Source organism: Pinus tabuliformis, chromosome 9 (genome assembly GCF_031772625.1).
Source record: "Pinus tabuliformis cultivar Carrire ecotype Pingquan chromosome 9, CPIR1, whole genome shotgun sequence".
Lineage (NCBI taxonomy): Eukaryota > Viridiplantae > Streptophyta > Pinopsida > Pinales > Pinaceae > Pinus > Pinus tabuliformis.
The window spans coordinates 1,608,271,199-1,608,343,287 of NC_142307.1; the positions used below are offsets into that span (position 1 = coordinate 1,608,271,199).

Consider the following 72,089-nt stretch of genomic DNA (forward strand, 5'->3'; position numbering starts at 1 on the left):
CCAGAGTAGTTGTTGGAAGTCGATGTGTCGCTTCTGGGTAGCCGCTGAAGGATCTGGGCAAAGTTGTCCATCATTGCATTCATTTGTCACTCGAGGGCTTCTTCGAGCAAGATTTTGATAGGATCTCCTACCCCCTCATCTTTATTTTCATATGCCATGGGAGGCCGTTGGGATTTGCGAGGCTAGTCTTGCAAAGGTTCGACCAGTTGAAGCCATAACTCCTTATATCCCGACCTCGTTGGGGACATGCAAAGAAAAATAGAGAAAAAGTAAACCGCTCTGATACCACTCATCCAGATTTAAATAGGAACGCAAAAAATTACAGAAATAACCATAAACACAGAGATGCAGCAGAAATAATGCTTCATTTCATTAATGTCAAATACTAAAATATGCTTACAAACATAAATGGAAATAAACTAGCTAGGGTGATGGTAGCTTATCTCTGAGAAGAGAGGTGGAAGCTACATGCCTCTGAATTGTGTTACAATGAGGCTCGAAGACCTATTTATTGTTGAGAAATAATGGAAAACCCTAAACATCCAAAAACCTAACCCTAGGAGATGAAACGCCAAACTGTGGGCCTCGTTTTGGGTAAATTGGTACATCAACTTCCCGGGGTTGTAACTTTGGCATCTGATCTCCATTTGATGCACACAATATCACGTTAGAAATATCTATCCGAGAACTACAACTTTGGGATGAGAAAAAATAGCACATGGACCCATGTTTCTCCTAGTTTTCCCAAAAAACGTCGTTCAGGGCCTCAAAACGGCTCTGGAAGTTCAGGACCCTAAAACTGCTAAAAATAGTAAATTGTGCTACAATTAAGGAAACTAAAAAAGTGAAAGCAACAATTGTGGGGGTCAAAGTGGCATAGGTGGGTGGCCACCAACATCCACCTGGATCAACTACCCTCATGACTCTTCACCTGCTCTATAACTGTTACATCCAACTGTTGACACTCGACTTACACTTGACATGACTCAACAGTACAATGCACATGTACTCATGTGAGACAACATGGCTTGAGAAATCCTTGCAATACATCACTGACACTCGATCCACTGTGGTGAGACCAACTATTTGACATGCTTGTGATAGTGAAGCTGGTGAGTTGATGCCAAGCTTGGTCGTCTGTGATGGTGTGCATGCACCTCATGGTGACATCTTGCTGAAGCGAAATTTTGCCTCCATTGTAACTGGTGCATTGTTTCAGCCCCTCATCCAACTCGTCTGCTAACATGTGCATGGTCTTCTTGGGTAATGTTGAACTAGCAACACACTAACTAATAGTGTCTGTGTTGATCTTCAAGTGTGTGTTGGTGGTCATGCGCATCAACTTGCCGAAGTGCATGTTCAGCACCGGTTGGACTTGCTTCTTGTCTTCGCCTTGGTGAGTGTGTTGAATGGGTTGGATTGCATGCATGCGCTCAACGACATGCATGCTACTAGATCCTTTACATGCGATCAACAACTGCTCACCATGTTTGCTCTGTGTCAGCTGCTGTGATGGATCCTTAACTTGTACTGGCGCAGTTTCATCCATGAGTGCATGTTGCGGCCAATGTTGTTCTTTTTCCTGCTGCAACTCATTGGATTGTCTGTGCAGCTTCATGTTCTTCCTGAGTTCCTGCTTCAGCACATGGAACTCCTTCTTTGTTCCATCTTTTGCCTTCACGTGATCTTCATGTCGTGTCGTCACTTCATAGCCTGAGTCTCCAAAGTTTCTTTCATTATCAGTGAATGTGCTTGATATTGCAACTTTGCTCCGCCTCTATGTTGTCAACAACCTTCCTCTTGCATTCGCTGTGTTCGCTTCATTTGTTGTGTTCGCTGCATTTGGTATGATGCCTTCAGCTATTGTTCATGATGCTCCTCGTTGTGATGTTGTTGCTTGATGTCCTTGTCCACGAACAACTTGATGTCTTCATGAGTAGGTAAGCCCATGGACACTTGATCAACTGCATCCCCAGGCGTGCTATGAATGGTGTCTTTTTCTATGCTCTCTTGGAAACCATTGTACCTGTACTGTTGAGAGGCAGATGAACACCTATGATGCCTGGAGACGTGGAAACACTCATAGCAAGAAATCTGTCGGTCAAAAACCAAAATGAACATGAGAACTAACTTGCAACATACCTAGGTGAATGATCATGAAGGTTGTGCAATTTCGGTTGAGAGGTCAGGAGACCGATTGCCAAGACTGCACAAGGAACAGTCCGGCTGTCGGGAGACTGACTAACTGCTGGAATTGAAAAATGCACAATCTAGTTGGGTAGTTGGCTATTGGGATTGCATAATGAGCAATCCCAGCTGGGAAGGACTGCTCTCTCAAGGGCAGATTTGCGCAAATTTTTGGGCCAAGCAGCCACTAACCTCCAGAAATGCGCAATTCAGTCCAAGAGGCCAGTGCTGGGCCAAAATGCGCAAATCTGGAGAGGAAGGTGTTACACAACATTTTTTCATTGTCCCTATACTCCCCGTTCCTTAAACCTGGAGGACCTCTACAGTGAACCCCGCATGTTTTTCCTTCATGGAGAAACTCCCATTATGTCCCTCTTCATGAGCAGATCATTTCCCTTTTGCACCATATCCCTAATACTTCTGTTTTGCCCAATTTACAAGACCGACGCTAATGACCTTTGTCTTCCTCGCGCCGATGTGCAGAGATTAGCACTATTCCCATTTCTGATCGGTGTGCCTGAGTTGTGTTCCAGTCGCGCCAGTCCTGTTATGGAAAGTTTTTTACATTAGAGCTAAAGCTTCCATCTCTAGAAGTTCCGTAACGGAAGTCTGGTAAATGGTTTGGCTAGATGGGGTCGAGGATGACAGTTTGGGCTCCTTTCCCCTATAATGATGGAATTATCTTAAGAGATAAGTCCTTCTCCCATGAGAAGATGATCCATATCCCATCCATCTTTCCTATATAAACCTTCCTTCTTCCCAAGCACAAACTAGTGACCAGTGTGAACATCAGAGTTAGAGTTTTGGTTGAGTGTAAATATACTAGACAAGCAAGCTATTACCAGTTGTGTGAGGGAGAAGTGTGTTTGGTTTGGAGTGAAGCCTAAAGGGAAGAGTCTTTAAAATATTGTTGTTTGAAGCCATCATGAAGTGCTAGCAAAAGTGTGTGGGAACCTGGTCTTGTCAAAGGAATATTGCGACGTCAAGACGAATGGTTGTAATCTCTCTTTGAATATTAATATATGCAACTATCGATTGATTTCCTACATGTTTTGTAATATTACATCTTCGTGTCTTAATGCTTCTTGACTCATTAAGTAGGTTGAATTGCAATTTGTCTATTATTATGTTTGTGTGATGTTGTTGTTTACTTGTTTCAGGAGTTTGAAGAAGGAAGCGAGAGATTGTTGGAGCGAGCAAGCGAAGGCATCATCAAGCAGAATAAGCGGCCAAGAGGTAGGCCCTCTTGATTGATTCTAACCTAAGAAAATCTTCCATAGAATGTATCTGTTGTGGCTAGACCCATTATCGTGCTAGAGGAATTTTTTCGTGTCCGCACTTATAATTTTACTTCACCACAAATTAGTGACTCCACTAGGGACATCCCATCCTTTTGTTTGTTTTGGATTTCATGATTTCGTGAGGACTTTTCTATTTCGTGTTTTCCCTTTTGTTCTGTTGCTTTTCTCCTGATTACTGGCCTAAGTCTAAAATCCATAGTAGCAGATCTGGTCCTTGTTTTGAAAAAAAAAAAAAAAAATTCTTAGTTCCCTTTGACAGCACGTTTAATTGGTTGACAGTCACGCCGACCCACCTCTAGCGCTTGTTATCAGTTAGGCAGTCGCGCCGATCCCTGTAAGTGAAGATTAGGGCTAGACCCCAATCTTGGCCAGTGTGTTCTGCTCTTGTGTTTTTGACGCTTTGAGCCTTTTGACTGTTTTCTCCCTAATTAGAAAGCTACTTTTCGTTTGGTTTTGTTTGCTTGTAGGCTTGTCATCTTGCTATTTGATTGATCGAGTCATTGAGTGGCCAGCGACACTAGGACATCTAGATAGTCGTCCATTCAGTAGCTTGTGGACTCATCGAGTCCAGTTGTGGGTGTGTTTGCTCCTTGCATTTGTTTTTGGTCCCTCTTACGACTTTGGCCTCTTTTTGCACAAGTTTGAAAAAGTTTTGTTTACTAGTTTGAATGTCTTTTTCTAGCATAGATTACATTGTCGGTCTTGTGTTTGGCAAAGTCGATGTTTCGTCGATCTGAATGAACTTCTCTTTTCATGTTTTCATCTACTTGAAGAGCTCATAGTCTCGAAATTGAAAGATTGTATGTGAAAGTTTGTTTCGTTGTTTCATGAGAAAGTGTGAAATTCTAGCTTGTTGCATCATTATGATTCGCATCTCTTAAAAACTAGAATTGCATCAGCATTTGAAAAGGAAGAGAAAAAATTTCATTTCGAAAGGACTGATAGATAAGTGCTTGTCAGGAAATTAGGAATTGGAATGCAATTTTCATTAATTTATTTTTCGAAAAATTGAAGTAGTGAAAGATCATTTCGTTTTCAATTGCTTGATTGTTTGCATTTGATTGAGTACTTTCTACCCTCTCTAGTGTAGGCATTTCATCGAATTGAAAGGGTGTTGTCTCATTTAGTTGCATTTTAGGTTTTTTGAGTAGCATCGCTAAGACCTGAAAACTGAAACTTAACTCAAGATCAACTCTAAAATTAATTCAATTTACCTAAGGTGCATTTGACATTAACGATCACATCTAGAAGGTCTAGGCTAAAGACGTGTTCTGGCATCTGTAAACCTAGAAGTTGTCGTTAGCTTTGGCATTAGACAGCGCTAGCATGGATTTGTGCTCCCTGTACTGTCACATATATAATGGGAGACCTCACTAGGTTGCAATCCTTTTATCCTTAGGAAGCTGAGTCGGTCGCCTTGCGAACGTGATACACCGAACACAGCATTTGGGTAGATTGCCTGCTCGTACTTCTTGGTTCGCCAAGAGGTATACTGCAATTCATGGTTGCTTGGTAATCTTGTTTACCTAGATCATCCAGGGTAGTCATTTGATCTTTTTGACTCATTAAACTTAAAAGATCATCTGAACACTTGTCCTTTCGAGCTCATTTCCAATCGAAAGTGATAGAGTCAACTTTGTTTCTTTCTCAACTCTTAAAAAATGAAAGAACATCAGTCTATTACGTGTCTTAAATAATTTATTGCCCATGATCCAAAACATCCTGTTAGATTTTTTACCAAATCGTGAGTTCCCTTAAAAGGACATTTTAAAGCCTTGAAGTTATTTGTTCTGTCGACTAAGACAAGGTCATCGTGGTTGAACCATCTGGTTCACCCATTTCCTCTTCCTCTGCTCCATCTAAAAGATTTTCCAAAGAGTTGCTTCCTGAATTATCAAAGCCATTTGAGGACCAAAATGTTGAACTCGCAATTGTTTTGAGTGTTCAACCATTATCATCTCGTCCTCCGCCTACTTTCAATTCAGGGTCATCTACTGGTCTTGACCCAGAATCTCCGGATAATCCTGTTCGAACTCTAGAGAACTCGCTGACCACTGACGGTCAACTTGGACTGGTTATCTATCCTCCGAACCCTCTATTTGACGCTGTTGAGATATCACCATAGTGCCCTTACAGTCTGTACAATCAATCGGGTGTTCCTTTGGAACTATCCCCTAGTACACGTTTGGTTGTTTGCTGTCGTTTGTTTCCAGACATGGAACCCGAAGGCAATGCTCCAGTCACTTCTCTGGATGAGTCCGAAGTCTCAACTCCACACACTATTGAGGGGGAAGAATTGCAGTTGTAGTTCCCTCTCGAGGGTTTCCCTTATTCAGAAGGTATTCCTGCCAGCTTACCACTCGGCTATGTGTGTTTAGGGAACTTAGTTTCAGGCACACCTAGTGCCTCATCACTCTACCACAACTCTGTTTGGGCATCAGGCGTTAGGCCTACATCAGGTCCGTTCATCACGAACACGACTTCCCAACCAGTGGTTACTTCAGTCCCAGTGCAACCCACCATCCCGAACACTCTTGTATCATCAATCCCAGTTACGCGTTAGTCTCAACTGGTGGTTTCAAAAATTATCTTTTCCAGTTCTTCTGTCCCATTAGTAAATGGCCAGATTGCGCCACCGCCTGGGGGGCAGAACTTGAATGCCTCTATGGTGTCAGGTGCCACTAATGTGAGAGGCTCACAAGCTCACATGCTTGGTATAAACCAACCCTCTTCTGGTATTATTTACAACCCTGCTAACCCTACTAGATCAAGCAATGTCCAATAACAACAGGTCCAGAATCCTGGTGGTCCATCTGGATCAAGCAATGTTCAATATCAGCAGTGTTATGGGGCTCAGGTCCAATACCAAAATCCTTACGTTCCATACGGTTCTCAAGGATTGGTTAATCAACCTTACACCATCCTATCTGGGCAGTACATCCAGCTTGGCTACAGCCAGATTCAGTTCGATAATTTCCTGGGCACTATTCAAGTACCCTTGCAACAGCAAGGACAGTTTTGAAACAACTAGGGCTGCCTTTTTTACCGCAAGGGCAACCTTTGTTACAGCAAGGGCTTTTCGCACAACAGCAAGGGTAGATTATCTCGCAGCAAGGTCACCTGCAACAACTGCAAGTTCAGTCCTTTCAATAGTTGCAGCAGGCCACGCAATAGCAGATGCAATATGCTCTACATACCTCTCAACCCATACCCTCGCAGGGCCAACCTTTGCAACCCTAGGGACAAATTTTGCAACCGCAAGGTCAGCCTTGCAACAACAAAACTAACCAGGGCAGTAGCAACCCTTGTATACCTATCAACAGGGGCAACCCTTACAGGGATAGGTTCAAGGTCAATTCCTACAGCAGCAAGTGCAGAATCCTCTTGTCCAGGGCCAACAGGTTCAAAATCATGTTAGCCAAGGTCACCAGGTACAAAATCCCTACGTCCAAGGGAAACAAGCGTATCAACCTTATGCCCAAGGACTGCAGGTCTAGAACCCTCTTGTTCAGGGACAACAGGCCCAACAGCCCTATGTTCCAGGACAACAGGTCCCATACCCATATGTCCAAGGTCAACAGGCTCAACAGCCTTTTAACCCATATGTTGCCCATCAACAACCTATGCATGGACAATTTCAAGGTATTCAAGGTCTGAATCCTCCCTTTGGTCAAGGTAATCCACAAAGGGGGCAGCCTCAGATGCCATATGGCCAAAATCCCCTACTGTGGGGTCAAAATCCTTACGAACAGGGATGGGCTCCTCCTTATGGACCCGCCTATCGACCTCCCATGCCTTTTAACACTCAATTACCTTTCTTGGCTACACTTGAGTTTTCGGATGTATCGCATCTTACGAATGATCTGATTCTTCATTTGTTGTACTGGCCTCCGATGTCATCCAAGATACCAAGTGATTGCCTAAAGTTTGATGGAAAAGCTAAATAAGATCCTCAGGCCCATGTGATGACATATCACCTTTGGTGCTTGTCGAACTCATACGTGGATGATTCCATTCGTCTTCGTCTTTTCCAACGAACCCTCATGGGTGCCGTAGCAAAATGGTACATTGAGCTACCTCGAAGTACTTTTCATGACTTCAATTCGTTAGCCATGGCCTTTCTCACACATTTTCAGTTGTCAGTTCGTTATGAAACAGGCACCTATCTGCTCACATCGCTTAAGAAAGATACTACGACGCACATCTCTGATCATATCCATGGATGGAGACGTAGACGTTAACTGATCAAGTTTGACATAGTTAATCAGTTGCTCACTCAATGGTTTACCAAATCGTTCATAGCACCAATTGCTCGCGATATAGCCATGGGTGGATGCGTCACTAAAGAGAAATCCATCGCTCGTGCCCAATACTTGGACCTGGTCTACTCTCAGTCTGGCACCTTATACAAATTATTTCCCAATGCTTCGCAGCCATCATCTGATCTCGCAACATCGAAGTCACCAGTTGTTACTCCTGTTGATGGAGTTATTGGTTCAGTATCCCAGACCCCTGCCAAAACTTCTCCCAAAAAGAAGTAGGTCTCGAATACTGCTCCCAACAGTTCATCTCAAAACCCTCCAGGCCCTGGTGAAACCTCAGAGGTCCACGTTGTCTAATCTACCGCAGCGGACAAATCCTCGAAAGGAAAAAATAAAAGCAAAGTCAAAGCTAAAGTCGATGCCCCGAAATAGGGTCCTCCCAAATTGTCTGTTGGCGATTCTTCACAACGGAAACCTGAGTATCCCTGCCTCATTTTCGAGGAGGATCAATATACTAAGGATTGTCCACGATGATCTGAAGTTAGTCGTTTGCTCAAAGGGACCCCTGTTGTCCTCAAAGAGCCTTTTCCATCTCAATAGACTTAGATGGTAGACCAACCCCTATCTTCTTCCTCTAGATCTCAAGTGTTCATGATGAGCACGCCCATTAATGTGGCCACCCGATCGAAAGATTATCAAACTCCAGCTCCCACAGCAAGGAAAGAAAAAGAAGCTCCACCTTCTTCTTCTACCCCGAGTTCTGGCCCTCTGCAAATCGAGCGCCCTAACCCTGATTGTGTTACACGTCCACCCTCTCGAGGTGTGCTACGGAAATCCTCGTATAATCCCAACGCCTGAGCTGCTCAGCATTACAATATTGTTGAAGATTTGGCTCATGCGCCGTCAGCCATGTCAGCTCTCGAGGTACTCCAAAGTTGTCCATCACAGCATAAATCTTTGTTGTCAGCTATTGGGGGCATTAATCCCACCAATTCTAATTTGATCTGTTTTGATCTAGAGAACCATGTTCCAAGACTCCCTCAGCGTATTGTCTTTCTTATTCAGGTAATCATTAATGAAAAGACCATCCACCGCACTGTCATCGATGAAGGTGCCTCTACCTACGTCATGTCAACTACGTTTTGGAAGGCTATTGGTTCCCATACACTGAACCAGTCTCCAAACACATTGGAAGCTTTCAACGAGCGCGATTCGCGACCCTTCAGTGTCTTACCCAACCATTCCATCACCCTGGAAGGCAAGACAGTGCAAGTCGAAGTAGAGATTGTTGATGCCAGTCTCAATTATAGTCTTCTACTCAGCCGAATTTGGACCCATGCCATGCATGATGTGGCCTCCTCTTTGTTTCGTGTGATCCATTTTCCCCATCAAGGGAGGATTGTCACCATTGATCAGCTATCTTTATTTGCCTCTTCCTCGTCTAATGGCAACGTTCCATATGTCAAGCACTCTGGTGCTCCCTTTAAGAGTGTGGGGGCAGGTCTCTTCAAAGATTCTGCGTTAATGGAAACTTTTCCACTCCCACCTCCTCATGTTGCCTCTGTCAACATGATCTCGATCCAATTTGATCCCTGGGTCATACCTGCGCCAGATCTGGTTGATGCTTAGGGTGACTTCATGCCGCTTAGTCCCGCCGAAGTCAATTATGTGGAAATTGTTTCGGTTGCTCCCTCCAAAGCTCTCCCTACTAGTGCAGATGAAAAACTCCCAAATGAGACCCTTTCCCTGATTAGCACCCTTGATCCATGGTATGGTGATATCATCGTGTATCTCCAAACCTTCATGTTTCGGTCCACGTTGACCAAAGATGATCGTCGAAGCATTCGGCATCATTCTCAACCCTACCATATTATTGGTGATACTTTATACCATGTCGTTGTCAATTCTATTCTTCGCCAATGCCTCACGATTGAGGAAGTTGAAAGATTTCTCAATGATTGCCACTCTAGGGCATGTGGTGCTCATATGTCTGGTTATGCTATAGCTCAAAAAATCCTCTGCACTGGTTATTTCTAGCCGTCCATCTTCAAAGACTGCATTATTGTTGTCCACAAGTGTCACGAATACCAAATCTACCAACGCAAGATGCGCGCCCCACCCGCTCAGCTACACCCCGTCATTATCGTTGGTCCCTTTACCAAATGGTGTATCGATTATATGACATGTAACCCTCGTTCAGCCGGGGGCATGGCTACATTATCATTGTTATGGATTACTTCACCAAATGGGCCGAAGTGATGCCTACATATTTGGCAGATGGTAAGACGGCGGCTCAATTCCTTTTTAACCATGTTATTTCCAGGTTCGGCGTACCCCAAGCCATTGTCACAAATCATGGCTCCCATTTCAGAGATTACATGATGGCAGAACTAACATCTGCATTGGGCTTGCGCCACGATGGCTCAACCCCATATTACCCTCAGGCCAACGGCCAAGTTGAAGCCGTGAACAAAGTCTTGGTCACCATGCTTCAGCGTACTATTGGGATGCACAAGTCAAATTGGCATCTCATGTTTTTTTTAGCTCTGTGGGCCTACCGAACTTCAACCAAAGACGCCACTGGTTTCACACCATTCCAGCTGGTCTATGGTCTGGAAGCAACATTGCCGATCAAATGTGAGATTCCTTCACTTAAGTTAGCTGTTGAACTCCTCCCTGAAACATCACCTCAAGAGGAACACCTCTTATATTTAGAACGACTGGACGAGACTCGCCATCTCGTTGCCTTGGTCATCAAAACACAAAATAAACGGGTCAAATCCCATTTCGACCAGTCGGTCTTCCCTCGCGCTTTCTCTGAGGGTGATTTGGTCCTGCTATACGACCAAGCTAATGATAAGCTGGGGGCAGGCAAGTTCGAACCTATGTGGCATGGGCCCTATATTGTAAAACATGTTTTGCATAAAGGAGCCTATGAACTTATTGATTATGAAGGAAATCCTCTCGATAAGCCCTGAAATGGGCTTTACCTCAAAAATTACTATGCTTAGGTCATCTTGCATGGTTACTTATGTACATTAGTGTTTGATTCATTTCTATACAGCGTGGTTTTGTGTGAAAGTTTTCAAACAACCCTCCTGTTTACTATGTCTTTCTTGCTTTTCAGATGTTTGCATCTCCTCACATCGATTTCGAAAATGGTGCTTGTCGAAGTACCCAGAACCTACCATCCGCAGCATGGGCCATCTACAACCCTAACAGTGAGTTGATTGACCTTCAAGGTTTCTGCCTGGGTCATACAACCAACAACATTGTTGAATACAGTGTGGTCATCGAACTATTATTAGAAGCCATCGCTCTGGGCATCAGAGAATTGGTTGTCAACCTAGATTCACAGCTTGTCGTCCTTCAACTCAACGGGCAATATTCCGTCAGGAACCCTAAAATATTACGAATATATCTTCGTATCCGTCTGTTGGAAAGGCATTTTGATTATATTACATATCATCATATTCCTAGACGCATGAATACATTAACAGATGCATTAGCTAATTACGTGTTGGATAGACATTTGCGAAACATGTAAAAGATAAGACAAACCATTTGTACCATAATAGATAGGAAAATATAACATATAACATATATATATATATATAGATGAGAATGTTTGATACATAAAAACCCCAAAAAATAATATGTATGTCCATAATAGCATTAGTAGCTCGCAGGCCTCGCACTTTCGTGGCACGCAGGCCTAAAAAATTATGTAAGTACTGGACCTAGGAGCTACTTAGCATGGTGGTCATGATAGCACGAGACACCTCATACTACGTGACTCAGCAATCGGTGGATCCAATCTAAGACTCCCACTGTGTGTTTCTGGTATCGCCGAGGCATGTCTCCTATCTGAGCATACTCAGGGATACCATGAGTCAACCCCTCAAGGTTCCTCACAATCTCCTCCTCATTATCGCTCCCTTCTTGATAAGGGGCGACAGCATCAATAGGATGGGGATAGCGCCTAGATATCAGGGACATCCCAGCTGGCCGCTCTGGTCCAACATCTGCATACACAAGAGAAATGTTATAAGCATTCATATACTAAAAAACAATTAAAAAACATCAAAATCAAAAATTTGGTTTGGTTTTTACCTTCGTCATCAAAGTCCTCCCCATCTGGCAAGGGCATATCCAGATCTCCACGGAAATCAGTGCTGTTGTACGGCCAGTCCTCCACGACGATTTTCTGTCGTCGTAGCCACGAAAAGAATGTTGGTCGATAGGACATCTGCTGACCCCTAGTGATCTTGGGCATCAAATGACTCCAGCAGGTCATCCGCGGATCACGTGGCGTAGGAGGATCAACCTTAGTCAACTGATACTGGAAAAATGGCACTCATTCCAGGAAAAAGGTCACAAGTACTGATCTAAAGCCAAATTGCTTCAGATTTCCCGCCTTGGCCTTGGACAACTGGTGCTTGATGTTCATCTTCATGGCCTCTGCCTAGTTGAAGATCATAGGAGTTGTGCAGTCAATAGCGTAAAGGAACTTTGACTTATTAGTCTCATGTTCCACCTAGGACCCTGCCACTCTATTGATGGTCAACATAAGCACCCTTAGTGTCAAATCCCACACACTGGAAATCTCAATCTTCCCACTTTTGGATTTCAGGGCCTCATGACAATGCGTGGCAAGCAGGGAAGATATTCCTACCCCGACCGCATCTGACCCATACAAATTCACTGGCTCACCTCTACGAGATAGCCCGGTGATGAAGTAGATGTCTGAAGTTGTCAACTCCAACTCTTGGTCCCCAATGACAAAAATCTCACGATCAATGTCCCAAAGGCTTATCAAGTACTGAAACAATTCGGTTTGGGCCCACATCCCTGTTGTAAGGAAAAATTTGAGGAGCCCGCAATTCCTCAAAGCCTCTAGGAAATTTGGATCATTCTGCTTGGGTGTCCACATATTTGTGTTCTCTTTCCTTCCAATCCACCATTTTCGGTGATTTCTCTCCTGCAAAAGCCATTTATTTGAGTCAATCATCAAATTTTACACATAAAATTCAAATTTTAACGGTCAGTTCTTGAGAAAATTTGTTTTTGCCCTATCCATGGCACCAGTGCACCTGTTTTAAAAATAGTCGCACCGGTCGGCACAGATGGTCATGCAAATAACCCTTGGCTGGTACGATCCTGTGCCCGGAAATCCCGTCGAACGAGGGCGAAAAAATTTCTCAAAAACCTCCCTAAAAATCCTTTAAAAATGGCTAAAATCATTAATAAATGGCATGAAAAAGGAGCTCAGGGCTTCGGCTGTTACTTGAAACTGACGGCTCGTTGATTGACCTCCCGGATCTCCTGCAATTCGCTCCAGAAAAACTAGGGAAAAAGTGGGTAAAAAGTCTTCACTGCAAAGGTAAAATGGTCAATGGTAAAAATATATTTACTTTTCCCCTTTCTATTCATTTTTTTCATGAAAATATCTGGTTTTGTAAATATTTTTGACCTATTTTGCCTTAAGTACTCGATAATACACTTTGCCTTGCTTGTGCAGCGACAGGTGATGGATGTCCGATGATGGCAATGAGTCGCATTTCAGCTCTTTTCCTAATTCGTTAAACTCATATGAAAAGATTGCCGAGTATTTTTTCCTTTTCGACTCGTTCCTTTTTGACTCGTTAAAGAAAATAAAAACAAGGGGTCCGCTTTCAGCTCTTTTCCGACCCTTTAAAAGCGAAAAGATGGTCGAGCCCTTGTCGTTTCGAACTCATTAATGGATGTGAAACGTCGTGCGCCCAGTATAAGTTTACTCCTTTTTTGAGCTAGGAGGCACTATTTACGAAAAAGGTACTCCTTGACTGAAATGGTCAAGCGATTCTCTCAAGTATTGTTTTCTACCTTTTTAGGCTTGCTAGACACAAATGTATGAAAAGGGGCCATGTGGAGTTTTCTTTTACGTGTCTTTTTCAAGACTCTCTAAACATGAAAAAGATACCAATTTACATTTTTGTCGGACTCGTTAAACTATTAAACGGCATCGGATTCTTCACCATGACGAACACGAGTTTCTCCTTCCTAGGGCTCATTAAACTTACTAGGTTGGATTCGTCCAAAGGATAAACTTACAATGCAAGCATATGTTATCCCCTTCAAGCTTGCAATTAAAAAATAATTTGGGTACTTCCCTGAAATGGTGGGGGAAAATTTGGAAATCTATCAGTCGTGTCGGCAGCTCACTCTTGAACCTGACACTCTTTGCTTCGTGTCGGGTTGGGACATCCTCCTTTGTATCGTTGACCCAATGACCTTCCTGGGTTTGGGTTGTTCATTTTTGCCTTCCATCTGATCTCTGCTACGTCATCATGACCACCGATCCCATGGATCCAAAAGCTGCCAAACTTCTAGTTGTGTCGCCGATATGTTCAATAGTTGTCCTTCTGCAGTTAACTTACCTCTGTTTCTCTGTATCATCCAAAATCATTTTGCATCCTCTCGTCTTGCGTCGATGATGTGGGATTCATTATGGCCCTCCTTCAACACGGTCGCTTTCCGTCGACATCAACTCATTATCTAGGAAGTTGATCGAGAGACTCCCTTCTAGTACCTTAGAGCTTGTATTCCCTAATGGAAAGTTCTTCGCAATCGATGATAAGTTCACATCATTGACTTTCAATCAAGTGATTTCACGAGTGTTCGACTTTAGTTCCTGTATTCGCATTCCATGAATTGTGCTAATAATACCTTGAGAGCCATTGTCATTATTGGTGGTTTCTCTCACGCTTGTTAACAGTTTACATCATTGGCTGGTAATCAAGCGACTTTCTAGCATGTTCGACGTCAACACATCTAGTCGCATGTTAGAATCTGTGCTTTGATCAGGTCATGTTGGAGCACAAGACCCTGGACTCAGATTACAAAAAGTCCAGGTTGCGAAGTGATGTGACATGGTTGTGATGATATGCATGTCTCTTTCAGATGGTTGGTTGCGACCAGACCATGAGTTATCATATGTGATCCTTCTCATTATTAGATGGCTGCGACCATACCTTGGTTCCATTATGATCCTCTTTGATGGATGGTTGTGCCCATGCCTGGATCCATTGACATGATCATTCTCTAGATGGTTGCGTCCATGCCACGATTCATGTATCATTTGATAGAAATCTCAATTTATGTATATGTATCTGTACTTGCTCGCATGTTTTCTGATGGCAGACCGGTTCCCCGCACTGATTTATAAAGCATTTCATCCCTCACTCCAGCTCGGCCTTCACACTTTAAGGGGCATATGTTACACAACATTTTGTCACTGTCCCTGTACTCCCCGTTCCTTGATCCTGGAGGACCTCTACAGTGAACCCCGCATGCTTTTCCTTCATGGAGAAACTCCCATTATGTACCTCTTCATGAGCAGATCATTTCCCTTTTGCACCATTTCCCCTGACACTTCTGTTTTTCCCAATTTACAAGATCGACACTAATGACCTTTGCCTTCCCCGCGCCGATGTGCAAAGATTAGCACTATGCCCTGTGCCGATTGGTGCGACTAAGTTGTGTTCCAGTTGCGTCGGTCATGTTATGGAAAGTTTTTTAAATTAGAGTTGAAACTTCCATCTCTAGAAGCTTCGTAATGGAAGTATGGTAAATGGTTTAGACGGATAGGGTCGAGGATGAGAGTTTGGGCTCCTTTCCCCTATAATGATGGAACTACCTCAAGGGATAAGTCCTTCTCCCATGAGAAGAGAATCCATCTCCCATCCATCTTTCTTATATAAACCTTCCTTCTTCCCAAGCACAAACTAGTGACTAGTGCGAAAATCAAAGTTAGAGTTTTCGCTGAGTGTAAATATACTAGACAAGCAAGCAATTACTAGTTGTATCCATCTAGTTGTGTAAGGGAGAAGTGTGTTTGGTTTGGAGTGAAGCCTAAAGGGAAGAGTCTTTAAACTATTGTTGTTTGAAGCCATCATGAAGTGCTATCAGAAGCTTGTGGGAACCTGGTCTTGTCAGAGGAATACTGTGACGTCAAGACGAATGGTTGTAATCTCTCTTTGAATATTAATATATGCAACTATCGATTGATTTCCTACATGTTTTGTAATATTACATATTCATGTCTTAATGCTTCTTGACTCATTAAGTAGGTTGAATTGCAATTTGTCTATTATTATGTTTATGTGTTGTTGTTGTTTACTTGTTTCAGGAGTTTGAATAAGGAAGTGAGATATTGCTGGAGAGAGCAAGCAAGGGTATCATCAAGCAAGATAAGCGACCAAGAGGTAGGCCCTCTTGATTGATTCTAACCTAAGGAAATCTTCCATAGAATGTATCTGTTGTGGCTAGACCCATTATCGGGCTAGAGGAATACATTCGTGTCCGCACTTATAATTTTACTTCACCACAGAAGGTGAGCCTTCCTTCTCCAAATTGCACAATGAAACTTTGGTGAAGGCAGAGACTAGGCCAAGGTTGGCTCGACTCGCCAACAGGAAACTGAAAGCAAGTAAGTCGATGAAATGCATGGTGACACTCAGTGATAGCAGAAGTGATAAACAGTGCATGCAAAACATGAATGGAAGATTGGGCAAACATATCAACGTGCATTTGGGTGAGGTCGTTTGCTGGTTGGGCGAACGTTCGTGCAAAGCAGTTTCATGCATGCGACAGCAGTGAGATAGCAACGAAAATTGAAACAGAGCTAGGACAAGCTAGAATATATGTAAACAACAGCATGCGCTCAAAGAAATCAAGAAAACAGCACTCACACAAGCAAATACACAAAAAGTGACAGAAATGCAACACAAGGCATGGGAAGCGAGCTTACCCCAAAACAGCTGAGTTGAATGTGCCAACTGCTCCTAGATGTGATGTGGGATGTCAGAGCTACAAGGTTGATGTGAGGAATGAGCTTTGCAGCATCCAGTTGATGAGTTTTGATAACATTGAGGTTATGATGTGCATGCCACAAATCTAGGGGAAGTGACACTTGGAGGGAGGTTTCGGAATTACTCCTTGCATGTAACCTCCAACTGCTAAACATAAATCCCTAAAACAAGGGATTCCTTTGCATGCTTCCTTGGGAGAAGCAACCTATTTGTGCAAGTTTGTTTTGCTCGGTCCCGGAAGGAACCGGTCAACTCAACTGCACATGCAAGCAACTGCTCGACTGCTGGAGAAAAATGTGCATTTCTGACTGTAAGCTGGGCTGACTGCCCAAGGGGATTACGCAATTTTTGGGAAGAGTAGCTTATGGCTGCCCAGATTTGTGCAAATCCTTCGCTGAACAGCCTGTTGATGGAAAAAATTGCGCAAATCCTGTTGGGAGGGTCGGCTGGCAGGATTGCACAATCCTAGAGCCCAGCAAGCTGTGAGAGGGAATTGCGCAATTCTTGGAGGGAAGGTTGGTTGCCCTCCAAAATTGCGCAAATTTCACTGGGAAGTTGCTCAGCCTACAACTAGACCAAGTCCGAGTGAACAGCCTGTGAAGGGAAAAGATCAAACTTTGATCGACAGGCTGCCTTAGAGCAAGAAAGACACTGAGGCTTGAGGACTTGACAAAGCAAGGCAAGCTACTGTGAAAGTTGGTAGGGAGGCTCCAAAACAAGCTAAGGAAAAATTTTGGAGGGTGGTTGTAGCCACTACAATAGGTTGACCATAGATATATACGTGGAGGGTGAGACTCTTGGGCTTCATCTCCCAGTGTCACTTCATATTCCAACCCTCCTTATTTTCTATTTATATTATTTTACTTATATTCACCCAATCCCAAGGATTAGATGTCAACAAAACCAATGAATTAAAAGAAATTATATAGTGGAAGCTTTACTCCGTTATAATTGTTATCTAATAAATACCAAACATTTGAAAATACAGGTTGGTAAGGGGCAGGCTTTCCAAATGCCTCTAGATCTTCTTGGACATTAACCTGTTTCCTTATTTCTAAAGAAAATGAACTCTTGACTAGACAAAACCTATGTCTAAATAAAACTAACTTTTAACCACACAAAAGCAATTTTAGAACATTATGGATATCCAAAATTTTAGAACCCTTATATCAATATAATTAATTGATATTATTGTGAAGTAGTGTAGGTAGTGTGGTGTGATATTTTGTTGCTATGAAATCTTTTCCTATGTAATACCAGTATCTACCTTGATTCGTTATTAAAGCTTAATTAAATGATATTACAGCCACTATATTATTGAATTTGCACAGCCCAGTTTGTGAGAGAATTTTTTCGTTGGTGGAGCCATTTTCAAATTCGATACAAAATATTTGCTTTATCACATATTCACTCATTTCTCCCAGCCACCCTAATACACACAATCTCGTGTCGCAGGTTTAGCTGCTTCCAAACAAATAGCCCGAGGTCATCATGGCTAGTGCAAGTGGGCTAGGCATGGTAAATCTAACATCAAGGAGGATTCCTGAGATCTGTAAGTTGTGGGATTCGAGTGATATAGGCTATTGAATTGTAAGAAAAGATACAAATGAATCCATGTTGGTAATCTGAAAGATCTGTCAGCTGCTCATAGTATGTAAATTTCATTTCCAATACTCATTTTAAATCCCAAGTCACTGGAATGGTATGACAGGTAGTGTTTCCAATAAATGTTTAAGAAAGAATATCATTATTTCTTATGCATTTCTTTTCTTGTGTTTTCCATACATATTCATCTTTAAATCTACAGGATTTGTATGTATGCAAAGAGACATGGCAAAAATGAAAAATAAAAATTGATTACTTTGAATGCAATAATTGCATATTTAACCAAGCATGGAGTTCAAAAAACACCCTTGAACTGTACAAACAATTCCAAATTACAATTTCAATTTGGAGGAATAAAGACAAATCATATATCTTACATCACATTATTTTGATAGAATATTTTTTTTACTACTTTGATTTCATGGCTTTTACACAAGAGAGGAGTATTACTCTAGTGTGAATGATGTTGGTTGTGCTAATTAATTATCTATGTACAAAGTTCTTTGGGAACAGGTTGTGCTACCAATTGTTCACCTGTAAACTTCAAGCACAAAATGCAAATGAACCTTGATCACTAGTGTGGCAAGCTTTGCTAAATGCTTGCATTAGTTTTGGGTAATGTAGCTATTGGAAAATGCATTGCAAAAAGATTTTTTTTAAATAGGATAAAGGTGGAAAGTAGAATAAAATCGGAAGATAAATGATCATTGCTATTCCAATTAGCAAACTACGAAAAAGATTTTAAAAAAATGAAATTCACTAATAAATTAAGAAAATTATTTATAAATAAATATTAAACTGCAATGTTTAATATTTTATTTTATACAAAATAATACATTTGGTTGTTAAACACATTTTGAGAGAATGTTTACACATTCAACGCATAACTCCATTCTACACATAAAAGTACTTTGGTAATGTGAAATATGTATAAGTTAAACTAGAATAAATTCAGTGTATATTACATATTATATAATTTATGACGTAATGTATCAAATTTAGTTCACTGTGTGATGTGTAAAATTCAATTTGCAATGTTTATGTTAATAGACATGGTCTACTTCAGAATAGGTTTTCTATATTTTTTATTCTTTAAAATATATAAGATTATGGATGGTTTTGTAGGTTTTAACCCCGTACAGAAATTACCTGCAGACGAATTCTAAAACACAGAAAATAAACAATGCGAGAGCATAACACATAAAACACATATACACAGAGATTTTCCCCTGGATCCCAAAACCAGGACTATCAGCTTGATTTTTCATTATGTTCCTTTCAATGTACAATACATATTTATACATGCTGAAGCATCCAATACCATGGACCGAAAACCATCGCATCCAAAACCATGGACCGAAAACCATCGCATCCAAAACCATGTGCGAAAATCATGCACAAAACCATAGGTGGGTCCGCCCAACCTAATATAGTGTCAAAAACCAAAAAATTTCGGGGTGCTGCCCTAGACCCCATAGAGTGGGGTTACCTGCACCCCTCAAACCCCCTGTGACTCCCCTCGCTACGCAATTGGTGCAACGAAGGGGGGCTCCGCCCCCCTTCTAACCTCCCGATTAACTACGTGCGCTAGACGTGGAAAGAATATAACACAACCCAACATTCTCCCACTTGTTGTTTCCTTTCCACAGGGGGCCACAAGAGAGCTTAGTCATTTATCCAGCCCTGCAACGCCCATTGTTTCTCTACACCAAGAGAACTTCTCAGAGCTCACATATTTTGTCAATGCATCTGCAGTATTTTTCAAAGTGTCCACCTTTACCAGCAACACCTTTTTGTCTTCTATCATATCCCTCACAAAGTGATACTGAACATCAATGTGCTTTGTCTTTGAATGATATGCGGGGTTCTTTGCCAAGAAAATTGCACTTTCGCTGTCACAGTCTATCCTTATAGCCCCTTGTACTAACCCCATACTTGAACACAATCTTTGCAACCAAACTGCTTCCTTGCTTGCATGAGTGGCTGCCATGTATTCTGCCTCTGTAGTTGATAGTGCCACTACAGATTGTTTCTTACTCATCTAATTGACTACACCTCCAAATAGGTTAAACGCATACCCACTTGTAGATCTTCTCTGATCCAGATCTCCAGCCCAGTCTGCATCAACAAAGCCACGAATATCCAACACTATGTCCAATCCTTGTCTTCCTTGGTAGCACAAACCATAATCACTAGTGTCATGCAAATCCCTTAAAACCTGCTTCACTGCTGTCCAGTGCTCCTTCCCTGGTTTTGACATAAACCTGCTCAATACTCCCACTACATGTGCAATGTTTGGTCTAGTACAAACCATCACATACATCAGGCTACTGACTGCACTTGCATATGGAACACGGGACATGTCCTCTTCCTCTTCTTGTGTCTTGGGACACTGTTTAGCAGATAACTTTACACCTACAGGAATAGGAACCTTCACCGGTTTACTATCCTGCATATTAAACCTCTGCAATATTGTCTCGACATAATTCCTCTGGTTTAACCAGAGCTTCCTCTTTGTCCGATCTCTTTTAATTTCCATGCCAAAAATATAGTTTGCAGCACCATGATCTTTCATGTCGAATTTGGAGGACAATTGGGTCTTCAAATCCTGGATAATTTCTTTGTCATTTCCAACCAGCAACATATCATCCACATACAAGACCAGATAAATAACACGGTCACCAATTAATTTAAAATACACACAGTGATCTGCTTTGCTTCTGGTGAAGCCAAGTCCCCGTATAAATGTATCAAATTTCTGATACCACATCCTTGGTGATTGTTTTAACCCATACAGAGACTTCTTTAACTTGCATACTAGTTCTTTCTTACCCTTCACTGCAAAACCTTCAAGTTGCTTCATGTAGATCTCTTCTTCCAGATACCCGTGAAGAAATGTTGTCTTCACATCCATCTGTTCTACCTCATAATCAAAAGCAGTAGCAACAGATAACAGTAATCTAATAGAAGCTACCTTGGCAACAGAAGAAAAAATATCACCAAAATCAATTCCCGGCACCTGGGAATAACCTTTTGCTACCAACCGAGCTTTGTATTTCTCCACCTTCCCTTCTGCATTTGTCTTCTTCTTGAACACCCATTCGTTGCCAATGGGTTTCCTTCCAGCCGGCAACTCCACTAGATCCCAAGCGTCATTTTTGTGCAAAGATGCCATTTCATCAACCATGGCCTCTTTCCAGAGTTTTCCATCCTCTGAATCTATTGCTTCCTTCACAGTTCTGGGATCATCATCAATGATAGATAAAGCAAAATTTGAACAAAAAGTAGATGGACTATACCTTTATGGCTGCTTTCTTTCTCAAACTGATCTTCTCACACCCGGAGTTTGGGGCTCTTCATCTTCCTATTCCTCCTCTGCTGTAGAGTCTGATTCTTCCTCCTTTAGCTCAAACTCTATCTTCTCAGGTTCCTTTGGTTGGACTTCATGTTTAATAACATCTTTCACCTCTCTGAACACCACATCTTAGTTGTACACAACCTTCCTTGTTATTGGGTTCCAAAGCTTATAACCCTTTAGACCATCCTTATACCCAATAAAGATGCACTTTTCAGATTTACTATCCAACTTGGTTCGTTTCTCTTTTGGAACATGTACATATGCATCACATCCAAATACCCTCAAATGTGAAAGAGAGGGTTTCTTACCAGTCCATACCTCTTATGGAGTCTTATCCTCCAACGCTGATGAAGGTGGTCTGTTGACCAGGTAAAATGCTCTCTCCATTGCCTCTGCCCAGAATTCCTGTCCTAAACCGGCACCACTGAGCATGCTTCTTGCCCTTTCCATCAACGTCTTGTTCATTCTTTCTGCAACTCCATTTTGCTGAGGTGTATATGGAGTAGTCTTCTGTCATGTTATGCCACACTTCTTACAGAATTCTTCAAATTCCTTACTGCAAAACTCTCCACCATTATCTGTCCTCAACACCTTTATCTTCTTCTCTGTCTGGTTTTCCACCAGAGCCTTAAATTCTTTAAACTTGTCAAAGACTTCAAATTTCTTCTTAAGGAAATATATCCATGTATTCCTTGAGAAGTCATCTATAAATTATACATAGTACACAGACTTACCTAGTGATGGAACCTTCACAGGTCGAAACACATCACTGTGCACAAGCTCTAATATCTGTTTCGCCCTCTTACCACCAGAGGGGAAACTCACCCGATTCTGCTTCCCATATACACAATTTTCACAGAAATCAAAATCCAGAGAGCTATTACTCATACCTTCTACCATACCTTTACCATGAAGTATTCAAAGGCCCTTCTCTCCAATATGTCCAAGCCTTTGATGCCATAGCATGGTCTTCTCTCCAGAGACCACTAGATTTTCTGCTCCACTTTCAGGAACCACAGAACTGTTGCACCCATCAACAACAGTGCTACCTTGCAACTTGTACAGAGTTCCAATCTGAACTCCCCGCATCAATACTAGTGCTCCCCAAACCATCTTGCAGGTATCCTTCTCGAACATTGTTTTTACACCTGCATCATCCAGCTTGCTTACAGAAATCAGATTTCTAGCCAATGCAGGAATATGTAGAACACCCAAAAGTGTTCTAACCCTTCCACCTTGCAACTTCAACTTTACTTTTCCGCGACCAACGATTCTAACCTTCCTATCATCCCCTAAGAAGACATCACCACCATCGTATTTCTCATACTCACAGAACCACTCTCTATGGGGAGTGAAGTGAAAGGATGAACCTGAGTCAATCAACCATGCCTCATGATCTACATGTGTACTTGAAGAAGCCAAGTACACATCCCCACCTTCATCTGAGGTGTTTTTCACCTCTGCAGAAGGAGCATCATCAGATCCCTTTCCTTTATCAGGAGCTTTAGATTTACAGTCCCTTTTGTAGTGCCCTTCCTTTCCGCATTTCCAGAACACCACCTTTACAAGTTTTCCTGGAGATTTAGATCTCCCTCTCGATTTAGATCTCCCACTCGATGACTTATTTTTGTTTCTGTTCTGGGACCGTCCTCGTACAAACAAGGCATCACCATTCTGGCTCTCCATATTTTTCCGTCTCATCTCCTCTGTCAGGAAGGATGAGACTATTCATCAAACTGCAAGGCAATTGCATTGCTACCTATTGCAATAACCAGACTATCCCATGAATCTGGTAGAGAACACAACAAACTAATTCACTTATCTTCATCTGAAATTTTGATATCAACAGACGATAACTGACTTACCACAGTATTAAACGCATTCAGATGCTCTGTCACCGAGTCTCCATCTTTCATCCTCAGGTTATACAGTTTTTTCAGTAGGAACAGTTTATTCACCAGAGACTTAGATTAGTACGAAGTCCCTAACTTGTCCCACAAAGCCTTCGTCGTAGCTTCCCCTGATACATTCAACAATACTAAATCTGAGACGCACAATCATATTGTTCTCTTTTCCCTCTGATCCAACTTGTTCCATTCTTCATCAGACACTCCCGTTGGTTTAGTACCCGGATCTACCACGATCCACTGATCTTTATCCACCAACAAATCCTCCATCTTGAGTTTCCACAACTTAAAACTCTGACCATTAAATTTCTCGATCTCTATCTTTCCACTGCTCTCCATCTTCTTTCACCACCAGAATCGATCCCGCAGATCTCCCACTGAATGAGGTCTACCACAGGCCCGAGCAAAACCCCTCAGCAACAAAGGCGTCCCCTTGAAGCAAAAACAGCTTTGATACCAAATGTAGGTTTTAACCCCGTACAGAAATTACCTACATACGAATTCTAAAACACAGAAACTAAACAATGCGAGAGCCTAACACATAAAACACATATACACAGAGATTTCCCCTGGATCCCAAAACCGGGACTACCAGCTTGATTTTTCATTATGTTCCTTTCAATGTACAATACATATTTATACATGTCGAAGCATCCAATACCATGGACCGAAAACCATCGCATCCAAAACCATGGACCGAAAACCATCGTGTCCAAAACCATGTTCGAAAATCATGCACAAAACCATAGGTGGGTTTGCCCAATCTAATATAGGGTCCAAATCCAAAATTTTCTGGGGCGCTTCCCTGGACCCCATAGAGTGGGGTTACCTGCACCCCTCAAACCCCCTGTAACTCCCTCCGCTACGCAATTGGCGCAATGAAGGGGGGGCTCCGCCCCCCTTCTAACCTTCCGGTTAACTATGTGGGCTAGACGTGGAAAGAATATAACACAACCCAACAGGTTTAGATTTAACAATTTAGGAATATTCATAGTCATATACATGATCCAACAGTTAAACACAAGGGTTTCCTAATGATTTTTCAGTTTCAAACTTATGTTGTTGTAAGATCCCAGACAATGAAATAATCAATAGATCTTGCACATTTAGGTATTCTAAATAAAATACTCTTAACAAAGCACTGAACACAAAGAGGGATATGGGGAAAAATGCAGCCCTTATTTCAATTAATACTTAGAAAATGACACATGCCCAAATACAAGCCCCTACCTCGGCATACACAACTGCTCAATGCACAAGAAAACAAGACACTGAAACACAAACCTAAACCCTGGATGGATCCACCTAACAAATTTAACATGGGGCTTTTGTCTCAAGATCAAGTGGAATTGGCCTTGCCAAGTTCTCAACAAGGACAAAATAGATAGACAATTGAGGATGATCTAAAGGCCTAGCTCCTATCCCCTTTTATAGGCTTGACGGGCTCTCTATAAATATTATTTTTCCCTTGAAAAACGAAGGCAAATACCATGGGAAGATCTCATGGGAATAGGTAAATTCCATCCATCTTGACCATATCAAGAAAAGGGAATATTACAAATCCTCTCGCCCAAATATTGCTTGCCCTCAAGCAATCCACTTCTATCCATAACAAAAGCATTTGTATACTGATACCAGGATCCCATACAAACCAATGTGTGATTCCATGCCTCCATGCTAAATGATCCTAAATGGATCCTTCGATACCTGGATCCCAAATAATCCTCTGAACAATCCTGCCCTCAATAGGTTCACCTGGATCCCAATGCCACCTAAGTCCTGGGACCTGTGGGTTATGATACCATCTCATCCCTCCATCACTGCCCATGCCTAAGGGCCCAAGCTGAAATATTCCCTTGGCTAAAGGTATCCTCCTAACAATCATCATATCGATAGAGTTTCAACTCATAATCTCTCGCCAATCCATTCCGTGGGAAGGACCTAATGCATGAATTCCTGCACATGGAATAATTCTACTATGTTGGTGTTTCCTAATGCTCAACTCATGTTGCTCCACTCAGTCACCCAACATGTTCCATTTGTAGAACTATTCCCTGCTCTCCCCAATGTATAAAGGCGGATTGGTAGTGTTGCAAGCCTTATCTATGTATTCTTGTAGATGCTTTCTCTGGAACTCCCAACTATACTCCTCTTGTTGCCTTGCGAGGGCCTTGATTTGTTCCTCAACACTAGACAACTTGTCCATTGATTTAGCACATACCCCTATGAGTTTCTCAATTTTCCTATTCTCCTATGAGACAATGTCTCGGACTGTCGAGATTCTCTGCTTCAATATCATAATATTTGTTTTGAAATGCATGATATTTTCCTGAAAGTCTTCTAATAACAATTATGGTGCCCTATTGAATGCATTTGTATCTGTCTGCACCGGCTGCTCAACTATCATAGCTCCAACTTAAACCTTTGATCGGCTCTCTGGAAATGGCTCATTTTGCACACTATGTTTTTTATGATCCCCCTTATGTGCATCATGTCAGTTTACTACTTTTGGTTCCTCACTCAAGTCTTCCTAGATGTCTTCCCCTTGGCCTTCTCCACCTGTGGAGACAATATGTTGTTCATCTTCCTTGGTTGTCGAACATGGATGCACTAGGGAACTTAATTGTTCAATTTTTCATATTCTTCGTGAATATCCCTCTGGAAATCTATGGACTCCACTGTATAGGAGTCTACCTCACCATGTGCTTCAAAATTCTTGTCATCATGTAAGTTTCCTTGAATAATATTTCATTATTGCTCATCATCTTTACTTAACTACTCGGACTCTTCATGGGTGCTCTCCTGAAAGTCAATGGACCCAGCTCTAGAAGACTCCCTATGAAATGAAGGAATATCCTTTTGTTATATCCTTGTAGACTCCTTCTTATCACCTCGACATGAACGTTTAGGTGCCCATGTTCCTTTGTAGATAAAGCATAGTCCTATCCTTCTTAGTTCATTCTTGTTGCAAGCTTTATTTTGTTCTTACTTCCTCCATCAATCCTTGTCAGCTTCTTCTTGGTTAACACCCTTTTAATCATGTTTATGTTTTTCTTGACCAACTTCACGACAAGACCATAGGCGGTTGGTGATACCATTGGCTCCTTCCTCCAGAGGGTCAACAATTTGGATCTTAGTATCTTGCAGATGTCGGCATCTCCTTTTAAGAACAAGGACACAATATTTTTCATGCATGTATTGACATGGTCTGAATGATCTGATGTAATACTAGTGTAAAAGTTCTGGAGCAACTGAAATGTCAACTCATCACATTCCAGATTCAGCATGAATGTGCCAAAGTTGAATCCGTCGTCCGATTTAGAATTTTTTGTTGCTTTTGAAAGCTAGGAAGCATGATGTTGTTCAACCCTTGAAGGGTTTCTACTATCATATACAATATCTCCCTCATGATATCATTGTTGTAAGGTGGTACTGGCAATGTTAAAGCTACGATCCTGTTGAGACAAGAGACAATTGTGATTCTAACCTTTTCACAAGAATCCTCCAAGAACATGGGTTGTATCAAAGCAAGCATGGATGGCTTCAAGGCCTAAATTGACATCTTCCAATCTGACTGCTCTATCAGGCACAGATCCATATCTAATGTGTCCAACAGTAGGAATACATATTTAGACTTTGTATACTGCAATTTGGTTCCAAGTTCAAAGAGACGCGTGCTTTTTACGTCTTCCTTCTTAATATCATTTGGCTGTTGAAGAATAACATGGAACTTTCGAGAGAAAGGTCTATTTTTCTGCTCTAGCTTCTGACCTATAAGTTGTTTCCATTTTTTATTCCCCGAAGTATTGTAGCCCAAAGAACCCACTGATGTATTACTATGTTGATTCTTAAGGCATTTCCAAAAGTAAAATTATGACATTATGGTTTAGTGTCAATGGATCTCAATACTTAGCCTTCATGAAAATCAAACCCTTATTGTAGAACAATTAGCTATGATAATACTCTAGCAGTCATTGTGCCCAGCAAAGTGCATTACCTCAACTATACCCTCTGGACATTTAACTTAAATAAACTAGCCCTTACAAATTACATTCAACATTTAGATGGAGGTTTAAACACCTCATACAGACTTACTGCCATAATAAAATATCACAGGTTTATAAGGTTACAGTCATACAAGTACCAAGCTTAAATTTTACACATTTTAATACCCACATGTTATGAGAGTTGTGTATTTCTCTTGGCAACTTTTATCAAACACTGTGATGGAAGCTAAGGACAAGAATATGAATAGCAAAATGTAAAATACCAATGACAAATCTGGGAATTTCTAGTTGACCACTTCAACTTGCATATGTAGTAATGATCCCTGGTTATAGCTTCAGTGATGAACTTTGCCCCTTGAATGTATAGAAATCATATTGTTGTAGAATATGATAGACTCTCGGCCCTCTAAAATGCTCTTGATGTTTCTAATAATCCTCAGTTTCTCTGATCTGTAGATACACCTGGGAAATGATATAGAGGAAGGTCTATCTGAGTAACTCAAAATTGGATCTTGCTCTTGACCTGTGTAAGCTCCAGTGTGGTGACAATGAGTGTTTACTTTGATGTAGTGATGATAACTTCAGTCTCAGGCTCAGAAATATTTGTACAACAGTTGTAATACAAGCAGAGAAGTATCATAGATGAATGTGGTAGCTAGTTGAATGCTCAAGAAGCCAACTCGACTCTTAAACAATTGTTATTTTTATCCTCTTGATACACAGTCAACGAATAGATGAAACTCAATTTCATTAATATAGGAAAATCAACCCTATAGTCTTCTATATTTCTCTCGGCAATGAAAAGGTGGTTAGGTCTGTAATATGCCGTAATGATTCATGTGGACATCCGAGCCTGAATATGACAACTAGTTATTGTTTGAAATTGGTCTCTTCATTAACACTCTCCTCTTATGTTTCCTTGACCTCTTCCTCAAAAAACACTCGTTCAGGTGTATTGAAGAAAAAAAAAAAAAAATCCTAGAATCCTCGCCCAAAAGAAATGGAAAGTGAATTGCAGAATCTTGATACCTTTCTCTGGGATAGCTCACGTCAATCCAATCAACATATTATTTCCCCGAATTTGGCCTCCAAACACAAAATGAAATTCGGGCTTCGAAACCCCTGCGCACTAGATGTATGGCCTCTTGGTTGTATATGGCTTCCACTAAACTAGAATATGCCTATCGGCCCTGTAGTCTGGCCTAAGAAATGTGCACAATAGTATGGCCTCTCATCTTGGCATGTGGGTGGATGTGGCTTCCACGCCCAGCATGCCTTCATTCAGTAGATCAGTCCTTCATTCATGCCTATTTGTCAGTGCCTCATTCAGTGGATCAGTGCATTCCTCAGTGATGGGTTCACGACCTTCCCAACCTGGATGGCCTTTCTGCCCCAAAAAAACCCTCGAGAGAATCATCTCTCTCTCCACTCCTCTGTTTCCAAGAAAAATCAACACACAATGAAGTTTTACACTCCCAAACTGCATTTGTTTTTTAAAAAACAACACCTGATCATGAAGGTTATTTTCAAAAAGCGCGCAAAAAGGTGTCGAGCTATCAGTTGCGCATAACTGTAACATATAACATCTTCATGGATTAATTGATTTCCATATTCCAATAACCAATGAGATAATTAGCGTCCTTCTCTATAGTTGGAATTGGAATAATTCCCAATCATTTATTATCAAAACATATAATGCTCCATTATTATAAGGGGCTCGAATTATTAATTCGATGCCCATATAACACCCCGCAACAGTGATGCAGTGACCAATCGCCAAAGAAGCTTGACTTCTTGATTCGGTGCCCACAACAACCAAGATTAACCCTTAGCAATTGTTAATGAAATTATATCTCCACAAATCTAATGGCTAAACTTTTGCTCAAGCATTTGAGACTATCTTTGATAGCTCTTACAGAACAATTTGTAAATATATGATGATATATTCAGCTTCTTCAGGGCTTCGACCGGTGATGTTGTACAATTTGTAAATATATGATGATATATTCAGCTTCTTCAGCGGGGCCCTGCTCCCGAAAAAAAAAAAAAAAACTTTTGCTCAAGATTTAGATCTCGACCTCTTAAACTTGAATGGACAGATATGGCACAAAGGGACCCCGATCCGATCTGAAAACCTTCAATAAATAATTTGGTAAAGGTAATGTTTTCCCTTCTTCTGCAACGCAAAAAATTTATCTTTCAATCAACTAAAAAATAAAACCAACTAGGGTGATATCGAATACTAATGAAGATGGAGATGTCGACTAGAGTGAGAATAAATCTCACTGAAGTCTCTTGATTGAAACCCTCAAGCTAGCAGGATGCATAACTCTGATACCACTGTAAGATCCCATACAATGAAATATTCAACAGATTTGGCACATTTAGGTGTTGTAAACAAAATGCTCATAACAAATCATTGAACACAAAGAGGGATCTGGAAAAAAAAAAATATGTATCCCTTATTTCAATTAATACTTAGGAAACGGGAGATGCCCAAATACAAGAATAATAATGGATCCCCTGCCTTGGCATACACGGCTGCTCAATGCATAAGAAAACAAGACATTGAAGCACAAACGTGAACCCTGGATGGATCCACCTAACAAATTCACCATGGGGTTTTCATCTAGGGATCAATTGGAACTGGCCTCTCCAAGTTCTCAATAAGAACAAAATAGATAGACAACTCAGGATGCTCTAAAGGCATAGCTCCTATCCCCTTTTATAGGCTTTATGGACTCTCTAGAAATCTTATTTTATTATTTTTACTCGAAAAATGAAGGCGAATACCATGGGAAAATGCCATAGGTAAATTCCATCCATCTTGACCATATCAAGAAAAGGGAATATTACAGTTGATGTCTTATCTATCTTTTTCCCACTTGAATCAAGTAGTTTCATTCACTCGAAAGTTGATTCATTCCATTCATTGGAAAGCCGAAACTGATATAGATTATTAATCTGGCCGTGAACGATTGCAGATGCGTTTGTTGGTCTATAGATTGTTGGAAAAGTAATCGTAATTTTCAAATTAGGTCTCTTTGATCCACGATGAGCCATCCAAGATGTCCTCCATAGTACTAACAATGTGGAGGAAATCTCTTGTTTTCAGTTGCTACAGTTTCACGATTTTTTATTCGAACAAGAACCTTGTGTTTAGAGTGAACAACTATGCTTCAAATCTCAACAATGAAATCACTCTTATGTACATTGTAGGAATGGTTCTCCCCACACTTCGATGAAAGGTATACAAAGTATATATTATCTTTCAATTGGGTTTCCATTGTCTCTTAAAAAAAAAAAGATCTTTAGAATTGCATTAAAATGTAATATTATATGTGAAACAGAGGTTGGTTCTGCAGAATCAATGGCAAGGATCCTTAGGGGATGTCAGGGATACTCAAAAAATATTGTTCATCATGAGAAGAGCACCATATCTGCTAATCTCCATTGAGTGTTTAACAGAGGTGTATATGTGTCCTTTGGCCAAAAGAAAGAAGAAGAAGAAGCCACACTCTGATTATCGTGTTAAAGGATGTTATGTTGAGCTTTCCTTCACCCTTTTGAAAAAATTTAATGAAGTTGTTGTAGAGGTGAAAATATTTGGGATTTTGTAGGTGATGTCAAAGTAAGCGAGATCAGACATAATACTTGTAGGAGAGTGTTCGATTTGACAGAGTGACCTAGATATGATCAAACTTTTGTTATGGGGTTGGTTATCATTTTCGATCGGATGATGTCATCTTAACTGATCGAGCATCGATTAGGGGGAGTGCCAGAAAGATAGGGATTGCATCATAGTTGTGTGGGAATAGGCTACAATGTTGGTTGAATAGCACGCTACTGAAGCCTCTCCTATATGTGTCACTCGATTCCTACCTTCTTATTGTTTAAAGTGTATAAAAGGAATAGAGATACATATTTTTTAATAACATATCCTAAAATATTTACACAATCATAAATGATATATCTTATGTTCATATGCTTTAATAAAGCCATGGATTGTTTCAATGGTTACTATACATGCTTTTTATGTGTTTGTTTCATGATATGTAAGGGTTTAATGCACAAATTGTTCAATGATAAAGATTCACGAGGCCAGCTCCATTGATTTCAATTTTATGGTTTTGATTACTATGGTTATATCATGCCTCTCCTTCTACCTTGTGGTACTCATTGTAAGTGTAAATAATGGACAATGAATACTACCTTGATTGACGAGAATGTCGATATATTCATTATTAGGGTTTAAATTTGTAATTGGACTTTCAAAAAATTTACATAGCAACCAAATTTTAAAAATGTGTCTTCGTACAAAAGTTTGTATTGGTGGAAGTATCCACCAAGTAGCTAGTGAATAATACTAGGTTTTAAGGGTTTCATTATAATAATATTAAGCTTTAAGAGTTAGGATAATAGTATTAGGTTTTATTGATAAAGTTGTTTTTACAGAGAGTCGGGTTTTTAATATTTATATTAAAGTAATGTTTAATAATAGTATTATTAATGTTATATATTATTATTAATAATATTTTAATAATAAAAGGTTTAACAATAATAAAAAGTTTTAGTAAGGTTTAAAAAAAAAATTATAATAAATTTAATGTTTATTCTAAATTAATTGTTAATAATAATATTATTTTATATATTAGTTTCTAAAAACTATGCTTGATTACCCTAATAATAATGATAATAATATATTAGATTATTTAAAATCTTCACTTTACAATAATAACATTAATATTAATGCATATCATTAATATAATAACAATAACGTTCATATTAATATTAAAAGCAATATTATTAATACAATATTAATATTTTTATTTATTTTTTTTGAAAAATAACATTCTTAATGTTATTAACATTAATATTAATGTTATTATATATAAGTAATGAACATGCCCTTTGAAGTTCGTAAGCTCGATGATCCTTTTAAATACCTAGGTTTTTGGCTGAAACCAAATGCCTATAGGAAGCAGGATTGGCACTGGCTAATAGCAAAAATTGAAGCCAGAATAACACATTGGAGCTTTAAGTGGCTCTCGAGAGCTGGAAGATTGACCCTTATTAAATCTATTATTTTGGCAATTCTAGTTTATTGGGCAGCTTTGACATGGGTTCCGAAAGGCATCCTGGAAAAAATAAGAAGGATATGCAACAGATTCCTATGGGCAGGGTCTAAGGAGGAATCGGTTCTCCCATGGGTGGCATGGGAGAAGGTGGCAAGGCCCAAGGAATGGGGAGGTTGGGGAATTAAAGATCTCACAGCTTTCAGGCCTTCGTTAGCAGCGAAATCAGGATGGAGGATTATAAAGATGGAGAACCTATGGACGATGGTGGTTAAGAGGAAATATATCGACCCTATTCCTTTAGAAGATTGGATAAGAAGCCCTAACAAGAAAAAAGGAAATGCATCAATGTTTTGGAAGGCCACCATAGATGCTTTCAAGATCATAGAGCAAGGATTGTCCTGACAGGTAGGGAACGGGGAGAACATCCGAATAGGAAAGGACCATGGGTAGGTTGTAACAAAAATTTTGCTCTATCCCCGGGCCTCATTATGCAGCTTGACTCAAAAGGAATTCACTTCCTCAATCAGATCGAGAAGCAAGGACACTCCACCATTTGGGGTCAAGCTTGGCTCTCAGGGATGGACCTAGATTTGATGCCACAGTGGTGGGGAGAATGGAATGTTTTCATTGAGGAGCTATCTAGATCAAATGTGAGACTGAGAGAGAGGCCGAACCAGTTGGTGTGGGCTCATGCCGACTCTGGATCCTACTCCCCAAAATATGGATACAAGTTCCTTATGTCTAAGAAAGGTTGGGGAAATCCGGATTGGTGGGCCAAACTCTTGTGGAAGCTACAAAGTCCTGCAAAAACTAGACTCTTCTTCTGGTGCATCCTCGGGCGGAAGGTACCAACCTGGGATATCCTTCATGCCAAATATAAGACAGGACTTGGGAGATGCACTTTATGTAAAAATGATTCAGAAACAATTCAACACCTATTTATTGAATGCCCCTTTGTTAAAAAAGTGTGGATGGAGGTCGGAAGATTGCTTCAAAAGTCTGTATCCTGGGAAGGGGGATCTTTTCCAGAAGTTTGGCAAAGATGGTGGCAACTATATCCAGAAGGGAATATGCGAAATCTGCCTCTTATCATAGCTTGGGGCATTTGGATAGCAAGAAACAACTGCATTTTTATGGATAAGTCTACTCCCTATGAGGTCATTGCAGTTCAATGCACATCAGTCTATGCAAGTATACCCCAGCCTGTTAAAGGAAACACTTCCAAGATAACTAGAGTGGAACACAAGGAAGGAATCCCATGGGCTTATTTTGATGGGGCATCCCAAAACAATAGAGCGGGAGTAGGGTTGGTAATTCACATAAACCAAAGCAGATGTCTTAAAGCCTCGGTGGGGCTGGGGACTGGAACAAACAACTTTGCGGAGCTGTCAGCTCTCAAACTTCTTCTTTGTTGGCTTATTCACCTAGGCATACTCACAGTTCAGATCTTCAAGGACTCAATGAATACTATTAAATGGTTCAATGGAGAGAGCAGATGTCAGAATTACATTTTATCACCATTATTAGAAGAGACAAAACATCTAAAGTATTCCTTTAATGTTTTTTCTCTTTTCCATATTTACAGGGATCGCAATGATGCAGCAGACAAGCTTTCTAAAGCGGGTTTGCAACAAGATATGGGCAGTTGGAGGATAGAGGACGAGGACCAGGGCGAGATCCGTGTGTCAGATCATCCACCATATCCATAACTCTACATTTTTGTTTCCATGTCTTTATATCAATCAGCAATTTTGTTGTTGGTTTCTATATTCACATGCACTAGACAGTGACTATTTTTTTGCATATATTTCAGATTTCTATTTTGTTGTTTTTTCCTGTTTGGGCTATTTTCCTCTCCGAGGAGGCCCGGGAAGATACAAAAACAGTTTATGCTTTTAGAACCTATGGTCAGCTGGTATTATTGATATGAACTGATCAAAGAGGTTGTTTTCCTTATAAGAGGAGGCCTGTACACCAGATCAGTGGTTTATTTTCACGAATTTTGATAGGACAGTATACCTTACATCCTGTGAGCTCTATGATCTGCAAATCATACAGCAAAAATGAATGCATAACGCATATACTATGTAACTTTTTATTTCGGTTAATAAAAAGTTCGATTTTTTCCTCGAAAAATAATAATAATAATAATGATATCATCATTGATAATGTGAATAATATTAAAAACATAATACTAATATTAATGTTAATATCGACATCATTAATAAATTAACAATGTTATATTATTAATATTAATGCATTAATTATAGGATAAATACATTATTGATATCATCAATATAATAATATTATTATATATAATAACTCATCAATAGTCTAAGTATGTTAAAATAATGGTTGCTTATATTCAAACCATATTCAATCATAGTTAATCATGATCAACCATAATCATGACCATAGTCAAACATAGTCAATCTTTCTAGGGCCAACATGAGCAACCATAGTCAACCACGTTCAATTGTAGTTCATTGACCATAGTGAAAACATTGTCGGTGATGTCTAACAATAGTCACACATTGTCAATCGTAATCTAACCAAGGTCAACCATCATCAACTATAATAACCATGGTTGACTATTATTGACCATAGTTAACTATGGTCACAATGGTCAACCATTGTCAAACATAGTTGACTCTATTCAACATGGCTAACCTACGTTAGTCATTTTCAATCATGTTGAACCATGAACAACTTAGGTTAACCATGATAAATCATGGTCATATTTGGTCATTCATAAATAACCTTTAAAAACTATGGTCAGCCCATGGTCAACATGGCCAACCATTTTGTAATAATAATAATAATAATACGAACATTGTGACAATTACCATTAACAACCCTATATTTACCATATTTTTATTATCGGGTTTTTATAATCAAGGTTTTAGTATTTGAGTTTTAATATTGGATTTTAGTAATAGGGTTTTAATAATCAAACATGTTGTGATAGCAGAATGGTACATAAATTTATCCAGCGTCACATTATGACAAACATTGTTACAATGTGACAATCATTGTCATAATGTTACATTGCATTGCAATTTATTCATTGTCGCATTGCGACATTACAAAGTTAGTCAACAATATTTACTAATGTTGTTGAATATGTTTGACTATTTTTTATTATGTTTTATAGTCAACATTCCTCATCTTTGGTCAAACATAATCTTATATCATTATTATTGATTAATATTAATAATCAAACATAGTCAACCATATTAATTAACATACTAAAACAAAGTCAACCTGGAGAGCCATTGTTTAAATAATTTCAACCATGATGATATTATAATATTGGATTTAATATTAAGGTTTATAATATTGGGTTTACTATTAGGGTTTAATGTTTGTCACATTGCAACAAATATTGTCGCAATGTGAAAATCATTGTCATAATGTTACATTACATTGCAATTTATTCAACGCCACATTTCGACATTACAAAATTAGGGTTTGATATTAGGGTTTATAATATTGGGTTTAATATTCAGTTTATAATATTGGGGTTTAATATTACAATTTATAATATTGGGTTTAGTATTAAAGTTTAATATTGTGACATTGGAATGGTAGAGAAATCTATCTGGCATTGCATTATGACAAACATTGTCGCAATGTGACGATCATTGTCGTAATGTTACATTACATTGCAGCTTATTCAATGTCACGCTGCAACGTTACAAAATTAGAGTTTAATATTAGGGTTTATAATATTGGGCTTACTATTAACGTTTAATATTGAGTCTAATATTATTATTTATAATATTGGGTCTAATATTAAGGTTTATCATATTGGTTTATACTATTGGGTCTAATATTAGGGTTTAATATTATAGTTATAATATTAGGGTTTAATATTGGATTTATAATATTGGGTTTAATATTGAGGTATAATATTGGTTTTATAATATTAAGTTTAATATTAGGGTTTATATTATTTGGTTTAATATTGAATTTAATATTAGGTTTTATATATTATATAATATGTAATATTAATATTAGGTTTTATATATTATATAATATGTAATATTAATATTAGGTTTTATATATTATATAATATGTAATATTAATATTAGGTTTTTAATATTAATATTAGGATTTTAATGATATTAATATTAACATGGATGCATCTCGACATAGTGGTCTTTGGTCTTCTCTTGACCAATGATCAGCGATGGCATATCATCAAACTATGGATCATTATGTGTTACAAGAATAATTACGGTTACTAGAATTAAATATTATGATTATAAAAACAAAAGATTAAGATTAAAAACTAGGGTTTCAATGTTAATTGAAACTTACTCACTTAGTTGAATACTTAACTTATGTTTACTTATATTAAAATCAACCCTCTACTATTAAAACCCAATATTTTAAACTTGATATTATAAAACCTAATTATTACTTATTTAATTAATATTAATAATTATTACTTATTTAATTATTATATTATATTAACATTAACATTAATATTAATATTAAGTCTCTATTGTACACCAAATAATTATTAATGTGGTTGATATACACCCTTTTTATATATCAATCATATTTATTAATGTAGTTGTGCATACATTTAATGTAGACCTATAAAAATGTCTGCTTTAAATAGCTCAATTGGTAATGGTCGTGGAAATGAAGTCTCACCGAATCGGAAGTCTTAGATTCAAATCTTATGCTATCCCCAAATCAAGATGAGAAGTTGGACATGATGAAGATGTAGTCCTACCAAACATACAAAAAAAATGTAAACCTATAAAAATATATAAGTGTAATTACTAGAAGAACCTCTCCCATCAGGTCAAGAATGAAGGTCAATGGAAATAGAACAGACGTCATATTCATCTTAATAAGATAAGTATAATTTTATGCCCAATAGAGGGGAGGAGGGAGGGTGTAGCTGACCATGATTACTCGCCAATTTATGGAATAAAATTATGTAAAAACTATGACTTCTAATAGTAAACAACGAATTGTCAAGATCTCAGACCGTTTATAGAATTTAAAACCAAGTTGCCTCCATTTTAAATGGTAGCGATGGTGAAATCGATTATATAAATATACATTCCTGCGACGGCGGCGGCACAAGCAACACGCTCATAATACTTTTAATCAGGACAAACCACAGGGGTATAAACTATGCAGAGGACGCAACAATTTGCAGGCATGGTTGTTTCACCTTCAATTTTAGGAACATATTCCTTCATGAGAACGAGTAGTTCTCCAATGGCGTGAACAGGTATCAGATAGCGTGAACAGGCAGGCGTGAACAGGTAACAGGTAGCTTGAACAGGTAACAGGTAGCGTGAACAGGCAGGCAAGTAGAGGACAGGGTTTTGTGAGCACAGTGGATAGGCAGCGTGAACAGGGTTTCGTGAGCACAGAGCAGTGAGGCAGTTAACTTCTAAATAAGTAAATGTTCAGAACATGGAAAACTCTTAGAAGAGCCAAGGCATAAAGAGCAAGGAAATTTCATATTTTGTGGAAACAAATCATTTGGGTCAAGTCAAAATTGCTTCAACAAAAAAAACATGAAGGTGGATTTGGGTAAATGCAAAGCAATATGAGGGAATTTTAAGGCGTAGGATTGCTCACCTTAAATGGGGACAAATGAGAAGAAAACCGATCAAGATCAAGAAAAAGAAAAAGAAAATAAATAAGAGAAACAAAAATAAAGAAGAATCAATCATTTACAGTCCCACATCTACACCTCTTACTTGGTCATCAGATCTATATGTCCAAGAACTGATGAAGGTCAGAACAAGGCTGGAGATTTTGGAAGCCAGAGAATAGGAAAGAGACCGCAAAATTTCAGAGATCACAGTTGCAAACCAATGTCTAATGGAAGGTAATAGAATTTTAAAAGAACAGGTAACAATGTTACAAGAGGCTCTAGAGACAGGAAAACAAGAATGTCAAAACATGAAAGAAGTAATAACAGCAAACAAAGGTGATAATTTCTAAACAAGCTCAGGTAGATACACAGGTATCTCAACAAACAGACATTTCCAAAGAGAAGGCAAAAATGAACAGTGGGAAAGATAGTCCAAAAGAAATCAAAGCTAGAGCTGAAGACGCTAATGGTTACATAAGGACAAAGGAAGAAGAAGATGCAAGTGATCGCAGAGCACAGGAAATAGAACAAAAAGAAAGATAGGACATAAAAACAAACTTTATTATCAGGGAATAAGAGATTATGGGAAGAATGAAAGTACTCTCAATTTGACAAGAGACTTTCTGAAAGAGAAACTACATTGGAAAGGGCAAATTTTCCAAGCAAGAAGGGTTGGGAGGATATGTGAAGAGAGGCCTCGACCCATAAAAGTCACCATGGCAAGCGTACAAGAAAAACGACGTCTTTTGGGAAAAAAGAAACTCTTGAAAGGCTCATACTTCTTCCTCAATGAAGATTAACCAAAAAACAACAAGAGGAGAGAAGGGATGAAGTGGAGAAAATTAGAACAGCAAGAAATGAAGGGAAAAGGGCATGGTTGTACAATGGGAAAGCCGTTATTGCAGTGTTTGGGCCTCTAGGCAAATCAAGGCAGCAAGCTGACAGTAAAGAAAAAATAGAGAATTCAATAATAGAGACGAAAACAACAAGAGCAGCATGGAAAAAAAGGGGTGAAGACTCAAATTTGAGTCTTATGTGCCAAACTACGTAGCAGTCAAATCCTACCCAAGTCTACCTAAGTTTAGTTTGTTGGAATTGTAGAGGTTACCCTTGAAGGAGGGGACCTAGGTTAGGGCTTATTGCGGAAGGTAGAGACATAATTTGTCTCACGCAAACTCATGAGCATGATGGTTGTAAAACTCCTGTGTTTGACAGTTATTTGAAGTTGGTAGTTTGGAACAAGGTAGCAGAAAATGGCAAAGGGTATGGGGGAATACTAATTTTAGTGAAAGAAAAGGAAGGCCATCACATTCAGTTAATTAAAAAAGATCCAAATAAACAATATTTATGGTTGAAAATATCAAAGAACGAGAATCACATAAGAATTGCAGCATGCTATTTTTCCCCTCAAGTCTCAAAAACTTACAAAAATAAGGGGCTTGACAGCAAGGATCCATATGCAGCTTTAAAACAAGATATTGTCGTGTACTCTCAGCAGGGGAAAGTTCTTCTAGTGGGAGATTTCAATGCTAGAACAACAAATAATCAACTTATCATCCTTTGTTGCAAAGAGGATAACAATCCTATTTGGCTCACTGAAGAGGAGAATCCCCAATGGGTGAGGTGTTCAGAAGATGACAAAGTTAAAAATAATTTTGGAGATGAGTTGATTACACTGTGTGGGGATTTCAACTTAATTATTTGCAATGGTCTAGATAAATGGAAAGGGTCTAGGAACTTCACTTGCAACACATACAATGGGGCAAGTGTCGTTGACTATGTGATGTGTTCACAAAGCTTAATAGAAAAGATAGATGAAGTCAGTATTGGAGAGCATATTTGGGACTTAAAATTAGACCATAACCCAATTTTTATAAGGTTATCATGGTTAGAATAAAGGCAGCATAGGAAGGAAACCCAACGCTCTCGATAATCACTATCAAGGGGTAAATTTCTTCTAACACAAGAAAATGGTACTATCTTCAAGACAACGTTAGAGAGATTAATTCGGAAGGAGAAAACTGCTTTCAAACGCTTCAGCAACCATGAGTTAACAAATATAATCCAAAGTGCACTTGAGAAATGCAAAAGAGAAAAAAATAGGAAATCATAATCAAATCGCTTTCCTGTAAATGCTTGGTTTGATGAGGAATGCGAAATGGCAAGGAGAACCTTGAAAAAGGCAGGAAAAGAGAAGATGAATGTGAAGTTATATAAGCAGATACTAAAAAGGAAAAAAGATGAGTTCATGCAAACAATGAGAGAAGAGTTAATATATTTAAGCAAGAATAATCCAAAGCTTTTATGGAACTGCAACCAAGGAAGAAGCAAATTGAAAATAATATTACAACCTATCAATGGTTTGAATGTGCAAGGCAACTCTATGAGAAAGAATCTAAGGCAGAGTCCCCCCTTAGGATCAACAAAAACTCAAAGCTCTTCACATTACAAGAGGTGGAGAATGGAATTCAGAAGCTGAAAACAGGAAAGGCAAAGGACTTGGTTGAACTTCAAGCAGAGTATCTAAAATGGGGAATGAATGCTCTTGCACCGCACATCATGAAATATTCAACAACATCATTCAGCAAGGATTCCCAAGAGACTGGACAACTAGCCTAGCAATACCCCTTTTTAAAAGTGGAGACATTAATAATCCATCCAACTATAGAACAATTATGATCAATCCTTTGTTTGCAAAGCTTTTCAGCAGCATGGTAGAAGACAGAATTAGCAAGTGGGTAGAAGTAAAAGAAAAGAGGGCAAGAGGACAAGCGGGTTTTAGGCCGAAACATTCTACAGTGGATCATGGCATCACGTTGAGACACATTGTTGAAAAGGTTTGGGAGGACAAAGAAGAAGTATTTTGCTACTTTTTTGACTTCAAAAAATCATTTGACATAGTCCCTAGGGATAAGTTGTGGCGTAGAATGGAAGAACTTGAAATTCTTGTGCATTATAGAGTTGTTGTCCATAGACTTTATGAAGAAGTGAAAGTCAAAATTAGAACCTCAGCAAGTATTTCAGAAAGCTTTAGAAGTGACATTGGAGTCAAGCATGGTTTCCCTCTATCCCCCACTCTTTTTGGTCTATATATTGATAAATTGGAAGAGTGGCTAAATCTGCAAGGTGAAGATGGTGTTCGGTTGGGGGAGTTTGTGATAAAGCTTCTTTTATATGTTGATGATATTGTATTGATTTCTAAATCGACCCATGGCTTGCAAATGCATTTATATGCCCTTGAGCATTTTTGTAGAGCAGTGGGATGCAAGTCAATACTAGCAAGACCAAAATAATGACTTTTTCTAATAAAAGGAAGCAAAGCCAGCATACTTTCTTCTTTGAAGACTACACTCTTGAAGAAGTAAATGAGTACAAGTACCTTGGGATTGATTTCAACAACAATCTCAATTGGGAGGACTGCAGAAAGAAGAGAGTTTTAGGAGGGTGTGTACATTTTGCACGTTTGGGGTTGTGGAATCAAAAAAACATTTCATTTTGGAATGTGATGCATTCAAAGACATCAGAGAAAGTTATGAGAACATTTTGGCATCAGTTTCTTGGCATTGTCTTTTTAGCGAGGGGATTGTTGGAAGGTTGGGTCAGCTCATCATCAATTTGAATCGGAAAAGGAATGAATTGCAAAGAGCGAAAAACAAGGAACTAATGGTCTCATAGACTATTTTTAGTCTCGTGGACCTTAAAATATCATTTCATTTCTTTTCAACAACAATAACAAAATTTGAAATAATGTCGTGATTGTACATTTGGCTCAACATTTTTTTTTTAACAAGATCGGTTGCTTTTTGTATTATAAAAAAAGAAAGGAGCTAAGTCCTTTTACATTTCGGAGGTTGTTGGTTCTCAAGAGAGGCGCAAAATGGGAGCGCAGTCCCTGCCTCAACCTTTGAGACCTTGTTTCTAAAATTTTCAAAAGCTAAGAAAGCATACTGCCTAACAAACTGCCCAAGTAACAAACAAAATTTACAAAGCATAGTAAAAGGATTACATAAGGTTCACCAAAATTGGTTCACTGACTCTTCCGGCTGTTGTCCCCGTTTCTTGTTGTACCTTGAGGAGGTTTCTCCTTGCTGACTTTGATTCAGTGACTTGATATAATCCACAACTTCCTCCAGGTGCTTGCATTTATCCTTCAAGTCTTCGATTTCAGCTCTTTGATTGTCGATTTCTCTTTGCTTGTAGACATTAATCATCTTCATCTCGGATCTTAGATCTTTTAGAGATTGGTTGAAGTGACCTATCATAAATCTATTGGCCCTACAGGTCGGGCAGCTCTCGTTCTTTTCAACTTTTTCTAACGGATTGCAAGACATTTTTCCTTTCTGATTTGTTCTATCAGTTGTATTTCCTTTGCTTGGAGAATGATCTCTTGGCTTGGACTGGTTACTTCTTTTATCTCTGCTTCTTTTGGCTTTGTTCTGGACTATTTCTGGTATCTTCAAGGAATCCTTGTTAATCTTGTATTGTTGCGTATACTTTGACACCCACTGACAATTATAGAGCGGGGTAATGTTCTGCTTGTAAAACAAGGGTGAAGAAAGAACTATGTTCTCAGGATCAGAGATGGGGAGAAGGCTCTGGGTTCTGATGATAATGCAAAGAGCAGGATGGGGATGGAAGGAACGGGTCAGATGAGGTCGATATTCATGAAATGAAACAGATTTGAGTTTGATTTCAATCCTAAAGCCAATGTCAATTTGAAGCTGTGAATGTAAACTGAGAAGCAGGACGTTACTGTTACCTTGGGTTTGAGTTTTGTTGTTGTAGTTATAACTCAACACGCAGTCTGCTCTTGGATCTCCAGCTACGAGGCTTTGCTGAACGTGGTCCAACTATTGAAATGTAGAATTGTTTCGCCTATGCCTCTGAAGCTCTCTGTTGAGCTCTTCACAAATACACCTTGTGTTACTTACAGTGATGCTCTCTCGCTATTTTTCCCAGTGATGAGAATACCAATGTTCATGATTGCACAGGTGTCCACTACACAACGAGAATGGCAATCGATACTATCTTTGTACTGATTATGCCCGATATGACACATACCTTCTTTATTCAGAACTTGAGGACGATTGCAGGCTTGATTTGAATCGTGATGAATCCTTTTTGGGATTGTTAGGATCCTCAGCTCTGTGCGAGGAGGATAACACTTGATTGTATGGACTGACAACTGAGAAAGAATCCCCTGCTCATTGCTGCTAACTTCATTTGCTCTGCTTACTGATTTGATGTTGTATGTCCTTATGTGATTCTCAAACCAGACCTCAATTGAAAACGAATTAAGGGATATTTTCTTCATAAATTTTATTGTTTTCTTTCACAGTCCCGACTTGCCTCTCCACTGCCTTGTTGGCTATAGTGTCTGCATCCTTGTTTTGGATTCTTAAAACATGCTTGTAGGCTATTTTTCCCATATTTTTTGTGTTTATTTTGATTCTCTGACTTATTTTGTTAATTGCTGAGCTTTTGAATTCCTTTCCTGTTTCCATAGTTGCTATGATGATTGCAGAATCCCAAATTATTATTGGGTCTTTTATCCCTTTTTTATTTAAGATCTTTGTGCCTAGCAGAAGGCTATAGGCTTTCGCCCTGTTGTTTGACATCTCTCCTAGTCCCATTCATAGGTTGATATTCTCTTACCATTCGGATCTAGAATTAGACCACCTGCTCCTGCTCTGCCTGGGTTGTTTTTTGAGGCTCCATCAAAGAATAATATATACTTCTTTTGTTCTTTGATCCACTCAGCCATTTCCGTGTCATTCAGACGTAATTTCCACTCCCTGTTTTTTGCCATGTCTTTGTTTATTTTTTTTAAATCTTCTGATTTGTTTTCTATTAAAGCTTTGTTGTACCAGTCTCTTTCTTCTTGTTGTAGGTTGTTCTGGTCCATTCTTGCTGCTCCATTTGTACCTATTATTTCCGAGACTTGACTCCAAGTTTTTGATATAATAATCCCTATGCTTGGTTTTTGTCCCTTAAATATGCACTTGTTTCTAGCTAGCCATATTTGCCAGCAGAGAATGGAGGGAAGACATTTCCATATTCTATTTATTATGGCTTTTTTCTTCTTGGTATAAGGGTAGCTTTTGACCCAATTTTTGTGGAGATTTGTCAGCTGCGTTGTGGAGCTTATGCTTAAATCTAGTGGGCTTATCAGTTGCTTCCAGCATTCCCTCGCCATCATGCAGTTCATAAACAAGTGCTGAATATTTTCCTCATCCCTTTGGCACATGACACATTTGGAAGGCCCTTGAAAGCCTTTTTTTTTTATTTTTTCGCTGTGAGAATTTTACCTTTCAGAAGAGACCAAGTGAAGAATTTAATTTTAGGCAAACACTCATTTTTCCAAGCTACTTTCCAGAGATTCCATTCATCGTGGCTATTGTAATTTTGGAGATAATTATAACCTGATTTCACTGTATAATTTCCCCCGCTTGGATTCCAAACAAACTCATCTTGATCCTCTTTATTTATAGGCATTGCCCCAACTAAAAGAATTTTCAAATCTTCCCATTGGCTTTTCAATCTTGGAGGTAGTGTCGGCACTCTCCATTTTATCCAAATATTCTGATCCCATTCAGAAATTGAATATAATGTATTGAGGTTTTTTTCCTCCATCCAGTTTTTTAATCCTCTTAGATTTTGTTGTTGTCTTAGAGGATTTGCTCCCATTATTCTATCATCCCATATTGAAATTGTTTTTCCATTGCCAAGATTTTTAGAAATTTGATCTCTTATGTGGGGAATGGTCTTTTTAACCAATTTCCAAATTTGGGTACAGGGCCGTTCTGGAATTATTTCAGTGAGCATTTTTGTCCTTTGACAATTTAAATATTTCCTTGTTAAAGCTTTTTCCCACCACTGTTCTTTGCCATTTATCATTCTCCAGACTATTTTGGTCCCGAGAGCAATATTCATTAATCCTGGTATCTGAATTGCAATCCCTCCTTTCTCAAAAGGGAGAGTTACTTGCTCCCATCGAACTAAGCTGAATTTTTTATTTTCTTGTTTTCCTCCTTGCCAGAGGAAGCTTCTGATAATTAATTCCATTTGCTTGTGTGCACTTTCCGGAGCCATTATTATTGCATACTGGTATATTGGCAAAGCTGAAAGAAGGGCCTTAATCATAATTGTTCTTCCTGCCAGGTTGAGCCACATCATTCCCCAATTCTGAATTTTTCCCCTCATTTTCTCCACATGCTTATTCCAGACTTCTGATTTGACCATTTCCTTCGCTAATGGAAGTCCAAGATAAATGAAATGACTCCATTTTATTTGTACCGGTATTTCCATTATGTGGGAAATTCTCTGCATTGTGTTTATAGAAATATTCCAGCTGTAGATTCTGCATTTGCTGTTGTTTAAAAGTCCTCCTGAGACAAGAAGAAAATCATCTAAAACTTTTTTGAATCATTTTGCAATGATGCAAGATGCTCCCCCTATGAGGAGGGTATCGTCTGCAAAAAGGGAATGATTTATCTCTTTGACTCCTCTTGAGATCTAAATACCTGTTATTTTTTTTCTCTCTGATTTTCTAGTTGTACACTTAAAGATTCTGCCATTATAATGTAAAGGAAGGGGGAGAGAGGGCATCCTTGTCTCAATCCTCTAGAACTTTGAAAAAAATTACTTGGCCTTCCATTAATCAAAGGAGCTATCCAGGGATTGGTGATACAAGCCATAATGATATCTATGAACTTTATTGAGATGCCGAACTTTTTGAGGACTGCTACAAGAAATTTGTGATTCACTCTATCAAAGGCATTGGCCATATCTAACTTGATGACCATTCCCTTTTCTTTTCTTTGGATGCTACTGTGTATGGCTTCCTGTACAATTATCACATTATCTGTGATTTGTCTTCTTGGTACAAAACCGCCTTGATTTTCTGAAATAATAGTTGGCAGAATTTTTTAATTCTATTTGCCAAAATTTTAGTGATTATTTTGTAGGAAGAATTACACAAGGAGATAGGCCTATATCTGTCAAAGGAAGTTGGGTTTGGCTCTTTGGGAATGAGAGCCAAGAAGGAGGCTTTTGTATTTCCCCCAACTTTATTTTTTTTGAAGGCATTTTTAATCATTCTCACCAAGTCTTTCTTGATAGTTTCCCAATGGTTCCTGTAAAATGCTATTGTGAAGCCATCCAGTCTTGGGGCTTTATCAGGGTGTAGACTCCACACTGCTTCTCTGATTTCCTCCTCAATGACATCTTTATCTAATTCTCTGTTTTGCTGCTCGCTGATTTTTTTTATTTGCTGTAAAAATTCTTCACTATCCACTTGTTGGTCACTAGCTGAAAGTAGACCTTTGTAATGGTTGTGGGTTGCCTTCTTAATTTCTTCTATTCCTTTTATTTCTTGCCCCTCTACTTGTATTTTCTCAATCTGATTTCCAGCTCTCCTTATTTTCATTATGTTATGAAAAAAGCGGTGTTTTTATCGCCCGCTTTCAACCATAGACATCTTGATTTCTGCCTGCTTTCTTCTTCCTCTCGCCGATTTTGCTTATATAATTCCAGAAAAATCTCTTTTTCTTGTGCATAATCTTGCTCACATTCTTGTTTGCTCTCTCTTTCCTTACTGATATTATCCATTTTTTTTGGAGTTCTATTTTGTTTGCTTTATCTCTGAGGTCATTTTCTCTTGCCCAAGATTTTAAATGAAGTCTTAAATTTTTTAACTTCGTTTCCCACACATACTGGGGAGAACCTGTTACATTTGTTTTCCAACTTTCTTTAATTTGTTTGCCAAACTCCTCTTTGCTGTCCCATATTTTATTATACCTGAAGGGGAGAGGTCCTTGGTTTTCCAGCCTACCCAAGGTCAATACCACTGGCTTATGATTTGAAGCTGACGCATGAACAATTTTGCTTTTCACAATGGTGAAGGTTGCTGCTATATTTTCATGGATAAGTATTCTATGTAGTCTTTCCTTTATGTTGTGTTTTCCTGTTCTTTTGTTGCTCCAAGTGTACTTTCCATTACTTGGAGGGATGTCAATTAATTTTTGTTCTTCAATAATTTCTTCCAACGTTGTTCTTGATGGATCATTGTAGTATTTTCCACCAAACTTCTCGTCTATATTTCTGATCAGATTTAAATCTCCTCCCAAAATTAGATTGCCTCTTTGTCTTTCTGCTGCTTCTTCTTTCACTGACTTCCAACAATGCTCTTTGTCTCTGTAGTGGTTGGGGGAGTAAATATTTATAATGCAGTATTCCTCCTTTGTGGTGTTATTTTTCAGATCTGTTCTTATCCAATGAGTGCTGATTTTTTGGTTGACTAAGTCCCATTTCCTTTTGTTCCAAATAGTGCATATTCCACCTGAAGCTCCATTAGATTCTAGAGTTGTTCCTTCATAGTCTTTTTGTTTTTGGATCATTTTTTTATTTTCTTGCTTGCTTGCTTTGGTCTCTTGGATCATGAAGATGTCTGGTTGCTCCTGCTTTATTATGTCTCTGACTGCGTTGATTTTAAAGGTGGTTCCAAGACCCCTACAATTCCAAGAGACCGTAATCATTACTTACTATTTTTTTGATGTGTCCCTCCCTTTTCTTTATGCTGATATTTTTCGTTGCTTCCTGTCTGTTTACCAAGGAAAGAGTCCATTGGTTGTTGTGTTCCTATGGCCATTTCCTTTGCTGCAACCTCATCCCTTATTTCTTTATTAGATTTCCTTCCCACTTTTTTGGGCTGGTCCCATACTTGGGGGTTTTCTTTTGCTTTGTTTCTAGTTAGAATTCGGTCCACAGAGGGCGGTGGGGGGGATGGAATATGGTTAGGGGAAGAAATGAGAGCTAATGCATTGGATGGAGAAGGGGATCTCGAGGAGGGAAGATCTTCTCCCACGGTTCAAAGGGATTTGGGGATGTGATGACTGGAGGGCGGTATTTATTGGTGGTAATGGGGTTGTTTCATTGGTCTCTTGAGGCTGTGAGGAGGTCGATGTGTTCTGTTTATTGAGAGGCTTCTTTCTTTTAACTTGTTCCCATGTGTCTTCTTGAACTTCATCACTTTCAGCTTCTTCTTTTTTACTACATCTATTTGCAAAATGACCATATTTGTGACATACCTTGCATTTAAACGGAATTTGCTCGTAGTCCAGTTGCTGAATATGAGTCCACTGATCCACCTTGATCCTTATCGCCTCTGGGAGACCTTTCCCTAGATCTACTTCCACGCATATTCTTGCGCAAGCATGCATGTTGTCTTTGGGTTCACACCTGTCAATATATTTTCCCACTGCATTTCCAATAGCTTTTACCGAGTCATCACCCCAGCAGTGGAGGGGGAGATGCGGTAGCCTGACCCACACCAGGACCGCACTTGGAATATCCATCTCTGGATCGAAGTCTGGAGTCCATCTGTTCAGGTATAGTCCTCTCGAGTCCATGAAATAAGGTCCATTTCTGAATATTAAATCTTTGTCTTCCTTTGTTTCAAATAGGAAGGTGTAGTACCCCCTTCCGCAGAAACGAATAGCTATCTTCCCTTGAGTATTTGCGTTCCAATTTCTTTCCACCCATTTCTGAACTGATTTGGGGGAAGGCCAAAGTCCTGTAAACTGACCCACAAGACCGCGTTCTGCTAAGGAAATGGCAACTCTTCTTGGGAGAGTAGGCGGTAGAGATATCTCAGGAATATCCGCAAGTTTCTTCACAAATTTGTTAACTGATGGCCTGATTCTTGGAGCTCCATTTTCTGTTATCAGTGATGCAAATGCTGCTTCGTTTTCATCGGTCCCTTGTTGAGAGGAGGAGTGGGGGTCTCCCTCTGAAGAGGGATGCATGGTTTGAAAAGCCTCAGCAGCAGGAGGCTGCCAAGAGAGGGGACTGCAAATGGCTGCACAGGTTGGTGAAATGGTCGCTCAGAGAAGTCATATGTGGATCAGTCGAACGGGTTTCCTTAGTAGAATCATGCAAGGCCTGAGAAGGCTCAGCAGCAAGGGGCTGCCGAGCGAGGGAGCTGCAGGAGGCAGCGTCGGTGGCTAGGTATTCCTCAGGTCAGTGGCGCGCAGCTTCAGGAAGGATACATTTGGCTCAACATTTTATTCGCCAAAGGTTGGTGGCCTTTATTTCCACATTCAATTTTGTCAACTAATGAGCATACTGTTGTAAATAAATATGATCATCTTGTGCGAAAAATTGTAACAATTAAAACCAAAGCTTTCCACGGAGTATTGTCACATTGGAGGCGTCAAACCCTATCGTGGGTTTTGTGTTTTTGAGAGCTTCAGTTCGTTCCTTTCTATGATACAGGCAAAGGAAGCAAGAAAGATTGCGGGAAATCTGAAGCCGAAGAAATATTATAACAACGCCTTACCGTCAGGGACTTGGAATCCAGACAAGTTATTGCTTTTAGGAGTCGTCTAGCGAGGCGGAGGAATTGTTTGACGGCCAAAAGTGGCCGGAATCAGGGCAAAAAATTTTCAAAAAATCTTGTAGAGGCAGTGTTTGAATCGTGTCTTTGATGGTGGAAATGGATTCAGCACCATCAAAAACGTCTAAGACAACTAAAATTTTGAAGTTTAACAACTATAGCTTGGATTTACAAAAATCCTTGCTGGATTTTCTCTAAATATGACCAGAATTTCCATAACTTTCCGGGAAATTCCTCCGTCTAGTTAAACTATGGCTTGTCGTTATTGCCTTTATATATGGTTCACCTCTGTTTCATATTGTTGAAATCCAGGTCTGTCACGTTATTTATCTGGATGTATTTCATTGTAGATTTTTAAATAATTTAGTAAAAGTTAATGGTTTGAATTTTCTGGATTCATTATATTTTTAAAATATTTCAAAATTTATAATTAAATTAAATTAAATTTAGGTAATTGTTGACTACATGATATAGAATATATAGTGATAATGATGTTTTGTTAAGATATTTTATGGTGTAAAAGTAACTGATCAAAAAAAATTTGGACAAAAATCTAACCACGCTAAGTATGGGTATGGCCTAAATGTGAATGTGATCATGTGATCTTGACGATCTAGTTCTCACATAATGATGTTTTGTTAAGATATTTTATGGTGTAAAAGTAACTGATCAAAAAATTTGGGACAAAAGTCTAACCATGCCAAGTATGGGTATGGCCTAAACGTGAATGTGATCATGTGATTTTGACGATCTAGTTCTCACATAAATTGTGAAACAAAACAAAATTATTATTATAATATAGAATACTAAAATGTATTAATTGTTAAAATTAAATTTAAAGCTTTTAAAAAAAATATTATTAGAATATAGAATACTAAAACATGTTCATTGTTGTCCATGGGACTTTGGATAGACAGTGATCCGGTGTTTGACATAAAGTCACAGTTCAATTCGAAGTGATATATTGGACATGATGAAGATATAGTCCTGCCAAGCTTACAAAAAAATGTATTAATTGTTAAAAATAAATTTAAGCTTTATTTAATTATAATAAATTTTGGAAATTTTAATTTTAATTCTAACTTTAACAAAATAATTTTTAATAAAATCGTAATTTATTTTTAAATACACAAAATAAATAAATTCATCTTTCTGAAAAATCTTAAAAATTGATTATACCAAATTTGCATATAAAACTTGTGATTTTAATAAATACATAATGGATTTTCAACGCATTTAATTGAAATATTGAAAAAACTATCGCATTTCAGCTTTTATGGGTTCGGTCTGTTTTTTGCAACCATCTATGGATATTGCCTTTCATTATGCCTGTAAAATGCTTGTCTTGTCCCAACACGATGTAATAGCACTCACTGTTGTATGATAGTTTCGTCGGTTCGGTCTGTTTTTTTCAACCATCTATGGATATTGCCTTCCATTATGTCTGTAAAATGCTTGCCTTGTCCCATACAATGGAACAACACTGATTGTTGTATGATAGTTTCGTCAACATTCTGGTGACTTCTAGACAACATATTTATATAATGCTATAGGGTTATTAGTGCCCGAGAATTTGTTGGAATTTGTATTTGTTTAAATTTAATGGGTGGCATATATTGCCAGGTGCATTAAGAGCCTTATAGCATTATATATGTTGATAGCTAGCTTTCTACTATTGAATTACAATCTAAAAGTACGAGTAGAAGCTATGGAATCATAATCCTTGCCTGAAACATTTATGGATGATATTAATGAAACTACATATAGAAATGGCAATGGAAATTGTAGATCTTTGAACGTTGATGCACTAGGGACAAGACTTTTAGCGGAATCAAATAAGCTATGGAGGATTGTAGGGCCTGCAATCTTCAGTTGCTTAGACATGTTGGCAACAAATGTCATTATTGTGGCATTCGTGGGGGCACTTGAACTATCTGGAATTGGTTGCCACTTCCATGGCCATCACTGCCATCTCTTTCAATTTTGGGCTCTTTGTGACTAGTGATACCTTATTTTTCCAAGGCTTTTCCTTTATTTGTATCCAACGGGTGAGAAATGACATGAATTAAATATTTTACTGTTATATAGGTTAAGCATGTTAGGATCATGAAACATTTACAGAAGTGGTGGTATTTAAATATATTATTGTTAGGATTTATTGTTACCAAGATATTTATAAATCATGGATTTTCATAAACATGGAGTTGGAAAATCACTGATAACTTCATCTCAAGTTTACCTAAACCACCTTAACACAACAAAGTATATAAATTGCAGATTAGACTATTTATCACTTTTCTGTATGTATATATAAATATATGCATAGAGAGAATGCATTATACCTTGTCAAGTGTATTTTCTTTTTGTTCATAAGAAAAAAAATTGTCTTTTATATATTATAAAAAAGAAATTACAAATACATAGATCTTTCTCATTTCATCTCATCCTGACTCTTACAAAACCATGTGAACCAAAACAAGTACTACAGATATAAGTCTTGGAATTGTAACTGTTAATCCTATCATTACTAATCCTTCATGTGTATAGTTCGTCCATGGAAATAGAAACTGGAGCGCATAAAGTAATAAGGACCAAAATGCCAATGCAAAAAAACAAGAATATTGCAGAAACTAGGAAATATGTAAGTTGCGAGAATTAGCCCTGGTATCATGCTTGTACATTGCATAGTGAATTACCCCTTGTGATGTTGATACTCCTTTTTTTCAAATCATGTCTGCAATGATTGTTTTTTTCCCTGTAAATATGGTAGGTGATGCGTAGAAAAGATCGTTTTAATATGTGAATGTGCTTCATCCAATACAACAACAGTGGAGGATGAAAACTAGAGAACCTTTTTGTAAGGCCTTCGAGTTGCGGTTGCGACGGGCACCGGCGAGTCTTGCACGAGAGTGGGCGCGCGGACAAAATGTGCGACGGAAGGTGCGACAATGTGCGACGGGAGATGCGACAATAAAAGCGACTATATGAGGAACACTTAATTCGACTAAGTGTTGAGTGTAAGCTTTATATGCGATGGTTAAAAGGATGTAAAGCCGACTTGTTAAGGGAGCTTATGGGCGTGCGTGAAGACTTTTGGGGGTCGGCCTAAGGGCTGCACACCCCTTGCAAATCAACGCATGGATGGTATAAGTAAAGGGAGCTCCAAGCTCATTTGGAGACAAGCAATTCGACTTGGCATTCGCTCTTAGCATCTACGCAAGAGAAGTGCGCAGTTTGGGTTGAGACATGCGCATAACTCATGCGCATTGACTTGGAGATTGCGCAGGTGAAGTCTTGGTTGATGGTTGGAAGAGTGTGTCGTATGTTGGTCGATGAGTATGCGGTTTTGTGCAGAACTTAAGGTGGAGTTCTAGGTGTCTCGGGTGAGCACCCTCCTACCGTGTAAGGTTGGCACAAGTATTGTAAAGGTTGTTCTATGCCTTGATTGTAAAATATTCTAAGTATAGACTTGGAGTTTTGCCAAGTATACTTGATGATTGTATTATTGAAAAGACTGATATAATATATTGTTGGGCAGACTGTTCGGGAGTTGCCCTTCCCCTTTATACTTGTTTGCAATTGTTATTGTTCTTGGTTAATTGCATGATGATAATGAATGAGTATGGGCTTCATTAAGTATAAAGGATAATTGCATTTTACTTGGTTGCGAAAAACAAACTAAGTAAGGACAAGTGAATTAGGCGTAGTCCACGAAGGTGAGTATTGGTGAAAAGAAAGCGTTCGGTGGTGCCGCACCTCGCTATAAGCGGTTGGAAGACTACCGCAGGTGTAGGGGCGTGACAGGTGGTATCAGAGCAGCTGATCCGGATATTGAAGCTGCTACACAACTTCACCGAAGTGAAGTTGGTATCAGAGCAAGGTTTGCTCGTGAAGGTTTGAAGTTGTTGAGCAGGGTTGCTCGTGACAGGTGCTTGCAGGTGAAGGAAACCGTTTCACACAAGTGGAACAAGGGTTGGTTCTAATTGCAGGTGACTTGGTGAAGCTGTTGGATGGTCGAAACTAGATTGCAAAGGAGAAAGAAGCTGTTAGAGATGGCAGTCGAATCTCAGGCTGGGTCTAGTCACGTTGTGAAGGATACTACTATTGGGTTCATTGAAAAGGTGTTGGAAAAGATGGAGGATATGGAGACTTCTTGGGATAAGAAGATGGACTTGTTTGCTAAAGAACAAGAGGCCAACTTGAAGACAAGGGAAGAGCTCGAAGAACTCTGAACACAACATGATGAACTCCGAACACAGTATGAGTACACTGATCTTATGTGTACACAACTTGAAGTAAGGGTCAAGGAGGTTGAAGAAGCAAGGGATCAGGGTCTTGCAGAGATCGTGAACTTGAAGAAAACTCTTGACGAAGCCAAGGATGAGATAGCGGTGTTGAAGAAGGCCGTGAGGCATAACTCAGGTGGAGGAGTGCCTCATGTGAAGGTCAAGGAACCGAAATCTTATGATGGCACAAGGAATGCGAAGACTCTTGGCAACTTTCTATGGGACATGGAGCAATACTTGGAACGGTTGGGTCTATCTGATGATGAGACAAAGGTCAAGGTAGCTGCTCAGTTCTTAACAAAGGATGCTAAGATGTGGTGGCGAAGGAGGTTGGATCAGATTGCCAATGGTAGTGCTGATGACATTACTTCGTGGGATGACATGAAGAAGGCTTTGCAGACTCATTTCAGTCCTCAGGATGAAACATGGGAAGCAAGGACGAAGATTAAGTACATAAAGCAGACCGGAAGCCTACAAGCATATCAGCGGGAGTTTGCAAGTGCAGCTCTGGAACTTCCTGACATGGCGGAGAGGGACAAGGTGTTCAACTTCATTATTGGGTTGAAGCCTTGGGCACGCAATGAAGTGAAGAGGCAGAAGATTAGGACACTTGAAGAAGCTTTTGCTGTTGTTGACAGGTTGGTGGAGAATTATGATGAGACTTCTGATGATAAGAAGAAGAAGTCCAATAAACCGAAAGATAAGAAGAAGGAAGATGCTTCGAAAGCAGATGATAGTTCGAAGACGAAGAAAGCCTTGAAGTGTTGGATATGTGCTGGACCACATACAGTGAAGAATTGTCCTTCTAAACCAAAGGTGGCCGCTATTTCACACTCTGATGGAAAAAATGAAGGTGCTTCTGTGGGGATGATGCAGATACTTGGTGTTTCTGCTACTACGGAGGTGGTCTCTAGGAGGGATCCTGAGAGGAACAGATTGGAGTATGTTCAGATGAAGGTTGGAGGTGCTGATATACTCACTATGGTAGATAGTGGGGCTTCTCACAACTTCATGAGCGAAGGTACTGCAAAAAGAATTGGGCTGAAGTTTGTACCGACAAAGGCACAAATGAAGACAATGAATTCTCCTCCTATTGAGATTCTTGGTATAGCTGAGAGGGTGGACACTACACTTGGTGAATGGACCGGGAAGGTGGACTTCACTATAGTGCGGATTGATGACTATGAGGCTGTATTGGGGATGGAATTCATGAAACAATTTGAGGCTATGGTTGTTCCACGTTTGAGGAAGCTCTACATTTATGATGGAAGGGAATATGTACCCATTGGTGTTCCAACCATTGGTGTGACAAAGCCTGATTGTAAATTGGGAGTGATGCAAATGGAGGATAAGGAGAAAGTGAACAAGCGGTTGTCCACTATTGAGACAAAGCTTGTGGAACAGTCATTGGTCATTAGATCACTTTCAGATAGCATCTTGGATTTGTCAAGAAGGCTAGAATTGGTGGAGGATGATGATGAGGAGGTATATGTGAGACCGGATGTCCAGAAGGAAGACCGGGATGCTTATCTACAAAGGATGGAGGTTGAGGATCCTGATAGATGGATTGAGTTGATTAGTGAGGGAGAGCCTTCAGGCTCTACTCCCTCTACATCTTCTTAGATAGATGAAGAAGATGGGGATCATTGTTAGTTGCTCACGGCAGTGAGTCCTTAAACATGTTTGAGCAGGTATGATTGATGGTGCAGGGATGGCTTGGCATCAAGCATCATGACATGTTGCAGATGGATGGAGTTTCCATGGACCTGAGCATGGATTATGGTGGTAGATTCTTGATGAGTCGAGGATGTGGCAGATGTTTGAGGAACAACTGATGATGGCATGAGGATGTTCACTCTCATGGATTGAGCGTGATGGTTGGATTAGCTACCCAACTAGTTCAGACATGGGGTCGCGAAGTGTGCAGAAATATGTTGGCATTTTGTTGGAGTATCATGACAGAGGTTCACATGGTGACACATGATGGGGTCGACACGAGATGTTGCAGTAGAGATTGTGGCAGAGGAGTCGATGATCATGGATCGAGATGATATCTGATGAGGAACATACCGTAGAGGTGCATACCTTGGTATGGATATCTTGGTGGTAGTTAGTCACTAAGGTGAGACATGATGGAGATGGAGTTCTACACATGTTGCAGGGATGTTTGCCTTATGTGGAGGAGTCGACATCATGGATGATGATGATCTTGGTGGATGGCTACCGAGATGGTATGTTGTCGAGGACGACAACGATTTCAGGTGGAGGAGGATGTAAGGCCTTCGAGTTGCGGTTGCGACGGGCACCGGCGAGTCGTGCACGAGAGCGGGCGCGCGGACAAAATGTGCGACGGAAGGTGCGACAATGTGCAACGGGAGATGCGACGATAAAAGCGACGATATGAGGAACACTTAATTCGACTAAGTGTTGAGTGTAAGCTTTATATGCGATGGTTAAAAGGATGTAAAGCCGACTTGTTAAGGGAGCTTATGGGCATGCGTGAAGACTTTTGGGGGTCGGCCTAAGGGCTGCACACCCCTTGCAAATCAACGCATGGATGGTATAAGTAAAGGGAGCTCCAAGCTCATTTGGAGATCAAGCAATTCGACTTGGCATTCGCTCTTAGCATCTACGCAAGAGAAAGTGCGTAGTTTGGGTTGAGACATGCGCATAACTCATGCGCATTGACTTGGAGATTGCGCAGGTGAAGTCTTGGTTGATGGTTGGAAGAGTGTGTTATATGTTGGTCGATGAGTATGCGGTTTTGTGCAGAACTTAAGGTGGAGTTCTAGGTGTCTCGGGTCAGCACCCTCCCACCGTGTAAGGTTGGCACAAGTATTGTAAAGGCTGTTCTATGCCTTGATTGTAAAATATTCTAAGTATAGACTTGGAGTTTTGCCAAGTATACTTGATGATTGTATTATTGAAAAGACTAATATAATATATTGTTGGGCAGACTGTTCGGGAGCTGCCCCTCCCCTTTATACTTGTTTGCAATTGTTATTGTTCTCGGTTAATTGCATGATGATAATGAATGAGTATGGGCTTCATTAAGTATAAAGGATAATTGCATTTTACTTGGTTGCAAAAAACAAACTAAGTAAGGACAAGTGAATTAGGCGTAGTCCACGAAGGTGAGTATTGGTGAAAAGAAAGCGTTCGGTGGTGCCGCACCTCGCTATAAGCGGTTGGAAGACTACCGCAGGTGTAGGGGCGTGACACTTTTGATCCAATCTATGGTGTCTTTGGAATCTCTGAATACTTTTAAATCATAGATGTTTAACTAGTTCGCAGTGAAAAGTACATCCCATAGAGCAATGATTTATGCCCTGTTGTTGGTACCCCTACCACCCTCCCACCAAAAATGATAATAGCAGTTAGGCTCGGTGACAATGAAGGCTCCACATCCACATTGACTGTTGGTAAAGGCACCTTCAAAGATTCCAACCTGGAGCTTTTGCCATACATCCTGTTTTATTATCTTCCACGGATTTATTACATGTTTCTTGGAACCTATTTGTCGCAATCCCCAATATTGTATGCCTTATATCTCTACCTTACATGTTTCTTGGAACCTGTTTGTCGCAATCCCCAATACTGTATGCCTTATATCTACCTTTTTGTGCTCAAATATCTTTCAGTTCCTACAGCGCAAAATTCCCCAAATGATATAAAAGGGTAAGGTACAGAACTCATGTTGAGTCACAAAGCAACGCTTAAAACATGCCTCCAGGGAAAGTTGGATCCAGTTTCCACCAATCTGTAAGGTTTGTAGGACAGAATTCCATATTTCAGCAGCAATAGGACAACTCAAAAAAAGATGAGTCACATCCTCCAAATGTAGCATACAAAGTGAACATATACTTGGTCCAATAAAGCCTTTGCGAGTTAGATTCTCCCAAGTGAGGATTTCATCAAGTGTATTTTCCACAAAATATTTAACTAGACAACTAGGGGGATAGAGTAGAGGGATTTGATGTACGCTAGTACCGTTCTATTTTGAGCTTTGAGACTACAACTAGGTCTGGGCAGTGCCCTGGGAACCCTATGTGGTCAAGATTATGAAGCTCAGCAATATCACATGCTGGGAGTATATATGCAGCGTTATTGCCTTGTTTTATTTGGTATTGCAGTCCTGCTTTTACCAATTTACATATTTTCCACCCCCATTCTGCAGTTGATGGGCCAATCAGATGATATTGTTGAATTATCTGGAACAATTATCATCTGTTTAATTCCACTACATTTTTCATCTGTAATTTTGATACCGGTTCAGAGATACCTACAGTCACAGTTAAAAAACATGATCTTTGCCTGGTTCGCTACAGTCATTTTGATTCTTCATATTGTTCGAAGATGGATCTTTATTATTAAATTGGATATGGGAGTTAAAGGAGCAGCAGTCGCACTGAATTTAACGTGGTGGGTGTATACAATTAACCTGTTTCTTTATGTTATTTGTGGAGGATGTCCCTAGACATGAACTGCACTGACAAGCAATGCATTCATGAACTTGTGGCCTTTCCTCAAGCGATCTGTTGCATTTGGTGTTAAGATACAATTAGTTGCAAACAAATCCATTTGGAAAGGAATTTTTATCAATTATTACTTTCAGTTTCAAAATATTGATCAGAATTTCACCTCGTATTGTTTCTCATACAACAAACAATTTAGAGACTTGGTATTACCAAGTATTCTTCCTCTTGACAGGGAATCTACCATATCCACAAGTCGCAGTTGATTCTCTTTCTACGTGGTAAAAGAAGTTTTAATTTTTTTGTATTACACTCATGCCCAAAGCTTTAGTTCATTTTTTAATATTTGTAGTTTTGATCTTCATTTATTATGTGGCAGCATGAACATTAATAGTTTGGAAATGATGATACCAGTGGGATTCTATACTGCAACGGGGTATGTTCAATGTATCTGGGATTGCGCCAAACCAAAGGGAGTTGAAGATGACTTTCGCCATAATCAAGCTTAAAGGAGAGATTTCATAACAACAATATTTTGAATTTGAGGAGTCTTTTAATGACTCTTGAGTAAATGGACCTCTACTTTTCTTGAGAGATTTCATAACACTACAACATAGAGGGGGTTTTAAGACAATTTTTAAGTAAATTGTCTTAGAGACAAGAAAAAACTTGTTTGTTGTCTTAAATATTGTCTTTAAGCAGGTGTCTCAAATTATTGTCTTAAAAAATTGTCTCTAGAAAGACAATATATAACACGAATATTATTGTCTCTCATGAAACAATTTCATTTATGTTTCTCTGGAGACAATAGTAGACAATGTCTTTAATCCTAGTTATTGTCTCTCGAGAGAATAAAAAATTATATTTAAAGACAATACAACATCACTTTTGTTTCTTTAGAGACAATATAAAACAATCAAATCCAAAAAAGATTTCTCACCATTGAAATAAATCAATATAAAAAGTATTTAATTAAAAATAAAATTACAATATCATTGCTTAATCCATGTTAGGGCACACAGGAATCGAACCACCAACCCCCTACTTATAAGGCAGGCGTTCTTCCATTGAACTAGCACCCTTTAGAGAATTATGATTAGCCATGTCAAAGGGCACAAAAAATAGCTTGTAGAGAGTGTCTAGTCTTATCCACACTTCACTACACTAGAAATCGTTTGGTAACTAGTCCTTGTCAATCATTGCAAATGATTTTGTCCCACCATCTTGCCAATTTCAATCTATTGAGTCTAGCATCGAAGTCTGTTCTATATTGATTTTTTTGAAAGAATCATAATATCAAGTGTCATTTCTAAAACTTTGTACATGATACTCTTCTTTGATGGCCACTTGTATCTTTTCTCTTCATTCTCCAATGTGGACATGCTCTCCCATTATTGCTTCAAAACTTATCCCACTGCTCTCAGGGAAACCCTTGCTAGACAATTCTACAAAAAAAAAAATCTCAAACCACCAAATTATTCATAAAATAAAATCCATATTACTATCAGTAGCAAAATTGTTACATGGAACATGCAATACCTTCCCAAAACAATGGATAATCAATAGTGTCGATTGTTTTATTCAGAAAGAAAAAGCATGATGTATTATATTGAGACTGTATAAAGGTTCAGATAGTACATATCAAGCTATTTGATGCTGGAATGTCTAGGTCCATAGGATACAAAAACTGGAGGAAGAGATCCTCCGAGAAAGATGTAGAAGCTTATATAAACAGATACAAGTTGATGAGACACCTCATGCAGAATCTGAGATGAAGATCAGAGATAGATAAGAAGACGTTTATATTCCATACATATGCTAGGAAAAAAACAAAAAGGATGAGAGGCAAACCTGTGGGAAGAGGAAAGAGATTAAAAGCCCAGGAGAGAGAAATCCTGAATGAGAAAGGATTCCTTGCCAGAAATTACCTTCATGGACCAGGTCCCTGTTTCTAGATGAAGGCCCTCCTTTGACAGGTTGTCCGCAAGCTGATTATGTGCTCTGAAGATGTGCTGAATGGTGCATTCACTCATAAGGCCCCAAAAAAACATGATCCTGTCCATCCAAGCTGTAAGGTGTGGGCTTCTGATACGGCTTTTTCCATTGACATGATCGACCATGGTTTTGGAGTCCCCAAAAATAGAAATGGTTTGTATATCAAAAAAAATACAGAAGGCGAGAAGACCCGTAAGGGCCTTCGCCTCAGCCATGTTGTTAGTGCCCTTTCCTGCATTCCAAGAAAGACTATATTGAAGATTCTCATCCATTATAATGAGAACCCCGCAGCCACAAGAGTTTTGTTGTGCGGCGCCATCAAAAAAAGCCCTTGGGGTCCTGGAGAGAAGATCTTCTTGTCCATTTCTGTTGACTGCTTTCGATTTGGGTTGCTTTTTTGGAACAGAGTCGTAGATGGATATGATGCGCTGTAATATATCCTTGAGAGGCTCTTTTACATTTTTGAAGATAATTCTGTTCCTCCAATTCCATGCACACCATAGGACGATAATAATGAAGGATCGCCATGAATCTCTCTGCCCACTCCACCATTCAAAAGCTGTGTGCGTAGAAGCATGAGAGACAAGGGGGAAGCCATATAAAAATGCCAATTCATGCCATATTTGCTGTGTAGATTTGCATTGGAAGAACATATGAAAATTGGTTTCCTCTTCTGATTCACACATTAGGCTCCTACTCGGCCCATGCCATTTTCTTTTTTTTTAATTTTCCCATGACAGATTTTTATTGTTAAACACCAGCCACGAGAAGTAAATTAATTTTGGAGAGCATCCTGTTTTCCAAAAAGCTGAAGGGAAAATGGGATTAGAATGCAAGTACTTTAAACCAATTAGATCGGTATATATATCCTTGACGCAAACCTGTATATTTGCAGATGGAGTCCTCCAGATTAGATAATCATGCGGCCTGGACCTGTGAAAACCACAGCTTCTCAAGACATTTTTGACTGTGTTCCATTGACTTGCCATAGACTCCGACATACCAAGATCATCGGCCGTTTTCCAAGAAGGGAGAGGGCCTTTCCATCCTGCTATAAGCTTGTCCCACGTGAAATAGCCTTTACTATGGAGGAAGAACAGGATCCTTTCGGGAAAGGAGATATTCTCACGGCCGCTCATGATGGGGTCTTTTCCAATGAGGATTCTACTGCCAGATTGTAGGCACCATTTCAGGTTCATTAGGAAGTATTGCTCGACTTTGCGGAAGCTGAGCCATATCGCAGACCCATGCTTAGCTCCAATCCTTCCTTGTCGGAACCAATATTCCATGTCTTTGCCTCTCATATATTTCATTTTAATGGTAGTGCTCCACGGCCCTTCCCCATATATTCCCCTCCATAGAGATTTGCACAGAAGTGCTTTCCCGAAGACCCTCAAATCCAATAATCCCCATCCACCTGAAGACTTTGGCCTAGAGATCTTTTCCAATCTAGTGAGATGATATTTTCCTTGAACCGATTTGCCGCCCCAAATAAAATTTGCAGTAACCTTGTTTATTTTCTGAATGATACTTGCCAGGAGAAAGAAAATGTGTGCCCAATATACAGCAAGTTGCGTTAGTACTGCTTGAGATAGAACGATTCTTCCAGCCAGTGATAGACCTTTGTATTCCCAGGTGGATATTTTCTTATAGTATCTATCAATTAGCCATTGCCAATCATCTTTAGAATAACCCTTTGCCTTTAGCTGAAAGCCCAAATATTTTAATCCGTCCTTGATTGACTTCGTTCCTACTCCAAACAAAGCAGAAATCCATTCCACTGTTTCCATGTTGGCGTCATTGTGGAAGAGAGTGGATTTTGACTTGTTTATTTGTAAACCAGTGGCGCTTTGAAACCTATTTAAAATGTCATTTAGACATATCCACGAGATTCTGCACAGCATTGCAAAAATAAGCACATCATCGACAAATAAATTGTGCGAGATATAGTTGTTCCTGCAAATCTTCACGGCCCTGCATCTGTTCTCAGAAACAACCTTATTAATATGAAGGCTTAAAGAGTTCATTGCTAGGATGAATAGCAGCGGAGAGAGAGGGCATCCTTGACGCAGCCCCCTTTCTGCTGGGAAAAAAGGGGAAGGGATCCCATTTATGATGACAGCATAGTTCACGTTCTCTACACATGCCATGATCCAATTTATGGCATTTGATTTTAGGCCAATCTTAGCTAATAAACATCGGATGAATCCCCAGTCTAAGCAGTCAAAAGCTTTTTGTAAATCAATTTTCAGAATGGCAACTTCAAATTTATTGGAGACCATGGAAAACAGGCTTTCTTGAGTGTTGGCTACTGCATCCAATATATTCCTTCCCTTTAAAAAAGCATGTTGATCCTTAGATAAAGAGCTGGCTAAGGTCGCTTTTATCCTTTCAGCAATGATTTTCGTGATGATCTTGAAAGTTATGTTGCATAAGGATATCGGCCTAAAATCTTTAAAGGTGTCCGCTTCCAATTTCTTTGGGATAAGAGCTATCTACGTGGAAGAAGTAATCTGATGAATGTTGCATGAGATTCTTGCTGCTTCAACCATCCTTAACAAATCTAGTATGATGGTGTCAAAGAAGTGAATGAAGAAATCTATTGTCCAGCCATCCGGGCCAAGACATTTATCCTTCTTAAAGGCCTTCATAACTCCTAGGAGTTCTTCCTCTGTTATTGGCTGGAACAGACGTTCATTTATTTCATCATCAAACATTTGAGGGACTAGATCGATGCCCCATAGGATATCCTGAAAGCTGCAATTTTCCCTTCTTTTGTATTGATTTTTAAAATGTCTCACAGCTTCCTTTTGGAGTTCTTGTTGTGAGAAGAGGAAGCCCCCCAACCATCACTGATTTTCCATATGGTGTTCCTCTCCCGCCTGGCATTTGCATACTTATGAAAAAATTTGGAGTTTTTGTCACCTTCCTTGAGCCAGATCGCCCTGCTCTTTAAACGCCAAGAGGTTTCTTCCTGCTTAAGGAATTTTTGTTTCTGCCTTTCTAGCTCATTTAGGCGGCATCTCATGCTGAAAGGGAGCGAGTTGGCTTCCAGAACCTTGGAAATACTGTCCAGTTCCTTTTGAACTTCTTGAAGAGCCAATCTATCCGCCTGTCTTTTTTTATGTTGCCATTCCTTTACCACTTTTCTCATCGAGGACAACTTGTCTCTAAATGTCATGAAAGGGGGGGAAGAATTTTTTGCCGATAAATCCTTCCATGTTTTTGTTATCACTTCATTGAAATCTAGCTCCTCTAAGCATATTCTGTTGAATTTGAATGGGTAGCCATTCCTAAACCCCTTTTCCCTCTAGCTGAGAGAAATCGGCCTATGGTCGGAGATATATACATTCTCAATGGACAAGAAAGGCATGCCCATTTTGTCGATTATGCTGACATGTACAATAAACCGGTCTATCCTTTTTGCGATGTAGGCCCCTTCTATTCTTCTATTGTCCCACGTAAGCATCATTTTGGACGGGGCAACATCTACAAGATTCCTGTGCAGGAGCTCATGCTTAATTCGATCTGCGAGCAGGTCTCTCTTCCTGCAATTTCCCCATCGTTCTTCTGAAGCAATCTAAATCTAAAGGTTGGGGCTACACATACTATGAGTTGGAGCTACACCCATTGAAATTTCCCATAATTGAACACCCACTACCATACTAAGCTATAAACCCAAATAAATCTAAGATTTAGAACCAAACCGAATATGATATGGAATTTGCATCAATCCATTATGTCATTGAAAGTACCAAAAATTTAATTACCACTATATTTTATCTTGTGATTTGAGATTCTTATCATTGACTGACTGTTAACTACCCAGCCTAGTCCTGATTTATTTTATCTTGTGATTTGAGATTCTTATACTTGACTAACTGTTAACTACCCAGCCTGGTCCTTATTTTAACTTATACTGTGATTCCATATTCTTATCCCTGACTAACTTTCAACTACCCAGCCTTGTTATTACACTTACAGTCCTGAGCTTAAAGTTCATAACCATTATTCGTTTGCAATGCACCTCCATATGTCCACAACAATTCAAAATCGCCATTCTAGGAAATGGGGCTAAGATCCGAAAATAAAACAAAATCAAAGATCATTGAGTGTAGAATGCTGGAGTAAAATTCATGAGCTAGATTTTGAGATGCATCAAGAACCATGTAAATTAGTACTCCATCAAACAATCATTCATAGAAAAACCCTCAACAACATGCTTGTGAAGCGACTGCAAACAATATCTTGATTCTTAGCACATCTAACGTAGCCCTAACCAGACACAAATTCATATTCCTAACCCAGACACAAAACCTGAATACTATGGAATTATGATGCATGCGCGAGCCTTTGTCCTTGTGCAAAATTTTTACTTTTATAAAATGTATCAAGGGCATAATGCATGCTTCATTAAATGTTCAATCAAAGCACGCAGTGAACCACAAAACTACATCATTGGCATTACAGTGAAGCATCATCAAAAAAAGGCAAAACGCCATCCAAAAGAATAAAAAAATCTCCATAATGAGCAAAACAATGTAGAACAATACTATTGCACTCTTACCAGTGAAATTAAATATGTTGAACACAAGGAAAAAATGACCCACTCTGAAAATAATCTCAAAGTGATCGAATAAATACAGTATATCATGACCAAATGTTCAACCTTACAATTGGGCATGCTTAAACAACACAAAAAATATCACCCATTGAAAATATAACATACATGCCAAATTATGCAATTTCCAATATTGGTTTTACATATAATGAGAGACCATCTACTTGTTGTTCAAACGTGTGTGTGGCTAGGTGGGGATATGGGTTAAGCCCAACTCATTTAAAACAAAAAGAAAAACTTACAAATGTAGTGAGATCCTTAGGGTTCTTTGTTGTCTCCCTTTGTTCCTGACTTTGGTTATTCCCCTGATTACTTTCTTGTCATACATACGTGAAGAATGAGTGCATTTAGAGAGCAGAATAAGTATAAAATTTGATAAATACATTATTCCAAAGCATAGCAATGTAGGGAAGAGACCCATAAAACAAACAACTTGTACAAATTTAACACTTGCGTTTGTGCTAACTCTTTAACAAAAATAGTGCTCCTTTATAAGGTAACCACAAGTGTGACCAGTATGTGGTGAAATATCCTTGTAATTTTTCCGATCGGTTCCTACTCAACTACAAACTAGAAGATTTCAAGATATCAATGAAAATTATATCGATCATTTGACAAACCTTAGCGTCTACAGATAACCTAATCATGACATCCTTAAGTTTGTCTATGAATTTCACATATGGTCTCTATAGATGAATAATACATGTAGTACATCTAAAGAGAACAACGCCAATATTTTTATAGACAAAATAAGGAATCATATTAGATGATGCTCTTGAATCCATTAGATAGTTATGCATATTGTAATTAAAAATTCCAAAGGTTAGGAGGAAAGAAGAAGATTGTGACTTCAAATGTATCCAACAAAGTTGACAATTTAACGAGAATTATAACTTCAAAATGAGAACTCTAGCCCAAAAAAACACTTATTTTTGTGTAAAAAAACATGAAAAAACACCCTGAAAATGAAAAATGTTGACTCTACATCATTTTTTTCTTCGGGTTAAAATTCCAATTTTTTTAACAATGACATTAAAAACCAAAACTTCTGTGCAATAAACATGAAAAAAAACCCCAAAAACGAAAAGTCTTGATGTTACATCCACATTTTTTTTTTGTTAAAATTCCATTTTTTTCAACAATGTCATTAAAAACTAAATTTTTTGTACAATAAACATGAAAAACACCCTGCTCGAAAAGTGTTGATACTACATCAACGCTTTTTTTTTGGGTTAAAATTCCAACAATTTTTAGAAATGGCATTAAAATAAAATATCATGACTCTGAAAAACCTTAAAATTCTAATAGTTTTCGACGATAATGTTAAAGATAAAATATCGTGTGTCCAAAAAACCTAGAAATTTCAACAATTCTCAACAATATCATTATAGATAAATATCATGACTTCGAAAAATCTTTAACCATGGCATTAAAGATAAATATCACGACCATGAAAAACCTTAAAATTTTAGCATGTAGATTTTCACAATTAACAATATGATGTTGAGAGCTTTTGGAATATTGTGTGATTTTTGTTGAGATGTCCATGAAAATCACACAATATTCCAAAAATCTAAAAATTTCAACATTTTTCAACAAATGAATTAAAATCAAATATCATGAGTATAAAAAACCTTAAATTTTCAACATATTTCAATCATAGTATTATAGACCAAATATCATGACTAATAAAAACCTTAAAAATGAATACCTAAATCAAAGAGTCATTATACTAAGAGTATTTTTTCTTTAAATACCAAAAGTATAGCTCTTTTAAAATCTTAGCCTAATATAACTTGACACAATGCAACGAAAACTTAAAAATTAACCATCAAATTAACACGCGGTGGGGACAAAATAAACCCATTGCAATGAAAACTTACAAATCAACCATCAAATTGATTTACATTGGGGGCAGACTTGATCCATTGTAACAAAAACTTAAAAATCAACTATCAAAATGACACATAGTGGGGTCGGGTAGCTAGTCGATCATCGTCACGGCCCTTTTAACCAAAAAAAAAGATAAGTAAATAAAAATAAATAATATATATATATATATATATATATATATATATATATATATATATATATATATATATATATATATAATAAAAAATGTAAAAAATAACATAAAGTTCAATTAAAATGTAAAGAAAAAATAAAAATAAATAAATAAATGACAAAAAAATGCCTATGGGGCGTAGAATAGACGGTAACAAAGTGTTTTGCTAAGGCACTCCATGGTGAAAAGGTCATCGGTTCGAAACCCCACAAAAATCCAACTATATTAAAGGCTAGTGTGGCCTAGGTCAGGTGTGATCCTTGAGTGACTTTAACAGCTTAGATACCCCTAGGTCGCGTCTACTCAAACCACATGTTAGGTATGCCAATCATCTTAGGATCCACATTACCTAACCCAAAAAAATCAAACATAAAACAATTATTAAAAAAAAAATCACACTGAAATTTCTTTTAAAAATAACCAAAAACAACCCATAAAAAATAAATAAATAAATAAATCATCATGCTTAAAAAAAATGAAACGAGTTAAAAATAAAACCACATTTTAATAGAAAAAATAAAGATTTAACAAATAAACAAATAAAATAGATAATTAAAAAAAATCAAATTAAAAGTTAATAAAAATAAAAATAAAAAATAAAAAATGAATAAAAACAATAAAATAAAATTATATATATATATATATATATATATATATATATTAAAACAATTTGTAAATAAAATAAATTTGGGGAGGGGGTTGACTCCCTGAATTGACCCTACCCTCAGTGCATAGAGCACAACTCTGTGCCCTGTGGATGGGGTTGATGTTAGCAATTGAAACCTTGCCCTCAATTTTTTCCTTACAATTACTTTAAAGTATTTTTTTAACATTTTTTTAAATAATTTTTTAATTAATTTATAATCTATTTAATTTTTATTAATTTCATATTTTAGTATATTTTTTATATTATTTTAAATATTTTTTTAATTATAATATTTTTTAAATGTTTTTTAATTTTCCCTTTTTTAGTTGTGTTTTTTTCTTTTCTTTTCTTTCTTTCTAATTTGTTTGGTATTTTGTTTGTTCTTCAATTTGTTTCACTTATTTTTTTAATTTTAATTTTATTTTTCAATTTTTAATAATGTTTTATTTATTTATTTTCTATTTTTAAAACTTTTTAATTTAATTCTTGTTACATATATGTTTAATATTTTTTAATATGTCACCCGGATGCGGGTGTCTTTAATAGCCCCTCACCATGGCATGCGCCATGACACCTGTAGGCGGAAGAGAACGCCGGCGCCTGTACAAGGCAGCCTGTACAAGGCTCAGGGAGTTAATGCAGTGGTTTATGGTTCTTGGTCTGCGGCAAAAAAGGGAGGACGCAGCATTAACGCCAAGCATGGCGATTCAAGCTCTGATGCGAAAGGGGAGAAAGGCCCAAAGCCTTTCCCCCGTGTTGAAACTGCAGGTTGAGTATTATATGGCTCTGGAAATGCCAATTACAACGCAGAACCATCCTATTGTTACTTTAAGGGCTCTGAGGGAAGGCATCCTGTCTGCAACTTCTCAAGGGCTCGCTGAGGGTTTGGTAGTGCTTCTCCTTCAAGCCATGCAGCGCAGTAGAGGGATTCCTAGGCGTGGGGGAAGGTCTGGCACCCGTGTGATTATAGACGATATACACCCAATTGCGCCAATTGCTGTAGAGCCACCTTCGTCCTCTAGCTCGGAGCAGGAGTGTCTCCTTCCTCAGGGCACCTACCAGACCTTCAGATTTCGTTTTCCCAGCCGCCTTGTTCGCCCTGAAGTGGTGGTCACCTTTACAGTCTTCATCTCTGAAGAGGAGCCTGGCCGGACTACTTCCAGCTCCCCTACAGTGGAAATTGTCCAAGACAGCGACATCTTCCTGGCCGATATGGAAGGTCTGGTGTATCGCACTCGTCGTTACGCTGCCCAGCAAGCAATTCAGGAAACTTCGGGCCATGAAGCCTCTGGGCAAGAGGTCCAGCCGCTGCCCATTTCCAATGTGGAGAAGAATGTTTACAGCTCCTGTGCTCCGAGACAGGGCATTACCGTTCACGCCGCCTCTGTATACGAGGTCCTGCCACCGCCCAATTCAAATATGGAGGTGGAGGTCTTCAATGGTCGTGCTTCGCCAGCCCAGGGACACCCGCTCCAGAACGAGGACGAGTCGGTGATTTGGCTCGGTCCGCCAAGCCCAGATACTGGAAGGCAGGAGGCCACATCCAACCAGCCGGTCTAAGTCACGGGTGCTCTGTTTTAGTTTTTCTTACCGTCATGTTAATGCATTTCATGCTGTGTTTTTGGGGTCTTTTTCATGTTTTTGGGTCAGGTCTTTGCTGCAAGCCGCAGGCTTCAGCAATTTGCTATTTCAGTTTAATGGTTCATAATGTAAACCGGCTCTGTCTGGCCAGGGGATATGAAGTCTTTGTCATTTTGGGTCTAGATTGTATGAAGTCCAAGAACTATAAAGGACTCTGTCTCATGATACGGTTAAAGCTGCTTATGCTTGAGGACTGGCTTCGGCCTCCTCGCAGAAAGTAAAACTCTGTACATATTTTCTTTTCCTTAATATAGCAGTAGTCTTAATTTAGAAAAAAAAAAAAAAAAAAAAAAATTAATATGTCAAAATTGTTTATATTTATATAATAATTTCCAATATATATATATATATATATTAAGCCACTTTGTTTTTAATTTTTATTTTTTGTTATTTTTACTTTTATGTGAATTATTATTTTTGGAAGAAAAGAAACTTCAAATATATTAATTTAAGATATAAAATTTATAAAAATTTCATAAAATGTGTTTACTTATTTGTTTTTTTTTGTCTATTCAATTTTTTCCATAAAAATCATTAATGTGACATATTATTTAAAAAAAAAAATCCCAAAATATGTATTATTTTAGTTTTATATTTATAGTGTTTAAAATTATGATTTTTTTTAGTTATAATTATTTTAATTGTAGTGAAGTATTAATTAACAATACATAAATATATTAAAAAAAAATCCTAACTTCAAAATATTAATTTTTTTTATTATTATTATTTTAAATTTGCAAAAAAAACAAAAAAAATCGTTAAAAAAAACATTGCAGAAAACAAAAACAAAAAAACACAAACTTGAAAAACATTTAAAAAACAAACATCTCAGTAAGAGGAAAAAGAATAAGAGGAAGACAACTTGAAAAATGGTTAAATATCCAACATTTAAAAAAAATGTGCATACTTAAAACATGAGAAAATTTAAAGTGTCAAAATTATGGTCCCCAAAAAAGGTTGATATTGCATCAACACTTCTCAAAATCAGCATGAAAATCACCAACATTTAAAAAAAATATACATACTTAATATATAAGAAAATTTAACGTGAGAAATACTCCCTCCCAAAAAAAAGTCTATGTTGCATCAACATTTTTCAAAATTAATATGAAATTCACAAATTTAAAAAAATTGTCCATACTTGATATATAAGAAAAATTAAAGTGTCAAATATGTTTCTCCAAGAAAAAGGTTAATGATGCATCAACACTTTTCAAAATTGGCATGAAAATCATGATTTGATGTGACCTTTAAAAAAACAAGAACTCAGTATAGCTCTTGTTAAGTTGGTAGTTTTGTTGTTCATGTGCCCTCTATAATTACCTTTGATTTATGTGTTGTTGTTGCATGCTTATTTTGTATTTTATTTTTATTTCAGTGGTTCTTTGTTTATTTTAATGATTAGTTATTGTTTTGAATTGTGAATCTAGAAGATTTTTAAAGGTTTTCTAAAGTAGATATTTCTAATAGGGAATGTTATTGATGCCATGCATGGAGACATCTACCTTTAAGGATTTCTCCATATCCTCAATAACATTGTAGCAATCTCTAAATGGGTGACAGTGTAACCATGGTTTTTTCTTGTCTGAGTAGAGACAATAGGATTCTTGGGCTCATTTATGACTATGTTTTTTTAAGTTTGAGGAGAGGCTATGGTTTTCTTGCCTTTTATGTTAGGTCTCAGTGGAAGGGTAACTATTGGCACAAGTCCTTTACTCCTCAAAATCTAGTACTTAGGACCGACTCAGTAGCATGTAATTCTTGTACAACCATTTTTTCTTTAGCAGCATCCCCAAGACCAAAAGACCAATCCTAAAGAAATATTATTTCTTCACCAATTGAATCCTCCTCTTTTGCAACTTATTTTGTCTTAGCTTATTAGGTAGGATTTTAGATTATGTTGTTGATCAAGGAGTCAAACTATTACCAATGTCATGGAATTAATACATTGAGGCCAAGTCTTTTAAGAATTATTAGCTTGATGAAAAGGGCATAAATTATGCATTCCTGCTTCCTCCAAGTTTAAATTGATATTGAGATTTTATAGGAGTTTGAAGGGCATAATGGCCTTTCTAGGAAAAGGTATAAAGGTTCTTTGATTGGAAGTACCCTCACTTGAAATATTCTTCAAATCATGAACCTTGTTTGATAGTTTTTCTACCATCTAAAGCACACTACCTAGATTTTTCGATTCCTTTTCTAAAGGCTTAGGTAATGCAAGTAATTTCTTAGTAGCAATGGAAGCTTTGGCATCTTCAACCCATAGATTCCCTACCTAATTGGAAATTTATTTCTCATTTTTCTTATCTTTTTCGAAATTCCCAGCTAAAGAAATTTTCCCATCTCTCCATAAGCATGACAATAGTCACAAGAAAGGTAGAAGTATAGTGTTTGACAACAACATCATTCTCTAGTTGCGAGTTAGCAAAAAATTGAATAAAAATAGCAGCGAAACACTAGTTGAAGTCTTTAGTATATTATTTTTTATCAATGTATAAGTATACTATTTGACTCAACACCATTCACTAGTTAGGTGTCAACATAAAATTTGGTTAAAATCGTAGTGAAACACTAGTTGAAGTCTTTAGTACATTCTTTTCTATCCCTTTTAATAGATATGACTCTTTTCCATCTCTGCTCTTTATCTTCCAATCAGTTGAATGGTGCAATGGTTTTTGCTTCCTTCTGATAATGTTGTGAACATGTTCATATTACATGATGGTAATCTGCTCTTCTTGGTTTGAGATGCTGCTTATCAGTAGTATTCAGGAGTTCA

At 38.5% G+C, this 72,089-nt stretch overlaps 2 protein-coding genes across 2 annotated transcripts; one reads left to right on the forward strand and one right to left on the reverse strand.

Moving 5' to 3' along the window:
* Window positions 1–33,135: 33,135 nt before the first annotated feature.
* Window positions 33,136–34,266, forward strand: LOC149154936 (uncharacterized). The gene has a single exon (XM_089444262.1). It carries the CDS (start codon window positions 33,136–33,138, stop codon window positions 34,264–34,266), a length of 1,131 nt encoding a protein of 376 aa, XP_089300388.1.
* A 244-nt stretch (window positions 34,267–34,510) lies between these two features.
* On the reverse strand, window positions 34,511–48,994 carry LOC149154937 (uncharacterized). The gene is made up of 2 exons (XM_089444263.1): window positions 48,278–48,994; window positions 34,511–34,600 (listed from the first exon to the last, which is right to left on the reverse strand). The coding sequence occupies exons 1-2, from the start codon at window positions 48,992–48,994 to the stop codon at window positions 34,511–34,513; spliced, it is 807 nt and encodes a 268-aa protein (XP_089300389.1).
* Between the last annotated feature and the right edge of the window lie 23,095 nt (window positions 48,995–72,089).

Bases quoted from the DNA above. Each gene is read 5' to 3' on its own strand.
- LOC149154936 (XM_089444262.1), top strand. From the start codon at position 33,136: ATGGACCTAGATTTGATGCCACAGTGGTGGGGAGAATGGAATGTTTTC.
- LOC149154937 (XM_089444263.1), bottom strand. From the start codon at position 48,994: ATGCATCCCTCTTCAGAGGGAGACCCCCACTCCTCCTCTCAACAAGGG. The intron at 34,601-48,277 runs GTATGTCACAAA...TATGATTTGCAG, and splicing joins AAATTCCGTTTAAATGCAAG to ATCATAGAGCTCACAGGATG.